This window comes from Procambarus clarkii, chromosome 25 (assembly GCF_040958095.1).
Source record: "Procambarus clarkii isolate CNS0578487 chromosome 25, FALCON_Pclarkii_2.0, whole genome shotgun sequence".
Lineage (NCBI taxonomy): Eukaryota > Metazoa > Arthropoda > Malacostraca > Decapoda > Cambaridae > Procambarus > Procambarus clarkii.
In genome coordinates, this window is record NC_091174.1 from 2,131,537 (window position 1) to 2,203,625 (window position 72,089).

The 72,089-nt window shown below is 40.2% G+C and overlaps 1 long non-coding RNA gene across 1 annotated transcript; it reads left to right on the plus strand.

Moving 5' to 3' along the window:
- Positions 1-19,341: 19,341 nt before the first annotated feature.
- LOC138368389 (uncharacterized) lies at positions 19,342-21,064 on the plus strand. Its single transcript, XR_011229573.1, has 3 exons — positions 19,342-19,497; positions 20,370-20,476; positions 20,925-21,064. It is a non-coding gene; the product is annotated as an uncharacterized lncRNA (long non-coding RNA).
- Positions 21,065-72,089: the final 51,025 nt, after the last annotated feature.

A 72,089-nucleotide genomic window follows, 5' to 3' on the forward strand; every position in this document is an offset into this window, starting at 1 on the left:
AAATTACCTGTCCAACTGATAAATATTAATAACCGATGTTACGTTAATGCAACAATGTAGCCTTCATGTGAGTCGGTCAACCCTGAACGGAGGTAACTACTTTGACTTCCGTGAACCCTTAATTACCTGTCCAACTTACATATGATTGTGCAACAGACAGTACTTAAATGCAAGGCTTCAGCCCTCCCGGAATTCCTGCAATATTGTCTGACTTCTCCTGATGTGGCTGCTTGGTTAGGCTCCCTGATCGACCAAACAGCTGTTTCTTGGAAAATAATTAACCCAAACGTATCTTACGTTAACTGAAATTGCCTTTTGAACAATTCCTCTGTAAGCATTGGGTGTTCCTTTGGTGACGTTACGTTAATTATCTTTATTTTTTGAGATATATACAAGAGTTGTTACATTCTTATACATCCTTGTCTAATTAATCCTTAATTATCCTTGACTAATTAATCCTCACTGAAAACTGGACTTCGATGACAACCAATTATACAGAATAATAACACCCAGTACTTGTTTCAATGACGAGTTCACCCACGACACAGTAAATCAACACTCGATGATCTAACACGATTACAATCCGTTTGCAATTGACAATTACTGCAAAACACCAGTAAAAACACTCGGTGATCTAAACTAATAGAATACGGCCCAAACAATTTACTGAACTACAGCAATAACACATACGGTGATCTAATAACACTTAATAGAACATGGCCCAAGACTTTGCAATCCAGTTGCAATGTTACTTACAGCAACCACAGTAATAACACACTAGGTTCAGTGACACAATAATTATATATTGTACCACCTGACTGTTACGTACCCTTATAAGATACGTAAGTAAATATATTAATATGTACATTTATAATTGTGTATAAATTACAAGCATGTATATTGTTATACTTATATGTTCTATGAAAATGCACATTCATGTTACAGTGTTGGCGTTAGGCCCAACGTATCGTGGGAATGATTGTTTTATTTCTTTGTGTGATCAGTTTTCCCACGGGAACTAATGATTTATATGTGATCATAAGTGGGTAACAGAGGTGAATAATAATTGAGTGAACTGTATCTGGCAAATTGTCGTGGGACCGTCCGTTGCTGGGTGTGCATGCCATTATTTCCTTCTGTATGCATATTTTAATTACTATGTAAAGAAACACTTACTTTATTTGTGTATATCAATATGTATTAATTATTCATTAAGTTAGTTTAAGATTACTCTTGTCACAATGTATTGCTCCATTGTTGAAATAATAAATATTGTAACTTTGGCAAATTATTCGCGGGGCAAGGCAATGTGTTTGGACTCCCGCGTTATTTTATTCAGTAGCTGAACGGGAACCAGGGAGATAACATCTTGGAGTTAAGTTATATATTTTGTTCTGTCATAGCCATACATATAATATTTTAATTTAATGTCTGGAAGATACAGTGATATTTTTAATGTGATATATTGTGACCATATAATCATCTGTTTGCTATTGAGATTTATTTAATATATATAGATAAGATATTGTCTTTATTCTTCAGTCCTAATGAAGATTCTATTTTTGTGCTCATTACTTATTAAGGGGTTATACTGGTGATTCGCTATTGAGAACAGCAGTTGTGTCGTATCCCTAGACGTAATTAAAGTTGGCTGCTGTAGGATCACGAGCCGTAACGTACGATAGGTAACACTGACCTCACCTGTAGCTCCTAGCTATTAAACGCTAATGTGGAACACTATGGAGATAACACTCCCGATCAACTTGGGCAAGTGATTAACGATCCCACGGATCGATAATCACTCCCATAAATCTACGTTACTCTATAGAGCTGTCACTCCCGACAGCGACGTTACTCATGCTCCACCACAAATCACCAAATTATGTTAAATAGGTCAGCCACACACACACACACACACACACACACACACACATATATATATATATATATATATATATATATATATATATATATATATATATATATATATATATATATATATATATATATATATATATATGTCGTACCTAGTAGCCAGAACACACTTCTCGGCCTACTATTCAAGGCCCGATTTGCCTAATAAGCCAAGTTTTCCTGAATTAATATATTTTCTGTAATATTTTTCTTTTGAAATGATAAAGCTACCCATTTCATTATGTATGAGGTCAATTTTTTGTTATTGGAGTTAAAATTAACGTAGATATATGACCGAACTTAACCAACCCTACCTAACCTAACCTATCTTTATAGGTTAGGTTAGGTTAGGTTAGCGAGCCAAAAAAGTTAGGTTAGGTTAGGTAGGTTAGGTAGTGGAAAAACAATTAATTCATGAAAACTTGGCTTATTAGGCAAATCGGGCCTTGCATAGTAGGCATAGAAGTGCGTTCTGGCTACTAGGTACGACATATATATATATATATATATATATATATATATATATATATATATATATATATATATATATATATATATATATATATATATATATATATATATATATATATATATGTCGTACCTAGTAGCCAGAACGCACTTCTATGCCTACTATGCAAGGCCCGATTTGCCTAATAAGCCAAGTTTTCATGAATTAATTGTTTTTCGACTACCTAACCTACCTAACCTAACCTAACCTAACTTTTTCGGCTACCTATCCTAACCTAACCTATAGAGATAGGTTAGGTTAGGTTAGGTAGGGTTGGTTAGGTTCGGTCATATATATACGTTAATTTTAACTCCAATTAAAAAAAATTGATCTCATACATAATGAAATGGGTAGCTTTATCATTTCATAAGAAAAAAAATAGAGAAAATATATTAATTCAGGGAAACTTGGCTTATTAGGCAAATCGGGCCTTGCATAGTAGGCCGAGTACGACGCTCTGGCTACTAGGTACGACATATATATATATATATATATATATATATATATATATATATATATATATATATATATATATATATATATATATATATATATATATATAATGTCGTACCTAGTAGCCAGAACGCAGCCTGCTATTGAGCCTGCTATTTTCTGCATAAAGTTACTTATATATACAACAATAAGATGCTACCTTCAAGATACGTCTACCAGTAGCACAAAACGTTTTGACCAAGAGGGAAAACTCCCAAAACTCAAAACTCCCCCTACTCCACACTCCCTCCATGCCGACTCAGTCATCAACCAGCAAACTACCATTCCCAGCCTGCCTGCTTCTGATTGGTGACCCGCCGACTGCACACCTGCACCTCTGCACCTCAGCGCCCTCTACTTAGTCGATGTCTGGGCTTGAACCAGTCATTGAAGTTAGAATATCTTGTGCTCTCAAACTGTGAACAACTAACTGATATACGGTCTGTCTATCAGCTGGATGTTTCTCAGCTAGCGCTTTATTCTCAGCACCTGTTTAATCACTTTTCTGTCTTTATATTATAGAGTAACGTCATTCCTGTTCTTAATTTTTATGTTATATTTTTTGACTTGTTTGTTTGCACTGTACATAGCCAAGGGATTCCTTTTGTTCATAATTTGTTTTCAATATTAATTAGTTTCATTATTCATACTATTTGTTTTGCGTGTCTTCTCTTAATTAACCACAGACAAAAGCCAAGCAGTCTTATCTTTTTTTTTTTGTAAATGTGACTAGGCATTGACACCAGCCATTAGGAAGACTGCCGAACATCTACACTCCAACACTTTCCCGTCACATTTTATGGGGGCCTGTCCTAGAAGCCTCACTCAGGTACTAGTCCCAGAACATCAATTTGTGGTAAGTGTACTTGGCTTTGATACAGTTGCTTTTCAATATTTTCATTACTTTTAATATTTATATGGTGCTGTGTGTATTGTGCATTCCGAGAGTAGCATATTGTGAGTGTTGGATAACTTTGGATTACGTGGTGACTGTATCTTGAGATCTTGAGGTTATCTTGAGATGATTTCGGGGCTTTTTAGTGTCCCCGCGGCCCGGTCCTCGACCAGGCCTCCACCCCCAGGAAGCAGCCCGTGACAGCTGACTAACATCCAAGTACCTATTTTACTGCTAGGTAACAGGGGCTTAGGGTGAAAGAAACTCTGCCCATTGTTTCTCGCCGGCGCCTGGGATCGAACCCAGGACCACAGGATCACAAGTCCAGCGTGCTGTCCGCTCGGCCGACCGGCTCCCGATTAAAATAAGTAGGCCGCAGTCATTCTCTTAACTGGTCATCCCTCCCTCCGTGTTATTACTCGTGTTTTCCACCTTTTGTCCCTAGGATATTTCTCAATCTCAGACAGATCATCATTGTGGTACCCCTGGTACTTTGGTTTGTCTTCGGGTCAAAGCACCCTATCTTTTGCAATCCGACCGAAGGAGGATACAGAGGGCCATAGTTCCTTTAGCACGGACTACGTTGCTGAGTTGGGACCTCAACAGCAGTTCTCGTCACCAGTTGACACTCGCACCCCTACACGTCGGTCAGAGATGATGATATTTACTTAGGTAGGGAATTAGCTTTCTTTTTTCAGTGCACAAAGTTCGCTAATTCTGTAAATATCATATTTCATTTAGTGGGAAAACCCTTGCTTCTGTCCTATAGAGACTCGGCAAGGTATCCCTACATTCTTGGACTACCTTATACACTTTTGAAACAATTAAATGTTTCATTTGTTTTAGAAACTATCGGTTTCATTTATTTAGTAAGATTTTTTTGCCCTTATTCTCTTACATTGAGTACCGGGTACAAGATTTTCTGCGCTTTTGATTGACTAATCATTTACCCTACTAAAATTAACGTTAATTGTTAACGATTAAAACTCCACAGGATAGTTACCAGTTGCCACGTTATCCTGTTACTGACACTTCCATATCACAAGTATTCGTTGTACATTTATTTGCTATTTTTCACCATGTTTCGTCTCCAAGCTTTCCGTAACGATCCAGCAGGTGAAATAGGGAACTTAAGTCGTGCCAAGAAGACTGAATTACAAACTCTTGCACACGAGTATCAACTAGATGTTCCCCATGGAGCCAACAAAAATGACTTGCACAATTTAATATTGAATCACCTCTTAGATGAAGGGAAGATTGACTCTGAAACTCACGAAAATTATTCTATTGCAGATAAACATGCTCTGACAACTATAAAACTAAAGCTCGAACTTGCAAAGATCGAGCGGAACAACAAAAAGAAGCTCTACAAATGAGGGAACGAGAGTCAGCCCTAAGGAAAGAAGAACAAGAAAGAGAGGCGGCCTGAGGAAAGAAGAAAGGGAACGTGATACTACACTACTCCGTGAGCGTGAGCTAATACAGCTTGAAGCAAGACAATATCACCTGGAGATGCAACGCGAGCATGATAAAAAGCAAGCTGATATGGCTATAGCATGTCGTCAACAAGAACTCGTGTTGGAAACTACACACCACACTCAGCGCCAAGAAGCTACCGCTAGTCTTCCCGCAAGTTTCAATGTCTCCCATGCAAGTAAGTTAATGCCACCATTCGTTGAGACAGAGATCGATGTCTTTTTCACCACTTTTGAGACCCTAGCTAAAAAACTTAGCTGGCCTGCAGATCAATGGTCTACCCTTCTCAGTGTGCATCTCACAGGTAGAGCTGCAGTTACTCTCAGTACCTTAGCGTCTGAGAATGACTACCCAACCCGTTCTCGCACTTGCTTATAGTCAATATTGGCTTATTTAATAAGTGCATATGTGACATACTAATTAGTTGTGAATATTTTAGTTTACCTTGAAAAGATTCATAGAAAACACCGACCTCATCTAACCTTCTTAGTATGTTAAGATAAGCATTTTATTGCTTCTTATTTACAATTATTACTTAACCTATCAACGGTATAGGTTAAGTAATAATTGTAATTAAGAAGTAATAAGATGCTTATCTTAACATACTAAGAAGGTTAGGTGAGGTCGGTGTTTTCTATGAATCTTTTTAAGGTAAACAAAAATATTCACAACCAATTAGTATGTCACATATGCACTTATTAAATAAGCCAATATTGACTGTAAGCAAGTGCGAGAACGGGTTGGACTACCAGACCCTGAAGCAAGCAGTTTTGGACGCCTACCTTCTCTCCACCGAAAGCTACAGACGAAAATTCCGTGATTATCTAAAGGCAAGTACCACCACCTTTTTAGAATTTGCCAATACAAAGAAAAGATATTTCATGAAATGGCTGGAAGCAGCACATGTCTCTACATTTTCAGAACTCGTCAACCTCATGCTAGTTGAGGAATTCTTGAGACGTGTTCCCCCTTCCGTCCGTTTATATTTAGCAGATAAAGAAGAAACCGACTACATCAGATGTGCGAAGTCAGCTGACACCTACAGCCTCATTCACCGGCTTACACCAGAACCACATTCCAGTAAGAAGTCTTGGTATATTTATGATAAAGTGAGTGCCGATCAAGCGAGCTCTCAATTGTATTGTAAGTATTGCAAACTCTATGGACATACCATAGATAGATGTGGGAAGGCTCAATACAAAGGCAATGAAACTCCTAAACCCAAACCGTCTCCTCCTAAGTCAGGTAAACCTGTGGTGAATGTTGGTGTTCCTGTTAATGATCTTTCTCTCTTCAGTAAACACCTGTATCCTGGAACTGTCTCTGCCAGCAGTACAGACTCGGAGGGACGTTTCAAATTGAAGATCTTGAGGGACAGCAGCTCTTCAGTCAATAATACTGAAATCAGCTGTGCCTAACATCACCTATACCGGGGAACCCGTCCTTATCACTGACCTCACTGCTACCACTCCGTATCCACTCGCCAGAGTCCACCTGGATTGTCCTTTTGTGACCGGTGAAGTCCAAGTCGCCATCAGGGAGAAGCCTTTTTCCATGTCTGGAGTGCAACTTCTCCTGGGTAACGACTTTGCAGAAGATCTGCAACCGTCCAACCTGATCATCATGGACAAACCCCAGGTGTGTAACTCTGTAATGGATAATCCCATCTTTAAGTATGTTTCAGCAGAGGTCCAACAAAGTGATGAAGTTTCTCCTCCGGTTTTGGTGACCACCCGTGCACAAGCTGCACGCCCGCAACCAGCTGACTCTACTGCAACCGCTGTCCCTCAAGACCCTCAGAATCTACCACCGAATCTTACTAGTTTGGAGTTCCGTAAGTTACAGAGGGAAGATCCTTCATTAACACCATTATTCTTCCAGGCTGAGACTCGACCTGACAGTATTCCTGGGTTCTTCCTAGAGAATCAGTTGCTCTACCGCAGGTACAGACCCAGTAAGCTGAAGGAGGACGACGATTGGGCAAATGTCGAACAACTAGTGGTTCCCACCAGCCTACGGTCCGATATTCTACACCTGGCCCACGGAGCACTTTCTCACTATGGTTTTAACAAAACCTACCACGGAACCAGACAAGACTACTACTGGCCAGGTATGGTTAAAGACGTCAAAAGTTACGTGCAACAGTGTCATACATGTCAGATGGCAGATAAACCTAACATCGGCACCTTAGGGAGCCGGTCGGCCGAGCGAACAGCACGCTGGACTTGTGATCCTGTGGTCCCGGGTTCGATCCCGGGCGCCGGCGAGAAACAATGGGCAGAGTTTCTTTCACCCTATGCCCCCTGTTACCTAGCAGTAAAATAGGTACCTGGGTGTTAGTCAGCCGTCACGGGCTGCTTCCTGGGGGTGGAGGCCTGGTCGAGGACCGGGCCGCGGGGACACTGAAGCCCCGAAATCATCTCAAGATAACCTCTCCATTCCTAAGGCACCGTTGAATCCTATCCCAGTGCCTTCGGAACCTTTCCACAGGCTCATCATAGACTGTGTTGGTCCTTTACCCTGGACCAGTTCTGGCAACGCCTATTTACTAACTATCCTGTGTCCTACCACCAGATTCCCCATAGCAGTTCCAGTAAAGAACATTACGGCTGCTACTGTGGTGAAACAACTATTGAAGCTCTTCACCCAGTATGGATTTCCAAGAGAGGTTCAAAGTGACTGTGGCACCAACTTCACCAGTGATCTCTTCAAGAAGACACTGGAAGAGTTCAACATCACACAGGTACTGTCCAGCCCCTATCATCCTGCTTCACAGGGTTCTCTTGAACGTAGTCATCAGACTATTAAAGCACTCCTAAAGAAATTTTGCAATGAAACCTTGAAGGACTGGGATAAACAACTTGACCTCATTATGTGCATTTTCAGAAGTTTTCCCAATGAGTCTCTAGGAGTATCTCCTTATGAGATGCTCTACGGACGTAAGTGCCGTACTCCTCTCAAAGCTTTCAAAGACTCTCTACGTAATGCCACCTTCAGTGACCCTCAGAATGTGCCCCAGTTTCTTCAAAACTTAAAACACATTCTAGATAGAGTACGTAAATTTGCTAATGACAATCTATTGAAAGCTCAGGAGAGGATGAAGACTCATTTTGACCAAAGTAGCAAACTAAGGAAATTTAAACCAGGAGACTTCGTGTTGGCATATTTTCCTATCCCAGGTTCTCCATTGCAAAGCAAGTTTTCAGGACCTTACCACATCAAGGAGTGCAGAAACAACCACAACTACGTTCTTGAGACTCCAGATAGGCGGCGGAAGACCCAGTTGTGCCACGTCAACCTCCTGAAGCAGTATCAAGGTACTCCCCCCACTGTGTTGGTATCATTATCCACATTTAAAGGTCCATACCTCCACAGTGAGACCTTCCCTGCTTCTCCTCCCGAAAGCACTAACACTGAGTCAGTGCCTTCCAACTCGGAAATCCTTAATGATCTTCATACCAATTTGCTGGACAGTAATAGTGCACCTCTCATCAGAATCTTCAAGGAACATCAGAAGTTGTTCAGCGATGATCCACAGGAGTGTAATATGGTTCAGCACGACATCCAGCTACTCCCTGACACCCGACCGATTCGTCAACCTTTCTACCGAATAAGTCGGAGCAAAAAGGAAGTCATGCGTGCTGAGGTACAGTACCTCCTGGATCATGGGCTGGCCACCCCTTGTGAGTCCCCTTGGGCCTCACCCTGCATCTTGGTGCTGAAACCGCAAAGTAAAATGAGGCTGTGTACCGATTACCGGAAATTTAATCTTGTGACTGTCAAGGATGCTTACCCATTACCTAGAATAGATGACATCCTTGACGCCATTGGTAATGCTCGGTATCTATGCATATTAGACTTACTCAAGGGATACTACCAAGTGTGTTTGACAGAGCGAGCTAAGGAAATATCTGCCTTCACCACTCCTTTTGGCCTTTACAGGTACGAACGCCTTCCATTTGGACTATGTAATGCCCCGGCCACCTTTCAGCGAGCTGTCAACCGCGTTATCCAGGGCTTAGATCACACCTACGCCTACTTGGATGATATCGTTGTGGGAACTAACACCTAGAGGGAACATCTGCTCCAGCTGCAACGATTGTTTACCAAGCTCCTGACAGCCGGCCTCACCATCAACTAGGGCAAGTCCACCTTTGCTAAAGGTAAAGTGCGTTATCTTAGGGAGTGGCAGCCTAGCTCCGTTAAACATACACACTCAAGCCATCCAGCATTACCCACAGCCTACCACCAGGAAGCAGCTCCTGCGCTTCCTTAGTCTTGCCTCCTACTACCATAGGTTTGTGAAGAATTTTAGTACGGTAGCGACACCATTGATCACTTTAACCAGCCCCAAGCAACGGTATCATTGGACCATTCAGCAAACCATTGCTTTTCAACAACTTAAATCCCTGCTCTGTTCTAATCCTATTCTCGCCTCGCCAGATATCACGAAGTCTTTCATCCTCCATGTCGACGCCAGTGGTACCAGCATCGGGGGTGTCCTGATGCAACAACGAGGCGAGGAGGTTCTACCTGTTAGCTACTACAGCTACAAGTTAAAACCTCACCAGAAGAACTACAGCACTATCGAAAAGGAACTTCTCTCCATCGTCCTGAACTTACAGCACTTTAAATCGTATCTACAAAGTGCTCGGTCTACCACCATCTACTCGGACCACAATCCCTACGCTTCCTGTAGCAAGCCCAATTCAACAATCAACGACTTCTACGATGAGCTTTGTATCTGCAGAATTTCAACCTAGAGATCTTCTACATCAAGGGTTCTGACAACATCACAGCAGACGCCCTCTCCAGAGTCTATGAGGTAGAGGCAGCTACACCTACCACTCTACCATCTGAAGACGTAACTTCACCCATTAGAGCAGGCTTCGGGGGAGAGTTGTGACGATAATCTCTTTCAAGAGAGATTGAGCCTGCTCTTCTCTACATAAAGTTACTTATATATACAACAATAAGATGCTACCTTCAAGATACGTCTACCAGTAGCACAAAACGTTTTGACCAGGAGGCAAACGTACCCAAAACTCCCCCCTACTCCACACTCTCTCCATGCCGGCTCCGTCATCAACCAGCAAACTACCATTCCCAGCTTGCCTGCTTCTGATTGGTGACCCGCCGATTGCACACCTGCACCTCTGCACCTCAGCGCCCTCTACTTAGTCGATGTCTGGGCTTGAACCAGTCATTGAAGTTTGAATATCTTGTGCTCTCAAACTGTGAACAACTAACTGATATATGCTCTGTCTATCAGCTGGATGTTTCTCAGCTAGCGCTTTATTCTCAGCACCTGTTTAATCACTTTTCTGTCTTTATCCCAGCAAACACAAATCATCTACACAACGTTCGCCTATCTCTTCCCATAGGTGTGGGAATGATTTGCATTGAGAATGGTGCAGGAGAGCCTTTGAGAAACTTTTACTCAAAAAATCCAAACACAAAGGTTTAATTATAAATTGTTTTTCTACAATTATTTTCTTCCAAATGTAAAACAAATAGTTTTTACATGTTTAAATATAAAATTTATGGTGTTTTTTTGTAAAATTCATTAATAAATTGTGAATGATATATATTGGCTGAGTGAAACCTTTAAAATCCATTTAGTTATAATTTGAACAGAAAAAAGTATTTTTCCAAATTTTCTAAAAATTGCTCTTTTTAACACAATTTGACTCCTTATACATTCCACTAAACACTATATCATGTTTAAATATATAATTTATGTATTATTCTCTAAAATAATTTATATAAATTATATAAGTTGCTGGAAAGTGGTGTTAAAGATTCTGAAAACATTTTGTTGTGTTAATATGTTCTTATTAACTATGTCTCAAGTTCACAGTTTATCAAACAAGAATATTAACATTCGTCAACTCTTAAAATCTTATATGTTATCTTGCTGGTGCAAAAAAGGGTGAATCTTTAGGAACAGCTATAGTATCTATATATCACAAATGGTGTTTTCCCTAACTCAAACAATGTAGGGTTTATTATTCTACACATATTTCTAATGACTCTTAGATGTTTACATTCTCTGAAGTATAATTGTGAAGGCTGTGTCTATCACTCTCAACACAGATTCTTAAACTCGTCTCTGCAGGTTCAACTATATAATTAGTTTCCATTTTGAATCTCCATGGACATTTGTATCCAAAATGAAACCAATGTGGTTTCCTTCAGCGCCTTCAGCCAGCACATTTGCTCATTCATTTCCACAGATTCCAACAAGGTAGGGGATTTACAGAAATTTGTATATTCATATTGTTATATATTAAAAATATGAATGCAGTTCAATATGATAAGACAAATACATGAGTTTATGATAAATTCGTTTTCTGTGATATACCATTGATATGCTCTTTTTTTCTTTAAACGGCAGACTAAACTAAAGTGCTCACATCAACAGATTTGATGTATAAATGGTCAACGCTCAACAGAGTTAGTATAAATGTATTAGTATAAATCTTACTTGTCTCATTGTTAATTCACATTCAATGTCAACTTGTGGTTGCATTGTACAAGGCCAACACAGATGATCGAAGGAAACTAACTCTGCTCTAGTTCCATGAAGTTGCTATTTGGTCTTTACTCAATGCATTGTACATGCATTGTACAAGGCCAACACAGATGATCGAAGGAAACTAACTCTGCTCTAGTTCCACGAAGTTGCTATTTGGTCTTTATTGAAATTTGACAAGGCAGAGTGGCCTGCAACAACTACACCATCTCCACATCTAGTTCATGCTCCAGACATAAATCATGACACTGGTCCTGTGTATCCTGCTGCTGACCCGTCAACACCTGGCCCGTCGGGTGTGAGGCGCCCTCTCTTCACGTCTACACCTAGTGCTGAAGCTGAATCTGATGAAGATAATTCATATTCCACATTAGTGTTTGAAAACAATAGTGAGAGCGACGATTCAGACAGTAGTTTATTGCCAACCCAGAGACAACAGCGACGTGTTGTTATAGCAGAGACTCGCCTGAACTATAAATTGAAACATGAGCTGGTAAAAATCCCCAAACGTCGCAGGTGTGAAGTGTGTTCAAAGTCGGGTATCAGGAAGGAAACTGGTATAGCGTGCAAGACATGCGATGTTCCACTTTGCGTCATACCTTGTAATTACACCACTTATCACAGGAAAAGGGTGTATTGGGTGGACAAGAAATAACCACCTACATCAGCTTCACTCCACCTAGGAACATCTGTTGAGCAACTTCAGGAATCAGTACCTGAAGGAGGTGGAGTGGAGATAAAATGCTCAACTTATTTTACTACAATCGTCTTTGCTTTGGTAAGTACACATAATTGTCTTAGATTGTTTCAGTATTGTAGTCTATTTTCTTAGGAATATTTTGATACCTAAATGAGAACTGTAGCACGAAAACTAAAGTAAGTATACATGAAACAAGAGAAACTTTTTTTGTGGGTGTTGCGGGTGTGAGTTGGAGAGCGGGTTCCGGTTGTGTGTTTTCCGTCATCTCTACAGCTGTGAATTCCAAGGAATTGTATTTGATATGCATATGTCTGTGTAGGGAATTTTATTCCGAACACTATACAAAAAAAAACGGTGTGAAACAAGTATAAACTTGAAAAACATGAGCAAAGTAAAAACTTTTGACGCTCACGGGTACAAACACGCGTAAGATTTTATTCGCCGCAAATTTATTTGACGCTGTGTTGGCCAACTCTACCCATGTTCTTATAGAACTTTCTATTGCGAACACATTGCTATAAAAATGAAATACGTAGCTCCAGAAATAATGTCAGGACAGTGAAATCAGTATAAACATTCAAAGCCCTGCATCACACCAGTGTCGTCCCTGCTGAAATCACGGCTAATGCTTCGCCCAGTTCCCACACTCGTGCGGGTCACCCGATACCATAATTAGACATTGATAGGCATATGTCTGGGTGGGGAATTTTATTGTGAGTTCAGTGATATCAAAATGAGCGCTGTAGGATGACTGTGAGGCTGGCAACAAACGAAAGAGTATGAACATTTACTTCCTGTTTGGGTGTCACGGCGAGTCATCTTCGTGTTTATTTACTTCGTGGTGGGATACCAAATGCTTCGGTGACATTTTATGCATATGATCTTGTAGAGAATTTTATTGCCAACGCATTGATACCAAAATGAAAAACGTAGCTCGAGAATTGAGGTTAGCAGCGTGAAAAGATTATAAACTTTTTTGTGTTTACGCTTGAGCACAACCCGCTTGTTTTTCCAGCTAGTGCCGCGCGCACTAAAGTGTGCATTATACACACCATAATGCACCAGTACACACAATAAAGCCCCAGTACACACCATAAGGAACCAGTACACACCATAAGGCACCAGTATACAAAATAAGGTACAAGTACACACCATAAGGCACCAGTACACACCATAATGCACCAGTACACACTATAAGGCACCAGTACACGCCATAATGCATCAGTACACACCATAAGGCACCAGTACACACCATAATGCACCAGTACACATCATATGGCACCAGTACACACCATAAGGCACCAGAACACACACCATAAGGCACCAGTACACACCATAATGCACCAGTACACACCATAATGCACCAGTACACACCATAATGCACCAGTACACACCATAAGGCACCAGTACACAATAAGGCACCAGTACACACCATAAGGCACCAGTACACTCCATACGGCACCAGTACGCACCATAAGGCACTAGAACACACCATAAGGCACCAGTACACACCATAAAGCACCAGTATACACCATAAGGCCCCAGTACACACCATAAGGTACGAGTACACACTATAAGGCACCAGTACACACCTACAGGTATTTGTTTCTGGTGTGGTGCTCATGGGATCTGTTACAACCTTCTAGGAAGCTTTTAGGGTCAGGATTGACATTACAGTGCAGCGTTTTATATATATAAAATACACATGAGAGTATGTGCAGGGACTTAATATCTAACATATTCAGAGATTTGAGTAAGGGGTCCATATATACTGCCCGGTTGCCTGAAATGCTATATGCCTACTATATTGGCTTTAGGTATTGTATGCACTAGCTCTATCTATAAATCCAACATTATGTTTGTAAATCAACTATGTATGTACTTTCCTGAATAAAATTGACTTTACTCTACACTTATATGCTATGTGGATTTGTTATCCCCTATCGTTTGGGAGAAAAAAAATGACTAATACGTTCGGCGAATGACTTTGACTTCAACTTCACTTTGACTTCGTTCATGTCATCGTATTTTCCGTAATATATAAAGGTTATGACAATGCAATTATATTATTGTGTGCAAATAATTTGGAAATTTCATGTACCCTAAAAATAGTAAAATAAAGAATAAGAATAATTAAATAATTGTTGTAGTAAATTGTCACACGTTCATCATACGCAAACGAACACACAGTGTGGAGCGTCAGTAGACCAAGGTCCGCGCCATTTTAAAACACGGCTTCGAATGTAAGTAATGTTTTTCTCGTACTAACACTGTGTTATGCAATAGATTAGGTCTTGAATTCACAAATTTAGTTGTTACATCTGACAGAGTATGTTAGACGGTGTAATGCTGGTCCATGTTGACGTATTTGTGGGCTTGATTGGTTTACATGTGATGGCACACAATATCGGCACCCCACAACATGCTGTTGAAGTTGGAATGCATGGCATAGGCTCCTCACACAATGTTCTTTATGTGGTCCTCAGGTGATAGTTTTCTATTTAGAATCACTCCTAGATCTCTTTCTTTATCAGAATTCCTTAAAGATTTCTCACATGGTTTTCCTAATGATAGATTGTGGGCTGTAAGGGACAGGTTTGATGTATGGATTAGTTGATAGAAGTTCCAGTCCACCTGTAGACAGGGATCTCACATCAGCTTGTATATTATACAAGGATAAGATTTGATAAATTCATTTATTTGACTGAACACTGGCTCTGTTTAAATCAGAGATTTAAACATACATAGTCTAACCTAGTTCCATAACTAACAGCCATTAGCCATTAGCCATCCATGCACAGCCATCAGCTGGGCCATAGACCGGCAATTTTGCTTTTTTCCCAAGCCGGTCTGTTTTTTTTCGATGCCTCAGTGGCCCATGCACAGGTCCGTTCAAGGGGATTAAATAGCCGTTCTATGGCCCCAGGGTTTGTATTTTATCAAACTCTTATTAGAATAATAGATCTCGTAATAATTTTGCAAAAATAGTGGCATTTACTATTTTAAAAAGCTCGGGTGCAGGGGGGGGGGGTTATGTAAAAGCCTGGTTTGTGCCTCGGAGAGGCTATGGGATCCAGTAAGATCGTCCTTCCTTTCCTCCCTAGAATCTGGATGTAGCAGGTGCTCAATTGTCAAAAGTGAAAAATTGGTTTTGTCTTCCGAATGCACCATTTCTGTAAATTTGCTAATAATCTTTTAAAAATAGTAAATGCCATTATTTTTGCAAAATTATTACGAGATCTATTATACTAATAACGGTTTGATAAAATACAGTAGACTGCCTACTGGATAATAGTTCCAGTCCACCTGTAGACAGGGATCTCACATCAGCTTGTATATTATACAAGGATAAGATTTGATAAATTCAGTTATTTGACTGAACACTGGCTCTGTTTAAATCAGAGATTTAAACATACATAGTCTAACCTAGTTCCATAACTAACAGCCATTAGCCATTAGCCATTCATGCACAGCCATCAGCTGGGCCATAGACCGGCAATTTTGCTTTTTTCCCAAGCCGGTCTGTTTTTTTTCGATGCCTCAGTGGCCCATGCACAGGTCCGTTCAAGGGGATTAAATAGCCGTTCTATGGCCCCAGGGTTTGTATTTTATCAAACTCTTTTAGAATAATAGATCTCGTAATAATTTTGCAAAAATAGTGGCATTTACTATTTTAAAAAGCTCGGGTGCAGGGGGGGGGGGGGTTATGTAAAAGCCTGGTTTGTGCCTCGGAGAGGCTATGGGATCCAGTAAGATCGTCCTTCCTTTCCTCCCTAGAATCTGGATGTAGCAGGTGCTCAATTGTCAAAAGTGAAAAATTGGTTTTGTCTTCCGAATGCACCATTTCTGTAAATTTGCTAATAATCTTTTAAAAATAGTAAATGCCATTATTTTTGCAAAATTATTACGAGATCTATTATACTAATAACGGTTTGATAAAATACAGTAGACTGCCTACTGGATAATAGTTCCAGTCCACCTGTAGACAGGGATCTCACATCAGCTTGTATATTATACAAGGATAAGATTTGATAAATTCAGTTATTTGACTGAACACTGGCTCTGTTTAAATCAGAGATTTAAACATACATAGTCTAACCTAGTTCCATAACTAACAGCCATTAGCCATTAGCCATTCATGCACAGCCATCAGCTGGGCCATAGACCGGCAATTTTGCTTTTTTCCCAAGCCGGTCTGTTTTTTTTCGATGCCTCAGTGGCCCATGCACAGGTCCGTTCAAGGGGATTAAATAGACGTTCTAAGCCAAGTGATTTAAATTTCTTATATGATTTTATATCTGATATGGATGACCTTTTGTTGCATGGGATTCAGTATGGTAACAGAACTATCAACATAAAATTACAATGTGTAATTTGTGATGCACCTGCTAAGGCTATGGTGAAGTCCATAAAACTGTTTTCAGGTTATTCTGGCTGTGACAAATGTGAACAGAAAGGTACTTGGATGGGGAAAATGACATATCCAGAAGTAACAAATTTAACCATTAGAACAGACACACGCTTCCGTAATCAATCTAACTCGCAACATCATCATGGTAAATCACCATTCTGTGACTTGAACATAGACTTAATTGCAGCGTTTCCCATTGACTATATGCACCAGGTGTGCCTTGGTGTTATGAAGCGACTTCTTGTCACCTGGATACGGAAAAACACATTTAAATTATGTAGCCGCCAGATTTCTGAAATTAGTGCTAGATTGGTGAGCATAAAAGATTTTGTGCCCAATATTTTTGCACGTAAACCACGAGGTTTGGAAGAAATTGACAGATGGAAGGCAACTGAATACAGACAGTTTCTTCTCTACACAGGAAAGCTTGTATTGAAAGGTATTCTACCCCAAGAGATGTATGATCATTTCCTTACTCTCAGTGTTGGTATAAGTTTTCTTGTTTCGCCCACATGTATGTCCTTAAAATACGGCAAATATGCTCATGACCTTTTGCTGAATTTTGTATCAAGGTGTGGTGATCTGTATGGGAAAGATTTTCTAGTCTACAATGTTCACAGTTTGATTCACCTAACAGCAGATGCTGAGGAACATGGTACTCTTGACAGTTGTTCAGCTTTTCCATTTGAAAATTATTTGCATCAGCTGAAAAAGATGGTCAGATCAAGTAAAAATCCAATTGTCCAAATTACAAAAAGAATAAAGGAGGCTGAAAATACCATGATTTATAAAACATCTCCAGATAATAAAATTTCTCATAAATTTCCTAACAATGTATATTCGTTACCTGGATATAATTGCTGTGAAGTGTTAAGGACTGTACACAGCCGAAGAAGTGAAGAAAATTACTTCATTGTTAGGGTATATCCTTTTCAAAGCCCAATATTTACTAGTCCTTGTGATTCAAGAATATTTGGGGCCTTCAATGTTAATCCACGTAAGGACTTTTTAAAAAAAGTGTATAGGATTAACACATCAACCAGAGGAATGTTAATCAAGAAAACAGAAAGTACTTATATCTTCTTGTCAATACTACATGATTTATGACTAGTAAGTTTCTTGTGATTGTTTTTGATTCTTGTGCAAGCTGTAGGAATACTCTTTGCTTACATTGCAAACTTTTAACTTTAGTAAAAAGTATTGTTCACCATCATAACATATTAGAATTAAGGTTAACATTGTTGTTTAGTACTATATAAAATTAGTGACTGCTTATTTTCTTAGACACTGTATTTGTAGTTTTATGTATTTAAAACTATTTTGTAAATATTTTCTATACAATGCTAATACGCTTCCACCCCTGACAGAATCTTGTGGGACCAACAAGTCTATCTACAGGCCGAGTACAAAACCTTCCCCTCAAACTCCAAGACAAGACAGAACTGAAAGCTCTCCTTTCGAAAAATCTAGTAAGTACCGATTTATTATGTGTTGATTATTTTTTGTTATACATACAAGAAAATACATTGAGGGAGAGTACAGACTTGAAATTTTACATTCTTGTAAAGCAACTAAGTAGATGATGGTAGTATCATCAAACAATACAGGTTTAATCATGTTAGAGACATAAAGCAGATCATTGATGTATATAACAAATAGGAGGGGTCTAAGGATGCTGCCCTGTGTCACCCCTATCATAGAATGGGAGAGGTTACATAATTGAAGGCTACATGACAGTAGCCCATTTGACAGTGACCTGACACCAATGTGTCTGTCACTAAAATAGGATCCACTAAGGATCAATACATATATCATATATATGCAACACTAAATGCTTGTTCTAGTAAGCCTTTTTTTTTTGCAGTAACAGAAAAAATGGAATACATAATGAAGGAATTATCAAAATTGACATTTTTATCAGGGGATATCCTGAATATTGTCAAAATGACGGAAACCCATATGTCAAAAACACATGGAGATATACCAATCCTGGAAGACATTCTTCCATCCCCACTTGAAACTGTTGAGCAGGTGGAAAGTCTGTCACATGAGCTAAAAGTTAACAGTGAATATAAAAAGAGTATGGTAAGTGTTGCTTAATTCTTTTAGCCTGAGTATGGTAAGTGTTGCTGAATTTTTTTAGCCTTGTACATATGTCTTTTGATTAGTTTTTTTGCAGATGAAGGAAGGTGGGGTGGCACATAATTGATTGTTCAGTGTTATGTTTAAGGTACAAATAAAACAAAAGCAAAAGTTACTCAAATTCGTTGATTTTTGTAATAGTTAAGAAGGAAAATATTTTAATGCTATTTATTTAATACAGTTGGAAATTAGAAAATCTAATGTTGAGATTGAAAGATATATATTATTCTCTATTACCTTACAGCTTATGCATTATTTTAACAGGTCCAGACGCTGTCTCAAATGGGCGGTGCAAGCTGTGGAGACACAGTGAGACGAATGATGAGGAGGATAGGGACCTATGGGGTCTGGTCTCAGTATTCACTCGTTGGGCGCAAGAGGAAACGTGTCTTCAAAACCTTGGATATTTGTAATGTAATAATAAGTACGTAAATTTGACATTTTTTTGGATTATATATGTCTGCATGTATTATGTATTATACTTGCATGCTTGTTAATGACTTGTATTCTAGTCTTGTGGGTATCTCCTTTCTCCTACGGGCCAAATGCTTTGTTCTTACCTAGCATTTTGCTTTGTTTGGGTATGAATGTTTGTGTACCTTCATTGTATATTTTGCAAAATTTGCCATATATCTCATTACTCCTCTGCCTAGCAACAAGTCTGTCTAATTATACTCAATAACTATTTTTCAAAGTTCCCCATAGTGTCCTTTATTGAAATAGAGTTCATGAACCGTTTCAATATCCTTATTTTCTTCTAGATTATATCTTAAAGTATATTTAAATGTTATTGTTATTAAATGTTATTGTGACATTGCATTGCAATTGAGCTGCGTTGTTAACCATTCTGTTCATTTCATGAGTATATTTTATTTTCTATTTTTTCATATCATTTTTTTTATCTGTTTTTATTTTTCAGTGATGGGAATATCAGATCATTTGATGTTCCCATCAGAAAATTGGGAAAGTCAGATCTTTTGATGTTCCCAATTTTCAGATGGAAGCATCAGACCATCATGGAATGCATGGGATGAGGTAGTTTAGAATGGTGGGGAGGACGAGAGGGGGGATGGTGGGGAAGACGAGGGAACAGAGGAGAGGGTAATGGTGGGGAGGACGAGGGGACAGGGGAATGGAGAATGCTGGGGAGGACAAAGGGGACGAGGGGACGGAGGAAGACTGGAGAACAGGGGAACACCTAAATAAAAGCCAACAATGTTATTACTCTGTGGCTTCTTGTCTCCTGACAAAAAGAATTATAATTATATATATTAATTAATTCTTATAACTTTCCAGAAGCCTGTATCAACACCCACACTAATGCAACTGAAAGAGATGTTGAGACAAGTATTGCTGATATGTTGAAGAACGCCCCAAACAAACACGGTGGAAACAGATACAAGGTAAAGTTTGCCAATTTGCTGTAGTCTAATTCAATCTCTTTTTAGTAATCTTTGTGAACATTTATGCTATGAATAAGATAAAATAATGTAATTGATTTTGACTAAATATGTAGATATATTTAATTTTCTGAGCACTAATAATGAAAGAAAACCAAAATAAGAGGTGGCTACTATCTCTAATAATGGGCTGCAATAATACAGGATATAATAATATATATATATAAATATATATACATATATTTATATATATATATATTTATTTATATAAATATATATATGATATATATATTCTATTCTATTAGTCTATTCTATTCTATAGTTTTATATAGATTCTTGTTTTAGTTTTTTTCTATAATATGGAAAGGGTTTTTAATTAATAAATTAAATATTATATAATAAAATAATGTATTATTGAAAACAATTAGTAACAAACAATATTTCATTACAGGGTGGTGAAGCAAGAATACATGTGCATCACATAGCAGAGTCGGATATGACGAATAATGAAAATAGCGGAGAGCCTGGTGCATGGCATACCGCTGAATCTTCTCTAATGTCTATATAGAAGAATCTTTGTTTCTGTGTGTATATATGTATATATATCATTAATAAAATACATATATATATATATATATATATATATATATATATATATATATATATATATAACCTATATATATATATATATATATTTATATATATATTTATATATATATATATTATATATATATTTATATATATATATATATTTATATATATATATATATTTATATATATATATATTTATATATATATATATATTTATATATATATATATATATATATATATATATATATATATATATATATATTTATATATATATATATATATATATATATATATATATATATATATATATATATATATTTATATATATATATATTTATATATATATATATATATATATATATATATATATATATTTATATATATATATATATATTTATATATATATATATTTATATATATATATATATATTTATATATATATATATATATATATATATATTTATATATATATATATTTATATATATATTTATATATATATATATATATATTTATATATATATTTATATATATATATATATATTTATATATATATATATATATATTTATATATATATATGTCGTACCTAATAGCCAGAACGCACTTCTCAGCCTACTATTCAAGGCCCGATTTGCCTAATAAGCCAAGTTTTCATGAATTAATGTTTTTTCGTCTACCTAACCTACCTAACCTAACCTAACCTAGCTTTTTTTGGCTACCTAACCTAACCTTACCTATAAATATAGGTTAGGTTAGGTTAGGTAGGGTTGGTTAGGTTCGGTCATATATCTACGTTAATTTTAACTCCAATAAAAAAAAATTGACCTCATACATAGAGAAAAGGGTTGCTTTATCATTTCATAAGAAAAAAATTATAGTAAATATATTAATTCAGGAAAACTTGGCTTATTAGGCAAATCGGGCCTTGAATAGTAGGCTGAGAAGTGAGTTCTGGCTACTAGGTACGACATATATATATATATATATATATATATATATTTATATATATATATATATATATTTATATATATATATATATATATATATATATATATATATATATATATATATATATATTTATATATATATATGTCGTACCTAGTAGCCAGAACGCACTTATCGGCCTACTATGCAAGGCCCGATTTGCCTAATAAGCCAAGTTTTCCTGAATTTATATATTTTCTCTAATTTTTTTCTTATGAAATGATAAATCTACCCATTTCATTACGTATGAGATCAATTTATTTTTATTGGAGTTAAAATTAACGTAGATATATGACCGAACCTAACCAACCCTACCTAACCTAACCTAACCTATATTTATAGGTAAGGTTAGGTTAGGTAGCCAAAAAAAGCTAGGTTAGGTTAGGTTAGGTAGGTTAGGTAGACGAAAAAACATTAATTCATGAAATTGGGTTGGTTAGGTTAATTCATGAAATTGGGTTGAAATTAGGGTTGGTTAGGTTCGGTCATATATCTACGTTAATTTTAACTCCAATAAAAAAAAATTGACCTCATACATAGAGAAAAGGGTTGCTTTATCATTTCATAAGAAAAAAATTATAGTAAATATATTAATTCAGGAAAACTTGGCTTATTAGGCAAATCGGGCCTTGAATAGTAGGCTGAGAAGTGAGTTCTGGCTACTAGGTACGACATATATATATATATATATATATATATATATATATATTTATATATATATATATATATATTTATATATATATATATATATATATATATATATATATATATATATATATATATATATATATATATATTTATATATATATATGTCGTACCTAGTAGCCAGAACGCACTTATCGGCCTACTATGCAAGGCCCGATTTGCCTAATAAGCCAAGTTTTCCTGAATTTATATATTTTCTCTAATTTTTTTCTTATGAAATGATAAATCTACCCATTTCATTACGTATGAGATCAATTTATTTTTATTGGAGTTAAAATTAACGTAGATATATGACCGAACCTAACCAACCCTACCTAACCTAACCTAACCTATCTTTATAGGTTAGGTTTGGTTAGGTAGCCCAAAAAGGTAGGTTAGGTTAGGTTAGGTAGGTTAGGTAGTCGAAAAACAATTAATTCATGAAAACTTGGCTTATTAGGCAATTCGGGCCTTGCATAGTAGGCCGAGAAGTGCGTTCTGGCTACTAGGTACGACATATATATATTTATATATATATATATATTTATATATATATATATATATATATATTTATATATATATATATATATATTTATATATATATATATATATATATATATATTTATATATATATATATATTTATATATATATATATATATATATTTATATATATATATATATATATATATATATATATATATTTATATATATATATATATATATATATTTATATATATATATATATATATATATTTATATATATATATATATATTTATATATATATATATATTTATATATATATATATATATATTTATATATATATATATTTATATATATATATATATATATATATATATTTATATATATATATATATATATATTTATGTATGTCGTACCTAGTAGCCAGAACTCACTTTTTGGCCTACTATGCAAGGCCCGATTTGCCTAATAAGCCAAGTTTTCCTGAATTAATATATTTTTTCTAATTTTTTTCTTATGAAAAGATAAAGCAACCCATTTCATTATGTATGAGGTCAATTTATTTTTATTGGAGTTAAAATTAACGTAGATATATGACCGAACCTAACCAACCCTACCTAACCTAACCTAACCTATCTTTATAGGTTAGGTTTGGTTAGGTAGCCCAAAAAGGTAGGTTAGGTAAGGTTAGGTAGGTTAGGTAGTCGAAAAACAATTAATTCATGAAAACTTGGCTTATTAGGCAAATCGGGCCTCGCATAATAGGCTGAGAAGTGAGTTCTGGCTACTAGGTACGACATATATATATATTAGGTTAGGTTTGGTAGGGTTGGTTAGTTATCATATATCTACGTATAACTAGCTAGTTTTACCTTTATATATATATTATTTATATATATATATTATATAAAAAGTTTGTGAGGAAGACCTCTGGTGCCAATGTGGGGACCCATAGCCTCGGAGAAGAAAATAAAAAGTATTCAGAGGAGACCTTGTGGTCACTCACTAAACACTAATATTATCTTCTACCACCCCCATTCTTTTGTATGTACACATATATTTGCTTTATTTGAACTTTGTTACAAAGAGGGAGTTACATATAGGTTACAAAGATGGTTATCATATATATATTATTTATATATATATATTATTTATATATATATTATTTATATATATATATATTATTTATATATATATATATTATTTATATATAAATATATTATTTATATATAAATATATTATTTATATATAAATATATTATTTATATATAAATATATATATATATAATATATAATATATATACTATTACACTACATTCTTATGTATTACACTAATATATATATATATATATATATATATATATATATATATATATATATATATATATATATATATATATTATATAAATTATTTATATATATATTATATATATAATTATATAGGTCATATGTTTTTGTATTTTTGCTGATTTGTTAGTAAATAATAAAAGAAATATAAATTATTTGATTTTTTTACCCTTAAATTGGTTTTAATATTTAAATTGAAAACACTAATATAATATAAAAAAATATAAGAAAATAATAATAAATTATAAAATAAAATATAATAAAAATAATATAATATAATATAAAATAATATAATTTAATTTCAAGAAATTTAACTTTAAACACAAAGATGTGAAAAGGGTTCAGATAAGGCTCAAACCTTTCACAAGAGATTCATATTGGTGTATGAATGGATTATGAATGACTCATGTTAGGAGTGTAAGTTGCCACAACATCTCAAATTAGTGTTAGATACATATGTCTTGGTTATAAGTTTTGGAAACCTATTTAAGTCCACACACAATATCGTATCTGATACGATAAAACAAACGTTTCCAATACTTTCAAATACTTTCCAGATATGTTGTGGCAACCTAAAATTGTTTGCTGGGATATTATAGAGTAACGTCATTCCTGTTCTTAATTTTTATGTTATATTTTTTGAATTGTTTGTTTGCACTGTACATAGCCAAGGGATTCCTTTTGTTCATAATTTGTTTTCAATATTAGAGTTTCATTGTTCATACTATGTGTTTTGCGTGTCTTCCCTTAATTTACCACAGACAACAGCCAAGCAGTCTATCTTTTTTTTGTAAATGTGACTAGGCATTGACACCAGCCATTAGGAGGACTGCCGAACATCTACACTCCTACACTTTCCCGTCACAATATATATATATATATATATATATATATATATATATATATATATATATATATATATATATATATATATATATATATATATATATATTTAATATTGGTGTATACTGGCAGCAGGTTTTCTTTTAAACATGTCCCATTGAATATGACCGCGTATTTTGTATTTACTATCTTCTGATTTAGGGCTTCTCTCCCTCTAACTATTTTTCTATCATCAGGGATTAGCTGAAAGAGGAGTTCTCCAAAACTCATGTTCATTATTTTAAGGCAAAGAAGAAGTGAATTACTATAGAATGTATTACACTTATTTATACAATTGCACAACGTTTCGAACCTCCATGGTTCATTCTCAAGTGAAAAGAAATTACAGAACTCGTTAAATTTATACCAGTATTGGGTCAGGTGATAAAACAAGTAGAATAAAGGAAAAGGCAAGGGGGATAAATAGGGGATAAATGGGGGATAAATTGGGGACGAAGCACATACAAAGATTATTCAGGTGTAATAGGCCTGTTATGTTGAGCAGTGTCTTCTGTGTTGGCATCGTTATATTTCTTTTTTGTCCTTACTCTCATGGTGGGTAGAGTAAATAGTTCCGTGATTTGGGTGTTCATGGTAGGTTGGCCAACCTACCATGAACACCCAAATCATGGAACTATTTACTCTACCCACCATGAGAGTTAGGACAAGACCGGAATATAACGATGCCAACACAGAAGACACTGCTCAACATAACAGGCCTATTACACCCGAAAAGTCTTTGTATGTGCTTCGTCCCCTATTTATCCCCCATTTATTAAAGGGGCTCCCTCTCTGCTGGACAACCAGCTGTAGTAAGGATTCTCTTAATAATGTTATTAACCTCGTCGTGCCTTGCATGCCATCCTCCTGTCATTTGGCAGATAAGGTCATGCCGTCCGTACCTGTCGGCCACTGCCTCGCCGCAAATACACCTCTGTTTGGTGTGGACTGAGGAAGCGAGGCGGAGAGCCACAGTAATTCGGAGGGTCTGCGGTGTGAGACGCATGTCGGTTGCTGACATTTGGGTTGCTAATAGGAAGTCACCTGCATGGGGAGCTGCTACAGCTCAAAGTTGGGCTTTGTCATGTGGTGGTGTTGCAGCTTCTAACAATGTTGCAGCTTCTTGGTCGGCAATGGGAAGAACCCAGCTGAGTGCTAATGGGCTTCAAAAAGCGGTAGTTGGGGTGCGGGTCCTGTGAAAGAGACCTATTTGGTAGTGCAGTCTGTTAAGCTGGGATCATGTAACACTGCCCGTTGAACTAGGTACTCAGGTAGGATTTCCTTCACCAGGTTGTCAGAAGCCACTGAAGAGAACAGGAATGCTGGTACAGTAATTTGTGTTACTGTGCGAACGCAGAGGCCCCCGAGTCTGACAGGAAGGGAGGCCTGTTTCCATTGTGAGTCGCTGAGAGAAAGGTTGAGGGGTTTTTCTAGCATGGATTTCAGCAGGCTGTCGCACTCTTATAATTTAATGTTATTGGAACATGGCGAACATCTAAGAAAGTAGGTCAGCTTGGGGAGGGACAAGCATCTGGTGATGAGGTAAAGTGCATCATGAGCATCGATGTCTTCCATCCTCTCATCCATCCTCTTCTGGTCAGTGATCTTCTTACCAAGGACCTCGTCGATGGCATTCCCTCCAAGAGGAGCTCCTAGGAGTGTGCTGTCCTCAGGATTGGTTATATGAATATCAGGCAAAACAACCTTTATTTACTCTATTATGTGCTGGTTAGTGGAGGTTATTTCGCACTTGGAAGAGTTCAGGGTGAGGTCTAGACTTGCTCCTTGCTCGTGAATTATTCTTATGTCATCCAGGAGGGAGTCTGGTGAGCCAGCTATAGTACCATCGTCCAAAAACCAAATGTTGAGCTTACTGGACAGGTTATCGGTGACTTCCTGGATGACTAGGCAGAAAAGAAAGGGAGCAAGGGGGTCACCCTGTTGGACACCTTCTTGTGATTCAATTTCATGTTCCCCAAATAGCAGAGTTAGATTCTTGCTGTAGCATGAGTTTACAAAGGGGTAGAGGGAAGGAAAAAAAAACGATGAACCGCACTGAGTACTGCATCTCTTCTTACCAGGTTGAAAACATTTTTGAAGTCCAGTTTTATCAGGGCTTTTTCATCTGTAATGTTGGCAATGAGTCGCTGCCTCACACCCTTGGGGAATGCAAACCCAAGCTGTTTTGGCTTCAGCATGTCTGCTGCTGCCCGGCTAACTGTTCTAGCCGGGCAGCTGCGAGAGTTGAGAGCAGTTGAGAGAGGCCTTAGCGACGAGGCGCCGGACTGAATTGCCCACAGCTATCGGTCTGATTCCTCCATCATTTTTCCTCAGGGCACAGAGGGTAGCGCTAAAAAAGAGAGGCCGTATGGTCTCTGGTATGTTGCCAGCTAGACATGTGTTGGCGAATCTAGTTATTTCCACCAGGAGGCCCTGTGCAATGTCTCCCAGTGTAGGGTTGTGCATTTGTTATATATAATAATTGTCATTATTGTCTTAATAATAAAAATAAAAATAATAATAATTTAATAATTACAATAAAATTAAATAATAATGTATTAATAATTGTCATTGTCATGCCATTTAATAGTCTTCATTACTGGGTAAAATTTGATCTTCATTGGTGAATGTTCTCTGCACCCACAGAATTACCATATTAAATATTTTAGATAACTTGGGCACCTAATAATCTTACCTTACCTCATCTCTAAGGTAAGGTAAGGTAAGTGGTATACCTTACAGATAAGGTAAGGTAAGCGACTTACAGTGACTGTAAGATAAGATGACTTATCTTCCAGTCACTAGAGGTCATGTTAGAGTCGTCTTGGTGTTTATTATGGTGGGTGAGCCATATTAAGCAGTTAATTCACTCTGGGTAAATCACTTACCGCTGTGATCAGCGACGAAGCTAGTGCATTGGTTTTTCCAATGCCGGTAAACTCGGACTCTTAGCACCGTGGGAGTCAGTACCTGGTATTCATCGAAGGAGCTGTTCTTGTTCTTGTTAATTTGTATATTGAAGGTCTGGTGTCATCTCCATGAATCCTTCCTTGAGTTTTGCTGATGAAAATTTGTAGTCCTGCCCGGACCTATTTCTTAGAAGCGTATTTCCAGGTAATGTATCAAGTGATGCCATTCATTAGTGCACACATACAAAAAAATTTGCTGATAAACATAAATTTCTTCTCTTCCAGCTTCATTTCACACAACTTGATAATCTACATTTATCCTCCTCCTATTCTCTTTGAGCTGTGTTTCAGTTTTTTCTTGATTCTTTTATTTTCCTTTCATTACCTCGGAATGGGGTCAGATTAACTGTCTTACCTGATACCCTAGCAACCTCTTTGTCTTAAGACATTCGTTGCCCTTCAACGAAGGGCACAAAATTGGCCCTTCAAATGAACTCAAGAATACACCAAGACTCCCAGCAAGTTATTTGGTCATCCATTCCCTTTCCAACTTGGTACATCTTTTGACGTACCCTTCGGGGGCAATGCCCACAGAGTTCGTCTTGCCCTCCGGGGCCAGGCTCGAGTGATCAGCTGCAGTAATGCGGCTCTCCCTGAATTATATCTAATGGCAGTGACCTCCTTCAGCCGCTGCTAGAGGAGCAAGTTGGTTGTGACTATATATAAAATGTTCTAACCATGGAAAGGTGGTAGAACATGTATTATTTTGAAAATTATGATGACAGTATTGTGAAAATAATTAAGGGAAAGAAATCCTTGCCGGTTGTATGAATAATTATGTTCCTTTGTTAATAGGAATTCAAAAGGGTAATTAAAATGGAACAAAATTTTGGAATGTTGAGAAAACCTCTCCAAGGTAACTATTACATCATATAAATAGTGCTCGAGTCACTCGCAGTGGAATCATATAGAGCTAAATATCACATAATTATGTGTTCGATTTGGTTGAATGATCTGATAATGATGATAAACTCAGTACTCGAACGTATCTATTTATATACATCTCTACGAAAATATTTGCAAAGTTGATGCTGTGTCGGTCAAACGTAAGATCAAAGTCAAAATATGAAGGTCAACCTTTGCTGGAGATAAAATGCATCTCAAATTAACATCCATTTCGCAGCAAAATCAACATCCATCTCCGTCTGATATTGGAGCAGAATTCTATTCATGAATTTGTATTAATCCACACGATCAAACGGACAGTTTTGTCATGCAGGTCATTCCAGTTATGCTTTACTTGTATATTTATTACAAAGCTCAAAATACATATTATATTAGCAAAAAAAAGTGTTATGACATGGGAGGCAGCCGGTGGGGACGTTGGTCCATTAAGAGAGGCAGCAGGTGGGGACGTTGGTCCATTAAGAGAGGCAGCAGGGGGTGACGTGGGTCCATTGAGAGAGGCAGCAGGGGGGTGACGTTGGTCCATTGAGAGAGGCAGCAGGTGGTGACGTTGGTCCATTGAGAGAGGCAGCAGGGGGTGACGTCGGTCCATTGAGAGAGGCAGCAGGGGGTGACGTTGGTCCATTGAGAGAGGCAGCAGGTGGTGACGTTGGTCCATTGAGAGAGGCAGCAGGGAGTGACGTCGGTCCATTGAGAGAGGCAGCAGGTGGTGACGTCGGTCTATTGAGAGAGGCAGCAGGTGGTGACGTCGGTCCATTGAGAGAGGCAGCAGGTGGTGACGTCGGTCCATTGAGAGAGGCAGCAGGTGGTGACGTTGGTCCATTGAGAGAGGCAGCAGGGGGTGACGTTGGTCCATTGAGAGAGGCAGCAGGGGGTGACGTTGGTCCATTGAGAGAGGCAGCAGGGGGTGACGTTGGTCCATTGAGAGAGGCAGCAGGTGGTGACGTTGGTCCATTGAGAGAGGCAGCAGGGGGTGACGTTGGTCCATTGAGAGAGGCAGCAGGGGGTGACGTTGGTCCATTGAGAGAGGCAGCAGGTGGTGACGTTGGTCCATTGAGAGAGGCAGCAGGGGGTGACGTCGGTCCATTGAGAGAGGCAGAAGGTGGTGACGTTGGTCCATTGAGAGAGGCAGCAGGGGGTGACGTCGGTCCATTGAGAGAGGCAGCAGGTGGTGACGTCGGTCTATTGAGAGAGGCAGCGGGGGTTGACGTCGGTCCATTGAGAGAGGAAGCAGGTGGTGACGTTGGTCCATTGAGAGAGGCAGCAGGGGGGGGGGGGCCGTTGGTCCAAAATGCTTCAATCTGTAAATCAATTTTCACGAAAGTTGTTTCTCCTCCTCATTCAGACGCGAGCAGCAGGAACAGCAACATGGACTCGGACTTTATTAATAAACGAACGAGGGTGAGAGGGAGTGAAGATACGATGGCTGGTGAGAGTATATTGTGAGCTCTGTCGCGACAGGACTCTGTAGTTCACTGTTGTGTGAGGGGCTCAGTAGAGCACTGTTGTGTGAGGGGCTCAGTAGAGCACTGTTGTGTGAGGGGCTCAGTGGAGCACTGTTGTGAGAGGGGCTCAGTAGAGCACAGTTGTGTGAGGGGCTCAGTAGAGCACTGTTGTGTGAGGGGCTCAGTAGGGCACTGTTGTGTGGGGGGGGGGGCTCAGTGGAGCACTGTTGTGTGAGGGGCTCAGTAGAGCACTGTTGTGTGAGGGGCTCAGTGGAGCACTGTTGTGTGAGGGGCTCAGTAGAGCACTGTTGTGTGAGGGGGCTCAGTAGAGCACTGTTGTGTGAGGGGCTCAGTAGAGCACTGTTGTGTGAGGGGCTCAGTGGAGCACTGTTGTGTGAGGGGCTCAGTAGAGCACTGTTGTGTGAGGGGGCTCAGTAGAGCACTGTTGTGTGAGGGGGCTCAGTAGAGCACTGTTGTGTGAGGGGCTCAGTAGAGCACTGTTGTGTGAGGTGTTGAACCTAGTCAGAGGGATAGAAGCCCTCAACAAAAATAACCAAAGAATACATATTCAATGAAATATATATATGTCGTACCTAGTAGCCAGAACGCACTTCTCAGCCTACTATGCAAGGCCCGATTTGCCTAATAAGCCAAGTTTTCATGAATTAATTGTTTTTCGACTACCTAACCTACCTAACCTAACCTAACCTAACTTTTTCGGCTACTTAACCTAACGTAACCTATAAAGATAGGTTAGGTTAGGTTAGGTAGGGTTGGTTAGGTTCGGTCATATATCTACATTAATTTTAACTCCAATAAAAAAAATTGACCTCATACATAATGAAATGGGTAGTTTTATCATTTCATAAGAAAAACTTAGAGAAAATATATTAATTCAGGAAAACTTGGCTTATTAGGCAAATCGGGCCTTGCATCGTAGGCCGAGTACGACGTTCTGGCTACTAGGTACGACATATTATATATATATATATATATATATATATATATATATATATATATATATATATATATATATATATATATATATATATATATATATATATTTATATATATATATATATATATATATATATTTCTTTGTGTGTAGGAGACGCTGATTATTATAAGTCAAGAGCGAGGCTTTGCAAGGACAGTAAATAAGTAACCAGGTGGTGTATCAATACACCCCATGTCAGGCCACACACACGCACACCTGTTGCAGGCGATGAGTCACAATAACGTGGCTGAAGTATGTTGACCAGACCACACACTAGAAGTTGAAGGAACGACGACGTTTCGGTCCGTCCTGGACCATTCTCAAGTCGATTGTGATGAGGAGGTAATAAATAGGCAAGAGAGAGCTGAGGAGGAAAGTCAGGTGTAGGGGATAGTAGTAATGAGAACTGCAGAAGGCCTATTGGCCTATACGAGGCAGCTCCTATTATAACCACCGAAGGAGATAGTAATAGGAATAAGAAGAGGATAGCAAGGGAGCGTAGGAGAAGACAATGAACAGAAAAAGGGGGAAGAGAGAAAGAAAAGGAAAGAGAAAGAAAGATAAATGGAAGGGGTAAGCTTATGTTAAGTCACGTTTGTTAGAAAGATTAGAGCATTTGAGTATATACTGTGAAAGGGAAGAGTCCACAGCAACAAAGCCAGGACTCTAAGTTCATGTTGGGTACATTGTGTATAAGAGCCGATTCTACAAGACGGCGTCTGTGTAGAGTAGAGGCAGGAAAGATTATTTTGGAGGAAGACCAATCAATGGGATGATTAGAATCCCTCACATGGCAGAAGACAGCATTGTTAGTGTCTGCAGACTTAACACTTCTCTTGTGTTCTTTAAGTCTGTCATTCAGTGTACGGCCAGTTTCGCCAAAGTATTGGAGAGGACAAGATGAACAGGAAATAGAGTAGACACCAGCAGCATTAGAAGCAGGAGGATCAGTGTGAACTAGATTGCTACGAAGTGTGTTAGTTTGTCGAAAGGCGAGTTTAATGTCAAGAGGACGAAAGGTATTGGTAAAAGTTTTGAGTTCAGATATGAAGGGAAGGCATAGTACAGTGCTACTAGTGTTGGAAGCAGGTTTAGGATGAAAGAAATTTCGTTTAGCCTGAGAGTAGGCACAGTTGATGAAATGCAAAGGATAACCAAGGCGAGAGAATGATTTGTAGATAAAGGCAATTTCAGAATCAAGAAACTGAGGGTCGCTGATGCGTAGAGCGCGGAGGAAGAGAGAGACGAGGACACTTTTCTTAACAGAAGGAGGATGGTAGGGAAAAGAAGTGAATGTACATGCCACTATGCATGGGTTTACGGTAGACAGAGAAAGAGAACCCAGACACAGAGCTGTGAACATGAACATCAAGAAAAGGAAGGAGGGAATTAGATTCCCACTCAACTTTGAAATGGATAGAAGGAGCCAGATTGTTAAGAGAGGCGAGGAAAGGCTGGAAAAGATTAAGGTCATGAGGCCATAAAGCAAAAATGTCATCAACATAGCGAAGCCTGAGAGAGGGACGAGTATCAATAGAAGGAAGAAGAACAGTTTCGAAGTATTCCATGTAGAAATTAGCAAGAACAGGGGAGAGAGGGGAACCCATAGCGACACCGAAAGTTTGAGTGAAATTTGAGTGAAATGAAGTTGCAGACTTCTAGTGTGTAGTCTGGTCAACACACACTTGTTGCTGAACTACAGTTGCCGCAGGCACATCCTCCACAAACAAGTGCTGTCGCCCACACATAGTGGTAAGTTGTGGAAAGGGTATAGCCTCCTCACTGTTGATTGATCACACTTACGGAAGACACTGTCGCCGGAGTTGTGTAAGTTGCAGACTATGGGCACTGGGGCGCCGGAGTCTGCATACCCCCGATCTCGTTAGTGGAGGTATCTCTAATGTGTTCGCAAGTGAGGGAAGGGCCAGGAGACCCACGTCGTACGTGCAGCGTGTGACCTTTTGGAGACTCGCCTCTACTCCTGTCTCTGGTCCCCTGGCTGGAGTCCATTTCATGACATGAATGCACGAATACCGGGAACGTGCGCCACACCCTGAAATGTAATTCATACCGATTTTGTTACTAACTACCTTGAACAGCCATATAGTGCCACCTCTGTAGATATGTATATAAATACTGTATATATTTGATACTGGACAAGAAACCTATAATATCTGCTTCTCTACATCGTTCTCACCAGAGTTCAGAAAATTATTGATTCTTTGCTAGAAATAATGTTTTACTGGATATATAATAAATTTAGAGTTCCAGAGAGCAGACCCACACGCTTTATATTCCTGTCTCTCTTGAGTAAAATGCAATATCCGTGTATCTAACTTTAGTCCCCCAGCTACTAAATGTGGTCCTTCCTTATTGCTCGATTAACTTCGTTGACCTACCTCTAATTTTGTTTGATACCTCGTCTCAACACTTACATTGTAGCCTTCCTTGCTACCTCTTTTCGTCAATTTTAGCAGTGCTTTCTACCTTCTAATAATGCTCATATTGAAGAACTTTTTTGCTTTCCCGAGACACTAATATTGCAGCAATTCTTCCTTCCTCTTCTCATCTCTAACAGCAGTGCTTGCCACCAGCTTGCAACATCTCAACCACAGTCACAGTACATTCCACAAGACACATTCCACTGTGACTTCCACAGTCTTCCGGTGGTGGAGACAGTCTCCACCACAGCAAGAGCAGGAATTTTTTTTCAGTTAACTTGGTTCTGTTCCTATTGACGACCTTCGACGTATCTTATTGAATTTCCTTTGGTAATCCTCTGTCGGTCGCACACACTTGTAAACAGTTAACTTTCAAAGTTAGTCCTCCTTCACTTTCTAAGTGTCACACAAAGCAAAAGAGAAATCAGTGGTTTAATTGGGCATGCGAGGAAGCAAGGCAATTAAATACATGGGCGTGGAGTAGCTACAGAAACAACAAAGCACCGGAGAGCAAAGGGAGATACCAGAGGGCCAGGAATGAATACGTCAGTGTGAGAAAAGAAACAGAGAGGCAGTATGGAAATGTAAAGCAAATAAAGCCAAGACCGAAACAAAACTGCTCTACAAACATTTAAGGATGAAAACAACAGTGCAAGAACAGGTGTGAAACCGAGAACGAATGCGGACTGGTACACAGTGAACGACAAAGAGGTGTGTGAAGGAGTCAACAAGAGATTCCAGGCGGTCTTCGCAGTAAAACGAGGAGAGATCCCTGAACTAAGAGAAGTTTATTTTTTATTTTTATTTTTACATACGTGCATGCGTAGAAATACAATAAAACGAAACAAAATACAAAATCAGAAAAAAACACTAAAGCACAAAATACCGGCCTGAAGGGACGACAACAAAAAACAAACATAATGCAAGATAGTATAAAAAGAACAGTGCAATACATGTCGTTCATTTTTTAAGCGTACAGGCAAGCATACAGGCAAGTATGCGTAAGACAAACAGATCACAAAAGCACAAATTACAAAGGCACAAAAGTACAAATTACCAAATACACAATATATCGGCCCGAAGGGCCGACAACAAAAACAAGAAGCACAACAGTACAATTAGAAAGTACCCAAACCCGCACCCAATATCCCAACCCTTGAAAAAATACACAAAATGAGCCTACAGGCCCCAGAAACCACACGGAGAGGCACAATACATAACTACAACAAAAATAAATAAAACACTCCCACATACGCACGCAACTGCACCTCACACACACAAACGGACACAACACCACAACACATAGCACACACACACAAAAAATCACTTAAAACGAGGAAACACCTCAATGGGAGGCGAATATTTCTCGGGAAACTCATGCAGAGGATATTTCTGCTTATAGGCCTCCCACATTAAGGCCTCCCTGTCAGTAGGACAACGATCCCTCTGCTTCAGGGGGGGCGTGCATAAACTCGGGAATCACCAGATCCGGCGGAAGCGGCAGCGCCTGGAGCTGGGCAGCAGTAGTCGCATAACGAGGTAAGGCAGAGCGAATGGAAGCGGAAGAAGCGGACGTAGGCCGCCGAGATGGCCCCGCCGCCGGACGCACAGGGGAAGATGACGAAGGCCGCCGAAACGGTAATACCACATCCGACATCACAAGAGATGCAGAAGAGACGTCCGGAGATGGGAGAAGCGGCAAAACCGGCGCCGATGGAACAGGGGACGAAGCTGGGGACACGGAACCCCCAGAGTGAGCAGTCTTCTTCAATTCCACCACCAGGTCACCCACTCACCAGCAGGAGGAACCACCCCCACACAGAATCGGAACCATCCGACACAGGCGACGCACCGGAAGCAAGTTCCACAGGCACCTCACTAGAAGAAACACCGACACTGGCAGCCGCAGGCACATGGACCTCCGCCACCACCGAAGAATGCGACGCAACCGGAACCTCACCGCCGTCGCTGGAAGCCCCACCATTATCGAATTCTCCCATATCAGCACAATCAGATCACCGGGAACGCTTGGGCACCGGCCTCACATCATCAGAGCCGGATGTCGACCCAGAGACCCGGTCAACACTTGCGGGCGAACCGACGTTCTCTGCAGGATGGCAGCATCCTCAACCACACAGGGAACCAGGTCGAGCACAGTAGGAGGCCCCACAACCACCCCAGCACCCAGCACAGCCTGGGCACACGGCGAGGGTGCAGTGACAGGCACCACAGTTGAACAGGAAGATGGGGGAGCCTTGCAGAGGGGAGTCGATAGAATCACGGGAGGATCCAGGACAGCAACCCGGGCAGGACGAACACCCGACTGCGACACAATCTCCTGAGGAGAGGCAGCAGGAGGCGCAACAGGTGATACAGCCTCCGGAGGAGGGGCGACAGCAACAGGAGGCGCATCAGGCGAAACACGGGGCACGGCAGCATCCAAAGAGATGTCCACATCCACCGAAGCCTCCTCCACAGGGAGCGGCGGGAAATCCTCCTCACGGAAGAGGTTGATGGGCGTGACGGCAGGTTCACCCAGCAGCCTAATGACCCAAGAGGCCAACACGGTAACACGTATGGGGCTGACGACCGTAATACACCCGAACATAGCACCCCAGAAGCTTCACTTGAGACGGAATGTCCGCCCGCAGCCTCATTCCTAGAGTGCAAATATTCGACTGCACACTCTTTAGCGGACCCGAGGAGAGCAGGTGCAACCGCACACTGACGACCGCTCCAAACTGGCCGAAATAACGCCTCAGCAGCCCCTCCGGGAATTCCAGCTTACATAAATTATGGCACCACTGCGATCGGAGACAGTCACAGTGCCTGCACCTTCCGGCAGGGGCAAGGTCCGCCCCTCGTAGCGACGTTAAAACGCCCTATACATATCCTTCGTCGTTAGTTTAACAACCATCCTACGGGCAGTCACCAGCTCAACGCCATAAATATCCCCCACAGGGACCCGCAGCATGTCACATAGCACCAACCCCACCTCAGGATAGGCTGCTCGATCAGAAAACTCGAGGCTTATAGACTGGGCACGCACAACAGGGGGGAAGGGTGCTCCCATGGCACCGACACGCCAAACTGCACCCGCCCCCTCGCAACTCCAGGCAGCAACTGGCAGGTCAGGCGAGCACATCTGAACCCCCTGGTGGCCAACGATAATAAACCAGGCAGTTTTGGAAGGGTTTGAAATTACCTGCGGTGAAGCTAGAATATATCTGTGGGGTATTTCTTGCCACTTTTCATGGAGTACAGTAAGTCACTGGAAACAGAACCTACCAGAAATATGGAAGACAGCTAATGTAGTCCCAATATACAAAAAGGGTGACAGGCAAGAGGCACTGAACTACAGGCCAGTTTCCCCAACTTGTATACCATGCTAGTTGATGGAGAAGATCGTGAGGAAAACCTAGCAATACATATCGAGAAAAGGGACTTCGTGACACACCACTAACATGCGTTTACGAATGTCAAATCTTGACTCAAAGGTTTAATAAAATTGCCATGATCAGGCGACAAAGATTAAGCAAGACAGAGAGGGGGCAGACTACATTTTCTTGGACTGTCGGAAAGCCCTTGACACAGTACCCCATACAAGACTGGTGCATGAGCTGTACAAACTGGTAGGGTGCTCCAGTGGATAAGGGTGTTTCTAAGCAATAGGAAGCAGAGAGGTTCTTTGAGGTATTGAACCTCCGAATACATGAATTCACAAGCGGAGTCCCACAGGAATCTGTGCTTGGAACAATCGTGTTTCTGATATTCGTAAATGATCTTTCAGAATCTATAGACTTTCATTCCTCTCAATGTTTGCTGACGATGCTAAAATTATGAGAAAGATTAAGGCAGAGGAGGAGGACAGCGTAAGACTTCACTATGACCACGTCAAAAAGACGAAATGGTCCAACAAATGGCTATTAGAGTTTAACTCGGACAAATGTCAAGTAATGAAGAGAGGTGTAGGGAGCAGACCAGATACAAGGTACCATTTGGGAGAAGAAATCCTTCAAGAATCAGAGAGAGAGAAAGACCTGAGGGTTGATATCACGCCAGACCTGTCCGCTGTATCGCACATTAAGAGGATATCATCAGTGGCATATGCCAGGTTGGCTAACATAAGAAGTTGCCTTTAGAAACTTGTGTAAGGAATAATTTGTAATCTTATATACCACATTTGTCAGACCAATCCTGGAGTATGCATGCAGCTCCAACGTGGAGTCCGTATCTAGTCAAGTACAAGACAAAGTGGGAGTAGGTTCAAAGGTATGCCACCAGACTAGTACCCGAGCTGAGAGTTATGAGCTACGAGGAGAAACTACGGGAAGTGAACCTCACGTTACTGGAAGAAAGAAGAATTAGGGGGGGGGGGGACATGATCATCACATACAAGAGTCTCACAGGAATTGATCGAGTAGAAAAAACAGTTTATTTAACACAGGTGGTACATGCATTCAGGGATGCGGGTGGAAAATGACAACCCAGATAAGCCATAGACATTAGAAACAACTTTTTTAGTGTAAGACGCTAACATATGTAATGCATTAGGCAGTGATGTGGTGGAGGCAGACTCCATACACAGTTTGAAATGTAGATATAATAAAACCCAATAGACTCAGGAATATTAGACCAGTTGATTGGCGGTTGGGAGGCGGGACCAATGAGCCGAAGGTCAAACCCCAAACACAATTAGGCAAGTACAATTAGGTGAGAACATACAATAATACAGGTACGAAAACTACTGAATAATCACTATGTAGTTTGAGTAGCAATTGCTTTATAAACAAATTTTCCTCCAAGACATTCTGAGATGTCTTGTAACTAGTTCAACTGTTAAAATGACTTGATACTACAGCTGTAGACGGCAACAGCTGGACCTCAACACAGTAACAACTGGTAGCCACATGTGTGGGACGCTGTCAGTGCCTGAAGAGAAAATTAATAACAATAAAAATAGGTTTATTTAATCACGGATGATGTGCTCACGTTCTACGACACTTGATTGGTCAGTGATTCCTAGTAATAGGAATGATGATTCCTAGTAATTTAACTTAACTTTAATTGGACATAGGCCAGGCTACTCTGAATATAATTGTGCTACGTGCTAGGCAAGTGGGGAAGTAAATTAAATATTTGACAACAGAAAGAGCAACAGCTACTGGCCAGGTCATGTGTGAACACTCACGGTCATAAACAGTGAGGCGATAAATTCAAAGAAGAATAACCTGGTCACATAACTCTCTAAGCAATAACCAATAATGGTTTGGTTATGCAAAGTAATTGACTAGTCAAACTCTTTCAAGAAAGACAAATGTTTAAACAACCCACACACACATACAGACACGGATGTACACTCAGGATATCATCAGCCAAGTCCCAAAGGTGCAGAGAACTGGAACGCTGCTACAGTTTTGTCCCCCATTGCCTCCAAGACGCTTGATGCCTTGGGTAAGAGTGCCAAAATTTTTATTTTCAGGAACTGGGATCTAAGATATTCGAAATATCAAGAGACCCCAAGAGTCGCTAGCTTCCTTTTCAGCACCTCAGCGTCGCAAGCAGAGGGAAAATGGACACTCCATTCAGGGTTACTGCCATTCACCTGAGGAGCTGGATGAACTCAACATCCTGTAACTAACATTGTTGTACCTTGTATGTAACCATATATAAAAACCTCTTTTTTGTAAGAAAAATGATATATATAATAAAATAATTGCAATATATAATGGTGGGAGGGGGGATAGAAGGGGGGGGGGGATAACTTGCAATATATGCAAGCTCACGTGGGAACCCCACACGGCTCTAAAGGGTACTACATATCCTCTTCTTCGAGATTGAGGATCACAAACACAACCAGAGGTGGTACCACCAAAATAATTATATATAAATATCAAGATAAATAAAAATGGAAATGTTCATGTGTGCATAATCGCTACTCTCCAAAAGTTCTTCACCGATTGCTTTGAAATTTTCACACAACGTTCCATTCGCATCCGAGCAGGTTTTCATATACATACTATATAGATGTCACGTCTGTGATGCTAAAAAATACATGCTTTTTCTGAAAAACTGTGTTTTTCGTGTGAGGGAAATCTTCGAAACCTCTTTACCGATTGCTTTGAAATTTTGACACAACGTTGCATTCGAGAAGGTGGGTCTTTTTATATATCTAGTATATACACGCCTCACCTGTGACAGGAAAAAACATGTTTTTTTTTTTATACACCGCAATCTGTTGGACGTAAGAACAACACACGGTGTTGCTCTCTCCGAAAGTTCATGCTTTCTCCGAAAGTTCTTCACCGATTGCTTTGAAATTTTGACACAACGTTGCATTCGAATAGGTGCATCTTTTTATATACCTACTATATAGATGCCACCCCTGTTACAGGTAAAAAAAAACATGCGTTTTTGAAAAACAGCGCCATCTGTTGCACATAATAGCAAAATGCACGCTATTATGAACTAAATATGTCACGAATTCCATTTCAATGTTTCCGATTGTATTGATAAATTATATTTTCATAGATTTCGATTTATTGTATTTTTTATTGAATTATTTTGTGTGACATTGTGTTGGAATTGAGCTGTATTGTATACCATATCGTTCATTTCGTAAGTATAGGTATAGATGCCACACCTGTGACAGGTAAAACTATGCTTTTCTTGAAAAACAGCGCCATCTGTTGCATGTAAGAGCATCACACTTGCTATACTAAATATGTTACAATTCCATTTCAATGTTTCTGATTGCATAAATAAATTGAATTTTCATAGATTTTGATTTATTTTTATTTTTATTTAATTATTTGTGTGAATTGCGTTCGAATCGAGCTGTGTTAAATGAACAAATCTACAAGGGCCGCGACGAGGATTCGAACCTGCGTCCGGGAGCATCCCAGACACTGCCTTAATCGACTGAGCTACGACAGGGAAAAGGGTTGAAACCGAAGTTCTCCTGAACTTGCTGGATCCCGTAGCCTCTCCGAGGCACAAACCAGGATTTTATACAACCCCCTCTGCACCCGAGCTATGTCAATAGGCCGTTCTCCCTCTTCGCTCTTACATCATTACACACAGAGATCACACTAACGTGATGCATCAAATGAACAAATCCACAAGGGCCGCAGCTCAGTCGATTAAGGCAGTGTCTGGGATGCTCCCGGACGCAGGTTCGAATCCTCGTCACGGCCCTTGTAGATTTGTTCATTTGATGCATCACGTTAGTGTGATCTCTGTGTGTAGTGAGCTGTGTTGTTTACCATACCGTTCATTTCGTGAGTATAGTTTATTTTGTTATTTTTTTCATATTTTCCTTTCATTTTTTAATTGTTTTTCTTATATTTCAGTGATGAGAACATCAGATCACTTGATGTTCCCAATCTTCTGATGGGAACAACAGACCATTTGGGAAGGCATCGGACGAGGGAGTGGTGAATGGTAGGGATGACGAGGGGACGGAAGTGAGAGATGGTGGGGAGGACGAGGGGACAAGGGAGGGGGTAATGGTAGAGGAAGGACGAGGGGACGGGGGAGTTTGGGATGGTGAGGACGAGGGTATGGAGGAATGAAGAACGGTGGGGAAGACAAAAAGATCGGGGAGTGGGACATAGTAGGAGGAAGAGGGGATGGTGGAGTGGGGAATGGTGGGGAGGACTGGGGGACAGGGAAGGTTCGTGTGGCTCAGCAGCACACATGCGTTGCTGAGCATCAGCAATGCGTGTGTGCCTTTTGCTCTACGCGAGGTTTCTGTCCACGCTGAGCTGGCATTGAGCTGGACACCTGCGTTATCATTTGACAGATGTACCGCCCCAGTCAAACTCCCCACCTGATAATGTCCTCGGAGTGGATCGGAGCGAGTAACTCATATATATATATATATATATATATATATATATATATATATATATATATATATATATATATATATATATATATATATATATATATATTATTAAATATGACCGAAAAAGTAAGATTAATAATTCTAACACGAATTTTCTCAATCTTTCGTACATTTCTTTTCACTGTTGGAGGTAAATCAAAAATCAATTCTCCAAAATTCATTTTTATTTCTAGTCTGACGCGACACGAGCGCGTTTCGTAAAACTTATTACATTTTCAAAGACTTTAGTTTACAAATACACAACTGAATAGAACTTACGCATCTCCGATTTTATATCTACATTTGAGTGAGGTGGATGGGATGAGGTGGCATTAATAGGGTATTAATTTCATCAACACAAGACAGAAAAAGAGGCGGCATTAATAGGGTATTAATTTCATCAACACAAGACAGAACACGAAACAATGGGTATTGAATAGAAGTGTTTGTAGAAAGCCTATTGGTCAATATTTCTTGATGCTTCTATATTGGAGCGGAGTCTTGAGGTGGGTAGAATATAGTTGTGCATTAATTGGCTGTTGATTGCTGGTATGTATATATATACATATATATATATATGTCGTACCTAGTAGCCAGAACGCACTTCTCAGCCTACTATGCATGGCCCGATTTGCCTAATAAGCCAAGTTTTCATGAATTAATATATTTTCTCTAATTTTTTTCTTATGAAATGATAAAGCTACCTATTTCATTATGTATGTGGTTAATTTTTTTTTATTTGAGTTAAAATTAACGTAGATATAGGACCGAACCTAACCAACCCTACCTAACCTAACCTAACCTATCTTTATAGGTTAGGTTAGGTTAGGTAGCCGAAAAAGTTAGGTTAGGTTAGGTTAGGTAGGTTAGGTAGTCGAAAAAACATTAATTCATGAAAACTTGGCTTATTAGGCAAATCGGGCCTTGCATTGTAGGCTGAGAAGTGCGTTCTGGCTACTAGGTACGACATATACATATATATACATATATATATATATATATATATATATATATATATATATATATATATATATATATATATATATATATATATATATATATATGTCGTACCTAGTAGCCAGAACGCACTTTTCAGCCTACTATGCAAGGCTCGATTTTCCTAATAAGCCAAGTTTTCATGAATTAATTGTTTTTCGACTACCTAACCTAACCTAACTTTTTCTGCCACCTAACCTAACCTATAAAGATAGGTTAGGTTAGGTAGGGTTGGTTAGGTTCGCTCATATATCTACATTAATTTTAACTCCAATAAAAAAAAAATTGTCCTCATACATAATGAAATGGGTAGCTTTATCATTTCATAAGAAAAAAATTAGAGAAAATATATTAATTCATGAAAACTTGGCTTATTAGGCAAATCGGGCCTTGCATAGTAGGCCGAGAAGTGCATTCTGGCTACTAGGTACGACATATATATATATATATGCTTTTCTTGAAAAACTATGCTTACATATATATATATATATATATATATATATATATATATATATATATATATATATATATTCCCATTGTTGTGTTCTTCAAGAGATCCATAACCTTTAAGCACCTTTTTGCATTATTATTTTTGTATCAACCCATGTATATCTTGTAACCATCAAATATATATATATATATATATATATATATATATATATATATATATATATATATATATATATATATATTAGTATATTTTGGTAGCAGTCTTTCCTGTAGACATATATTATTAAATATGACCGAAAAAGTAAGATTAATAATTCTAACACGAATTTTCTCAATCTTTCGTACGTTTCTTTTCACTGTTGGTGGTAATTCAAAAATCAATTCTCCAAAATTCATTTTTATTTCTAGTCTGACGCGACACTTGAGCGCGTTTCGTAAAACTTATTACATTTTCAAAGACTTTAGCTTACACATACACAACTGAATAGAACTTACACATCTTCGATTTGTTTATATCTACATTTGAGTGAGGTGGTATTAATAGGGTATTAAATTCCTAAACACAAGATAGAACACGAAACAATGGGTATTGAATGGAAGTGATTTGTAGAAAGCCTATTGGTCCATATTTCTTGATGCTTCTATATTGGAGCGGAGTCTTGAGGTGGGTAGAATATAGTTGTGCATTAATTGGCTGTTGATTGCTGGTGTTGACTTCTTGATGTGTAGAGCCTCGCAGACGTCAAGCCGCCTGCTATCGCTGTATCTATCGATGATTTCTGTGTTGTTTACTAGGATTTCTCTGGCGATGGTTTGGTTGTGCGAAGAGATTATATGTTCCTTAATGGAGCCCTGTTGCTTATGCATCGTTAAACGCCAAGAAAGAGATGTTGTTGTCTTGCCTATATACTGTTTTTTTTGGAGCTTACAGTCCCCAAGAGGGCATTTGAAGGCATAGACGACGTTTGTCTCTTTTAAAGCGTTCTGCTTTGTGTCTGGAGAGTTTCTCATGAGCAGGCTGGCCGTTTTTCTGGTTTTATAGTAAATCGTCAGTTGTATCCTCTGATTTTTGTCTGTAGGGATAACGTTTCTATTAACAAAATCTTTCAGGACCCTTTCCTCCGTTTTATGATCTGTGGAAAAGAAGTTCCTGTAAAATAGTCTAATAGGGGGTATAGGTGTTGTGTTGGTTGTCTCTTCAGAGGTTGCATGGCGTTTCACTTTCCTTCTTATGATGTCTTCGACGAAACCATTGGAGAAGCCGTTGTTGACTAGGACCTGCCTTACCCTACAGAGTTCTTCGTCGACTAGCTTCCATTCTGAGCTGTGGCTGAGAGCACGGTCGACATAAGCGTTAACAACACTCCTCTTGTACCTGTCTGGGCAGTCGCTGTTGGCATTTAGGCATATTCCTTTGTTCGTTTCCTTAGTGTAGACTGCAGTGTGGAAACCTCCGCTCATTTCCATGACTGTTACATCTAGAAAGGGCAGCTTCCCATCCTTTTCCATCTGGTAAGTGAAACGCAGCACGGAACTCTGCTCAAATGCCTCCTTCAGCTCCTGCAGATGTCTGACATCAGGTACCTGTGTAAAAATGTCGTCAACATACCTGCAGTATATGGCCGGTTTCAAGTTCATTTCGACTAAGACTTTTTGCTTGATGGTACCCATGTAGAAGTTTGCAAACAGGACACCTAGGGGTGAACCCATGGCGACCCCATCTACTTGCTTATACATGTGCCCATCCGGGCTCAAGAAGGGTGCCTCTTTAGTACAAGCTTGGAGTAGTTTCCTCAGAATGTTTTCTGGTATGTCAAGAGGAGTGCAGGCCGGATCACGATACACTCTGTCGGCTATCATCCCGATTGTCTCGTCCACAGGTACGTTGGTAAACAGGGATTCTACGTCCAACAAGGCTCTTATCCCTGTGGCCCGTGTGCCCCGCAGTAAGTCAACAAATTCCTTTGGAGACTTCAGGCTGAAGGCGCAAGGGACATAAGGAGTCAGCAGGCCGGTGAGTCACTTCGCCAGTCTGTACGTGGGTGTGGGTATCTGGCTAATGATTGGCCGAAGTGGGTTTCCAGGCTTGTGTGTCTTGACATTTCCATACGCATATTCAGGTTTATATTCCCCAATAACCTTTGGTCAACAAACTGATCGAAACTGTGAATGCCAAGAAATCCGGACTCCACCTGCCAATTTTTCCTTAATTGAAATTTCTTTAAGGAATTTCCTTAAGTACTTTCATATATTAATACATCTTCAGAAGGAGTGATTTTACAGATCGAGTGATGGGTATAAATAGGCAGGAGAGAGTGGTGAAGTGAGGTGAGGTACAATACGTGGACAACGCAGACGGCCCATTGGCCCATCAGATGCAGCCAATTGGCCCATCTGATGTAGCCCAATGGCCCATCTGATACAGTAAACATACACAGGCACAATACATAGATAATTATAGCATAAAATGGTAAATATATACAATGAATTAGTGAGACAAATGTGTTCCAATGATCCTACTTAAATCGCCCTTTAACTGATCTATTAAAAATGGATCTAAGTTATATAGACCACTGCTAATATTCAAATTACTTTCTTTTGTGATCTGTATCAAAGCAGATTCAATTATGTTTCTGTTATAGGTGCTTTTACAATTTGTTATTGAAGAAGCACTCTCCCTAACAAATTGTAAAAGCACCTATAACAGAAACATAATTGAATCTGCTTTGATACAGATCACAAAAGAAAGTAATTTGAATATTAGCAGTGGTCTATATAACTTAGATCCATTTTTAATAGATCAGTTAGAGGGCGATTTCTCACCATAGGTATTGAAAGAGTGTGTAGAAGCACTTTGCTTGCCATTCTCCCTAGTGTATAGTAAGTCACTGGAGACAGGAGAAATACCAGAAATATGGAAGACGGCTAATGTAGTCCCAATATATAAAAAGGGTGACAGACAAGAGACACTGAACTTATACGGTCAGTGTCCTTAACTTGTATTCCATGCAAGGTGATCGAGAAGGTCGCGAGAAAAAACCTAATAGCACATCTGGAGAGAAGGGACTTCGTGACACACCACCAACATGGGTGCAGGAATGATAAATCCCTGAACGCTGGTTTCTGAACGCTCGCTGGTTTCATAGAATTATACGAGCATGTGACAAAGATTAACCAAGAAAGAGAAGGGTGGGCACATTGTATTTCCTGGGAATGTCAGAAAGCTTTTGACACAGTGCCTCACAAGAGGCTGGTGCATAAGTTGGAGAAAGAGGCAATCTTATCCACTCGTAAGGTGCTCCAGTGGATAAGGGAGTATCTAAGCAATAGGAAGCAGAGAGTTACAGTGAGGGGTGAGATCTCATATTGGCGTGAAGTCACCAGTGGAGTCCCACGGGGCTCTGTACTCAGACCTGTCCTGTTTCTGATATACGTAAATGATCTCCCAGAGGGTATATACTCATTCCTCTCAATGTGTGCTGATGATGCCAAAATTATGAGAAGGATTAAGACAGAGGAGGACAGCACGAAAATTCAAGAAGACCTGGACAAACTGAAGGAATGATCCAACAAATGGTAGTTGACAAATGGAGTGAGAGAGAGAGAGAGAGAGAGAGAGAGAGAGAGAGAGAGAGAGAGAGAGAGAGAGAGAGAGACCTGGGGGTTGATATCACGCCAAACCTGTCCCCTGAAGCCCATAACAAAAGGATAACATCAGCGACATATGCTAGGTTGGCCAACATAAGAACTTCCTCTAGAAACTTTTGTAAGGAATCATTCAGAACCTTGTATGTCAGACTGATCCTGGAGTATGGATGCAGCTCCAGCATGGAGTCCATATCTCGTCAAGCATAAGTCTGGTTTGCCACCAGACTAGTGCCCGATCTGAGGGTCATGAATTATGATGAGAGACTACGGGAATTAAACCTCACGTTTCTGGAAGACAGAAGAGTTAGGGGAGACATGATCACCACATACAAGATCTCAAATTAATTGATAGGGGTAGTCAAAGACAGTATATTTAACACAAAAGGCACACGCACTATGGGACACAGGTGGAAACTGAGTGCCTTAATGATGCATAGAGACATTGGAAAGATTTTTTTTTAGTGTCAGTAGTTAATAAACGAAATGCATTAGGCAGTGATGTGGTTGAGGCTGACTCCATACACAGTTTCAAGTATAGATATGATAGAGCCCAGTAGGCTCAGGAACCTGTATACTAGTTGATTGACAGTTGAGAGGCGGGACCAAAGAGCCGAAGCGCAACCCCCGTAAGGACAACTAGGTGAGTACAGCTAGGTGAGTACAATAAGAGGTACCCGGCAGTGCCTGGGTCTGTTAGTCTCACCTCTCTCTCCCCCATTCTCTCCTCTTTCTCACTCTCTCTACTCAAATTTATCTCATATTGCAAGTTACACACGAATATTACTCTGCATTGTTCGTCCATGATGGAGTGTCTCAATACCAGGAAAAGCTCTTTCATCCTTTTAAGTTCTGAGTTTTCCATCGCGTTGCTCGAGGGAAAATATCTGAGATATTTTCCTTCACTTTGAAGTTGGAGAAGCTGCCTCAGGCCTGACGGTCTTTTGCTGGCGTCCCTCGATTTTTGTAAATTGGTGCAATGACGAGAGAGAGAGAGAGAGAGAGAGAGAGAGAGAGAGAGAGAGAGAGAGAGAGAGAGAGAGAGAGAGAGAGTGAGAGAGAGAGAGAGAGAGAGAGAGAGAGAGAGAGAGAGAGAGAGAGAGAGAGAGAGAGAGTGAGAGAGAGAGTGAGAGTGAGAGAGAGAGTGAGAGTGAGAGAGAGAGAGAGAGTGAGAGAGAGAGAGAGAGAGTATAAGACGTAGATGTTCTCTGTAAACGTTAGTAATCCACCTTCAGTGGCTCTACTAACGAAGCGTTATGTTCAACAAGTTTGACAAAGTTTATTCTTTTCAAATCAATCGTATTTTGTTAGAATGTTTTGCCTTGCAGGTCACTGACCAATCACCTTCCTTAATTTACGAGATGTAGCGGCTTGTTAGCCACAGTGGTTTGATTATTAGTTTGTTAACTTCTTCTCGTTTTAGTGAGCTTCATATCTTTCCCAGTTGTGCTTGCCGGAGCCGAGCTTTGGCTCTTTGGTCCCGCCTCTCAACATGCAATCAAAGGTGTTCGAATTCCTCAGCTTATTTGCCTCTCTGGTAACTATATTTAGGTCTGTGTATAGTGTCTGCCTCCACCACATCGCTGCCTAATACCTTACTTTTATTAACAACTCTGACACTAACAAAAACAAATTCTAACGTCTCTCAGGCTCATTTGAGGACTGTTTCGACCCGTGTCTCTTTGTTCGCGGAGCACACGTGCTTCATAATATCATTATCTACCTTATCAACTCACGTGATAATTTTGTATGTGGTAGTCACATAATTCATTTACAGTTTACATATACAGTACATGTTAGTCTTATATCGAGGTACCCATCCACCCAAAGTCGAATTACTGACCCTCCCCAGGATGCAACCCCCACAATAAGCTGACTAACTCCTGGGTACCTATTTACTGCTAGGTGAATAGAGGAATGAGGTGATAGGAAACGCGCCCAACAATTACTGTCTAGCCCGGGATTCGAGCCCAGGCGACCTGTACTACAGAACCCTCTTCCTATACCTCCACTCGTGAGTCTTCCAATGACGTGAGGGTTAAATTCCTGTTGATTTTCTTTGTTAACTAGCTTTAGCCTTTGGTTAGCGTCGTCTGTGTGTCAGCTTCAGTAACTGTTAGCGTCGTTAGTGTGCCAGCTTCAGTGGTTGTTGGTGTCGTTAGTGTGTCAGCTTCAGTGGTTGTTAGCGTCGTTAGTGTGTCAGCTTCAGTGGTTGTTAGCGTCGTTAGTGTGTCAGCTTCAGTGGCTGTTAGCGTCGTTAGCGTGTCAGCTTCAGTAACTGTTAGCGTCGTTAGTGTGTCAGCTTCAGTGGTTGTTAGCGTCGTTAGTGTGTCAGCTTCAGTGGCTGTTAGCGTCGTTAGCGTCTCAGCTTCAGTTGTTTTACAAATTCATTAGCTTATCAAGTTTGATAGGGTACGTGATACTTCGGGCAGTTTATTGAAGCTATATATATTTAAGGTTGAGTGCTTCATCAGCTGCGGGACTGCCATTACTAATTATTTTCACATATGCAGTAAGTCACTTTCCTGAACGTCTGGCATCCCGTACTTAACATCTGACCAACTTCGTCAACTAAAACAGTTCATCAAACAAGTAACTTTCCTATACCGCATGATCAAGTTTATGGAACTCTGGCACCGTAACAGATTTTCTTACTTTCAGGAGTTTTCCATGCAATTATAAATTTGATTTCCTTGCGATTGTTGATCTTTAAGTCACTCCCTATTTCGATGTTATATATTTGTTGTGTCCTTGTTAGCTAAGGTTAAGTCTAAACTTTCCCTGTGTTGGCCCCTTATTATGTTGGTTAAGAAATCCACTATGAACTAAATTTGAACAAATGCTTTTGCTTCAGAATTCTCATTTTTGTTAGTCCAGTTTATTCTACCAAAATTAAAAACTTCTAAGACACAATCATTGCTAGACCTTAATTCCCAAATATAAAGTCTTCCCTTCTCTCGAGGTTTGTTACTCCGTATATAACTGCTATCACTAAACTATCGTTATTCGCATTCAATTCTTTATATTGTAATTGGTTTCTGACAAATTTACATTCCCCCTTCCTCACTTCATTAAAGTGTCAGGGGGAAATTTTGTGTATCACTAAATTTTATATTCTGACGATAACGTCCTGTTTTCTACATTCATTCATGTTTCTGTTATAACAATAATATCTAATGTTTCTTTGCACACAAATCACAAATTAATTAAATTTATTTGTACTAATCCTGTCATTTTGTGTAATATACTTTTAAGATGTTATGCACATTCCTGCAGGCCTCTGGATTTCCACTATCATCGTAAGAAATCGTTTAAAAATCCCATTGTTATGATCTAGCATCAAAATTGAGTTCATAAATGTTAGTGATCCATCATGAAAAGTTGTAACCAAATATGTTATTTATGATTACTGGACAATTCAAGGGGGTGAATTACGTTCAAGAGACTGTCAACACTACTGGAGGGCTTCACAGTGGAAGGTTTCAGAGCAGGTTGTGTGGCAGATGGGGGCTCCCGGGTGTAGTCAGTGAGGCGTGAGAAGGGTTTATATAGTGAGGGGCTCCAGGTGCCCAGCCCTGCCACCTTCCTGACATCTCACTCTATCTATACACTGCAGCTCCTCCTCCATCTATGGACACCCTGTAGCCCCTGTGGTAAATACAAACCCGTTACCCGTTACCATGCCACATTACATACAATATGTCGCCTTTTCGTATACAAGATATACTAGACTGGTATCTTTAGAGAAGTACACAGTCACGACCTTGATGCTAAGACATCCGATGTCTTGAGGCAAACTTGCTCTTGGCCAGACTGTTGTTGATATATCACGTCATTGTGATTTCCTGGTGCATGATTAGTGAATGTTACTGATGCCCAATATAATATGTTTGGAAACTAATATTGTAGCTGGGATATTTCCCAACCTGGGGTCCACGAAGGTAGTACTTGGGGGGGGGGGGGTCCACGGACCTCTGGGAGCCTACAGAGATAGTACTGGGGGTCGGCAGACGAAGTACTGGAAGTTCACTGGGAAAATACTAGTGGTCGTCAGAAGTTGTACTGGGGGTCGACCGACTTCTGGGGGTCCGAAGAGGTAGTACTGGGGGTCTGTGGAGGCAATACTGAGGGTCGACAGATCTATAGGAGGCCACGGAGGTAGAACTGGGAGTCGACGCACCTCTGGGGGGCCCGCGGAGGTAGTACTGGTGGTCGACGACAGAACTCTTCCTCCCTCCATCGACACACTACAGTCATCTGTTCCTCACTGATATAATTAACTGTCCTTCCATCTACACACTGCAGTCCTCTCTTCATCCTGTGATGCACCGCAGCCTTACCTATTTCCCCTCATCAACAAGTGTGTAGTGTACATAATACACACCATGTAGTGTGTATTATGTCTTACCTGCATCCACTAAATCTGGCACGGATGTTGGCTAACAGTGTAAACAGTGAAGGGCAAGGGATGGTGGCTAAGCTAGTGTAGACAGTGAAGGGCAAGGGATGGTGGCTAACGGACAGTGTAGACAGTGAAGGACAAGGGATGGTGGCTAAGGACAGTGTAGACAGTGAAGGGCAAGGGATGGTGGCTAAGGACAGTGTAGACAGTGAAGGGCAAGGGATGGTGGCTAACGGACAGTATAGACAGTGAAGGGCAAGGGATGGTGGCTAACGGACAGTGTAGACAGTGAAGGGTAAGGGATGGTGGCTAACGGACAGTGTAGACAGTGAAGGGCAAGGGATGGTGGCTAACGGACAGTGTAGACAGTGAAGGGTAAGGGATGGTGGCTAACGGACAGTGTAGACAGTGAAGGGCAAGGGATGGTGGCTAACGGACAGTGTAGACAGTGAAGGGCAAGGGATGGTGGCTAAGGACAGTGTAGACAGTGAAGGGCAAGGGATGGTGGCTAACGGACAGTGTAGACAGTGAAGGGCAAGGGATGGTGGCTACCGGACAGTGTAGACAGTGAAGGGTAAGGGATGGTGGCTAACGGACAGTGTAGACAGTGAAGGGCAAGGGATGGTGGCTAACGGACAGTGTAGACAGTGAAGGGCAAGGGATGGTGGCTAAGGACAGTGTAGACAGTGAAGGGCAAGGGATGGTGGCTAAGGACAGTGTAGACAGTGAAGGGCAAGGGATGGTGGCTAACGGACAGTGTAGACAGTGAAGGGCAAGGGATGGTGGCTAACGGACAGTGTAGACAGTGAAGGGCAAGGGATGGTGGCTAACGGACAGTGTAGACAGTGAAGGGCAAGGGATGGTGGCTTACGGACAGTGCAGATAGGGAGAGGCAATGAACTATCCAGCATTAGCTTGTAAACTAAATACATAAATTATTTTTATTTAGTTGCTGGTGGAATATGATCTACGACACAGCTGTCACAACACAAATAAGGACGTGACATTAGAACTGACAGCACTGGCAAACTGACAACTGTCATCATATGAAAGCCTCTGGTAATTATCCCAAACGAAAAACATTAATTTGTGGGAGTGACAGCTGCAGCGCCTGTAATGAGTTCCCCAAGTAATGAGCTCCACCCTGTCCAATTTGTCGTCATTTTTTGATTAGTTGCCGATGTGCCAAAAAATAAAAAAAACGAAAAGTTTGGCAAGGAATAATTTGCTATGTAAGAGAAAGAGAAAACTCATGAATAGTTGAAATAAAAGATTGAGAGCGAAGGATGGACACTTTAATTGCTTTAGTATGTGCTCGCTGCCCATCGTGTGGGAGGCGACGAGAAGCTTAGAGAGTCACATAATGTGCTGGAGAAATTGAACCTAATTCTGTGAATGTAATCTTGTAAATTAGTTCATAATTCATTGTTGCTAAAAACTTATCTACGGAAAAAAATAATGGTTGTCTTTCTGGCAATCCAAGGCTGGAGGCTACACGCTTAGGCGTAGCCTCATCCAACTCTCCAAGATGACACATGAAGGGTATAGGAGTGTCAATGGCCAATCGTGGTCGGTCCCAGTGCCACACTTTAAGAATTATCGGTAGAAAATGAGAACTCATACCTTCTACATATGCCAACAGTGTCAAGTCAGGTCAGATGAAGTGCGTAGGAGATAGTGATGTTGCCTAATATACTGCGGCCTTGCTAATCCGCCTGTGGTTATCAGTCTACATAAAAAAGACTGCCGGGCCTCAAATAGCCCACAGCTATTGTAGAAAAGAGGGAAGTTTAGATATGAGAGTGAGCTAGGTGAGAATGGAGCGCAAACCGTGTGAATGGAACGGTTTAGAGGCCTGGTCGGAGACCGGGCCGCTGGGCCATTGATCCCCGGAAGCTACACAAGATAGAAACAAGGATGATGGAACATCAAGAATCTCTTGCATATTCACTGCATGAGATTCATGCAGTGAATTTGCATATGAATCTGCATGAATAAAGACAACAGTAAACTTTCTGCAGATTTACTGTATAAAATCCAAATGTGGTCGTAAGTACTGCACTTGTGTCCTTGTCACGTACATCATCAATTCTGTTTGCTTTGATTAGGGAACCACAGTTAGGATACCTCATTTAAGTAATTAAATCAACTAATGTTTCAACTCCACCCTCTTTGTTCCAATGGTATATTGTCGTAATGGCTTAGCTCTTTCTCCTGATCGTTCCCTTCTCTTCCACCCACCCCCCCTTGTGCGTTAATTGTCCCTGACCGACATGCTCGTGGCTGACCGTCCCTGAACCTCTTGACCTGTGTCCGTAACTGTCATTTACTCCTTCCCGAGTAAGTTCAGGTCAATGTTCCAATACTGAAGTGTTCAGAGCTTACGATTCCATTCATCTTCCCTCGAATGTAAACCCTAAGTGGTTTAAAGGCTATTCGAGCCGAGAGGATCACAGCTCTTAAACCCTAGTCGTGCCCACACCTAGCCGTGACCACACCTAGCCGTGCCCACACCTAGCCGTGCCCACACCTAGCCGTGCCCACACCTAGCCGTGCCCACACCTAGCCGTGCCCACACCTAGCCGTGCCCACACCTAGCCGTGCCCACATCTAGCCGTGCCCACACCTAGCCGTGCCCACATCTAGCCGTGCCCACACCTAGCCGTGCCCACACCTAGCCGTGCCCACACCTAGCCGTGCCCACATCTAGCCGTGCCCACACCTAGCCGTGCCCACATCTAGCCGTGCCCACACCTAGCCGTGCACACACCTAGCCGTGCCCACATCTAGCCGTGCCCACACCTAGCCGTGCCTACACCTAGCCGTGTCCACACCTAGCCGTGCCCACATCTAGTCGTGTCCACACCTAGCCGTGCCCACACCTAGCCGTGTCCACACCTAGCCGTGCTTACACCTAGCCGTGTCCACACCTAGCTAGCCGTGTCCACACCTAGCCGTGCCTACACCTAGCCGTGTCCACACCTAGCCGTGCACACACCTAGCCGTGCCCACATCTAGCCGTGCCCACACCTAGCCGTGCCTACACCTAGCCGTGTCCACACCTAGCCGTGCCTACACCTAGCCGTGTCCACACCTAGCCGTGCCCACACCTAGCCGTGCCTACACCTAGCCGTGTCCACACCTAGCCGTGCCCACACATAGCCAGCAAGACTATTAAGATAATTTCCCCTTGCCCTTGTCAGTTCCTGATCCGAAAACTTTAGTATAAAAACTAAGTCACAAATCAGGGAGGTGGCAGCGTTCATGTCTACATAACTCTATAATGTTTTGTGTAGGCAATGCCAGGTAACGTTCTCTACATCTCCCTCCTTCTTCTTCTTAAACATCTCTCTCTCTCTCTGTCTCTCACTCACTATGGGAAGGGTGTATGTATTGACGAGGGATACGGGGAGAATGGGAGGGGAAGGGGTGGGGGGGGGGAGACAGAGCGGGTGTTGCCTGTGTTGGAGGTGTGATGTGTGGAGGAGCAGTCCAGGTGAAGTAGTGTACACCTCCGAGGTGAGTGTGGCGTGTGTGTCGGATCACTGACGACGTAACCAACACCCAAATGTGCCATTATGGCCAAAGTATGATAATTAGTGTAGTTCATTTATTATGCACCCCATACCCATCCTGTGGGCGGTAGTGGAAAGGGTTACAGAGGCACATAAAGGGCTCAGGGTATGATAGGAAGGATAATCATGACAGTTTTGGCTTCATCCGTGCAGAAAAAGAGAAAAAAAATTGTGGTATGACAAGCCAAAATGTAATAATAATTCTGAGGAGAGTCATATGGTATAGCAATATTACCTGAGACAGTAATCTGTGCTATAAATCTACGTCTACTGCTATATTGTTTAGATGTAGTAGATGTTAAATGTGAGAGAACATTGAACACTCCTGGGGTAGTGGAGGGCACCAGCCCTCCACTACCCCAGGAGGGCCTAAACGTTTCACAGGAGGGCGCGTTAATTCTGAAAAGTGTATAATCTTTTCAACTTTGTCACTTCAATTCTCGTCCTAAGAGATTAAATTTGATATGAATGTGTTCGCAATAGAATTCTCTAGAGCACTAAATGCATATAAACTCCAAAAGCCCGGCTAATTACCCGCAGTAAACAGAGAAAGTGAGAACAAGTTACCCTGGGAGCACGCAAAAGCGATAAAGTGTGTTCACTCTTTTCACTCTGGTTACCTCAATTTTCGTCCTAGGTCTTTCATTTTGGTATCAATGGGTTTGCAATAGAGTTATCTAGAGGAATATTAGCATAAAAAAAAACGGGTCACGCTCCACCAGCGGACAAGTTTAAGACGGGCCACGCGTTAGCCGCGAGAAAGCGCCCAGATGCCTTCCAGCTACACTCCCAATTCCTGCCCACAAATGTTTAGTATTTTTTCCCGGTTGCTAATCTCAATTTTCATGTTACAGAGCTCATTTAGGTATGAAATTGTTCCTAATAGAATGCTTTAGATGGATATGTGCATATAAGGGCTAATTGAAGAACAATATTGCCAGTACAATACGCGAAAGTATGAAAAAAATACAAAAAACTACAACTTTTTGTACTTATTTAATCTAATTTAACGAAACCTAACGTAATATAATTTAACTTTATTGACCTGTATTAGTATAATACAATGGCACCTAAAATGGGAGAAAAGTAATTGGTTTTTGGGAATTACGCCATGTTTCAGAGTGTTTTGTAAGTGTATCTGGGCGACTGAAAACACGCTCCGTTACACATAATCTCCGGCAAATTCAATAGCAAGAGTTGCCGTGAAGGCGCCCGATGGCGGCCCGCCAACACGCTGGCCAGATCTTCCTGGAATGCGCCCGATGGCGGCCCGCCAACACGCTGGCCAGATCTTCCTGGAAGGCTGCACGGCAACTGTTGCTTGTGTGAGCTCCCTTAGCTCCTTGGCGAGGGCAGTGGAGCGTGTGTTGACGGGGTGAGGGTCCCCGCAGTGCCATCTTGGTTATATACTCTCCCTTTGTTGCACTGCAACCCACTCTTCATCCCTTCCTCGATACATTGCAGCTCTCTAGTCCTCCCTCGACTAACTGTAGCAACCTTCCCCCCCCTTCTCTCTCTCTCTCTCTCTCTCTCTCTCTCTCTCTCTCTCTCTCTCTCTCTCTCTCTCTCTCTCTCTCTCTCTCTCTCTCTCTCTCTCTCTCTCTCTCTCTCTCTCTCTCTCTCTCTCTCTCTCTCTCTCTCTCTCTCTCTCTCTCTCTCTCTCTCTCTCTCTCTCTCTCTCTCTCTCTCTCTCTCTCTCTCTCTCTCTCTCTCTCTCTCTCTCTCTCTCTCTCTCTCTCTCTCTCTCTCTCTCTCTCTCTCTCTCTCTCTCTCTCTCTCTCTCTTTCTCTCTCTCTCTCTCTCTTTCTCTCTTTCTCTCTCTCTCTCTCTCTTTCTCTCTCTCTCTCTTTCTCTCTCTTTCTCTCTCTCTCTCTCTCTCTCTCTCTCTCTCTCTCTCTCTCTCTCTCTCTCTCTCTCTCTCTCTCTCTCTCTCTCTCTCTCTCTCTCTCTCTCTCTCTCTAAATATATATATATATATATATATATATATATATATATATATATATATATATATATATATATATATATATATATATATATATTTATATATATATATATATATTATTAAATATGACCGAAAATGTAAGATTAATAATTCTAACACGAATTTTCTCAATGTTTCTTATATTTCTTTTCACTGCTGATGGTAACTGAAAAATCAATTCTCCAAAATTCATTTTTATTTCTAGTCTGACGCGACACTTGAACAAGTTTCGTAAAACTTATTACATTTTCAAAGACTTTAGTTTACACACACACAACTATAACTGAACAGAGTTTAAACAGCTTCGATTTTATACCTGCATTTGGGTGAGGTGATATGTTACAACAGTTTTGGATAAGGTGAAAACAAACTTTCAACACAAGACAACACGAAACAATGGGTATAATATTTTGTAAGTTAAAGGGAAGAATGGAAGTAACTGCAAAGGGCCTATTGGCCCATATTTCTTGGTGCGGAGTCTTGAAGTGGGTAGAATATAGTTGTGCATTAATTGGCTGTTGATTGCTGGTGTCGACTTCTTAATGTGTAGTGCCTCGCAGATATCTAACCGCCTGCTATCGCTGTATCTAACGATGATTTCCGTGTTTTTTGTTAAGACTTCTCTGGTGATGGTCTGGTTGTGGGAAGAGATTATATGTTCCTTAATGGAGCCCTGTTGCTTATGCATCGTTAATCGCCTGGAAAGAGATGTTGTTGTCTTGCCTATATACTGAATTCTTTGAGGCTTAGAGTCCCCAAGTGGGCATTTGAAGGCATAGACGACAATGGTCTCTTTTAAAGAGTTCTGCTTTGTGTCTGGAGAGTTTCTCATGAGTAGCTTGGCCGTTTTCTTGGTTTTATAGTAGATCGTCAATTGTATCTTCTGATTTTTGTCTGTAGGGATAACGTTTCTATTAACAATATCTTTCAGAACCCTTTCCTTCGTTTTATGAGCTGTGGAAAAGAAGTTCCTGTAAAATAGTCTACTAGGGGGTACAGGTGTTGTGTTCGTTGCCTCTTCAGAGGTTGCATGGCGTTTCACCTTCCTTCTTATGATGTCTTCAACGAAACCATTGGAGAAGCCGTTATTGACTAGGACCTGCCTTACCCTACAGAGCTCTTCATCGACTTGCTTCCATCCTGAGCTGTGGCTGAGAGCACGGTCGACATAAGCGTTAACGACACTCCTCTTGTACCTGTCAGGGCAGTCACTGTTGGCATTGAGGCACATTCCTATGTTTGTTTCCATAGTGTAGACTGCAGTGTGGATACCTCCGCTCCTTTCCATGACTGTTACATTTAGAAAGGGCAGCTTCCCATCCTTCTCCATCTCGTAAGTGAAACGCAACACAGAATTCCTCTCAAATGCCTCCTTCAACTCCTGCAGATGTCTGACATCAGGTCCCTGTGTAAAAATGTCGTCAACATACCTGCAGTATATGGCCGGTTTCAAGTTCATGTCGACTAAGACCTTTTGTTCCATCGAACGAGATGGAGAGGGATGGGAAGCTGCCCTTTCTAGATGTAACAGTCATGGAAAGGAGCGGAGGTTTCCACACTGCAGTCTACACTAAGGAAACAAACATAGGAATGTGCCTCAATGCCAACAGTGACTGCCCAGACAGGTACAAGAGGGGTGTCGTTAACGCTTATGTCGACCGTGCTCTCAGCCACAGCTCAGGATGGAAGCAAGTCGATGAAGAACTCTGTAGGGTAAGGCAGGTCCTAGTAAAAAATGGCTTCTCCAATGGTTTCGTTGAAGACATCATAAGAAGGAAGGTGAAACGCCATTCAACCTCTGAAGAGACAACTAACACAACACCTGTACCCCTTATTAGACTATTTTACAGGAACTTCTTTTCCACGGCTCATAAAACGAAGGAAAGGGTCCTGAAAGATATTGTTAATAGAAACGTTATCCCTACAGACAAAAATCAGAAGATACAATTGACGATCTACTATAAAACCAAGAAAACGGCCAATCTACTCATGAGAAACTCTCCAGACACAAAGCAGAACGCTTTAAAAGAGACCAATGTCGTCTATGCCTTCAAATGCCCACTTGGGGACTGTAAGCCTCAAAGAATTCAGTATATAGGCACAAGACAACAACATCTCTTTCCAGGCGATTAACAATGCACAAGCAACAGGGGCTCCATTAAGGAACATATAATCTCTTCCTACAACCAGACCATCACCAGAGAAGTCTTAACAAACAACACAGAAATCATCGATAGATACAGCGATAGCAGGCGGCTTGACATCTGCGAGGCACTACACATCAAGAAGTCAACACCAGAAATCAACAGCCAATTAATGCACAACTATATTCTACCCACTTCAAGACTCCGTACCACTACAGAAGCATCAAGAGGAAATATGGGCGAATAGGTCCTATGCAGTTACTTCCATTCTTCCCTTTCATCTATACCCATTGAACCGTGTTTTGTCTTGTGTTGAAAGTTTGTTTACCTTATCCAAAAGTGTTGTAACATATCACCTCATCCAAATGCGAGTATATAAGACAAAAGCTGTTTAAATATTAGCATAGTAAAACTCTGTTTAGTGTTTGCAGATTATAGTTGTGTGTGTGTAAACTAAAGTCTTTGAAAATGTAATAAGTTATTACGAAACGCGATCAAGTGCCGGGTCAGACTAGAAATTAAAATGAATTTTGGAGAATTTATTTTTTAATTACCACCAACAGTAGAAAGAAACATAAGAAATATTGAGAAAATTCGTGTTAGAATTATTAATCTTACTTTTTCGGTAATATTTAACAACACACACACACGGTCGACAGGCCCACACATGGATTATTTACTATCTAATGCTATTATAATCCATGTGTGGGGCTGTTGGTGGGTATGGATAGGAGCTGCATCGTATGGGCCAATAGGCCATCAGTATTTCTTGTGCGGCTCATATTTGTGTCCACCTAATTCCTATTCATTTGTTATTGGACCTCACCTCATTCCACCATTCTCTCCTGCCTATTTATGTCCAACACTTGACCTGTAAAATCACTCCTGAAGATGTATTAATATACGAAAGTACTTAAGGAAATTCCTGCTTCAATTTTCCTCCTTGGTCTGACACTGTCATATATATATATATATATATATATATATATATATATATATATATATATATATATATATATATATATATATATATATATATATATATATATATATGCGAACAAGCCTGAATGGTCCCCAGGACAATATGCAACTGAAAACTCACACCCCAGAAGTGACTCGAACCCATACTCCCAGGAGCAACGCAACTGGTATGTACAAGACGCCTTAATCCACTTGACCATCACGACCGGACATAATGAGGTGATAGCCGAGGCTATTTGAACCACCCCACCGCCGGCACTCGGATAGTAATCTTGGGCATAGCATTTTACCAAATCACCTCATTCTTTGGGGCACACGTGAGGAACACAAATGCGAACAAGCCTGAATGGTCCCCAGGACAATATGCAACTGAAAACTCACACCCCAGAAGTGACTCGAACCCATACTCCCAGGAGCAACGCAACTGGTATGTACAAGACGCCTTAATCCACTTGACCATCACGACCGGACATAATGAGGTGATAGCCGAGGCTATTTGAACCACCCCACCGCCGGCACTCGGATAGTAATCTTGGGCATAGCATTTTACCAAATCACCTCATTCTTTGGGGCACACGTGAGGAACACAAATGCGAACAAGCCTGAATGGTCCCCAGGACAATATGCAACTGAAAACTCACACCCCAGAAGTGACTCGAACCCATACTCCCAGGAGCAACGCAACTGGTATGTACAAGACGCCTTAATCCACTTGACCATCACGACCGGACATAATGAGGTGATAGCCGAGGCTATTTGAACCACCCCACCGCTGGCACTCGGATAGTAATCTTGGGCATAGCATTTTACCAAATCACCTCATTCTTTGGGGCACACGTGAGGAACACAAATGCGAACAAGCCTGAATGGTCCCCCAGGACAATATGCAACTGAAAACTCACACCCCAGAAGTGACTCGAACCCATACTCCCAGGAGCAACGCAACTGGTATGTACAAGACGCCTTAATCCACTTGACCATCACGACCGGACATAATGAGGTGATAGCCGAGGCTATTTGAACCGCCCACCGCTGGCACTCGGATAGTAATCTTGGGCATAGCATTTTACCAAATCACCTCATTCTTTGGGGCACACGTGAGGAACACAAATGCGAACAAGCCTGAATGGTCCCCAGGACAATATGCAACTGAAAACTCACACCCCAGAAGTGACTCGAACCCATACTCCCAGGAGCAACGCAACTGGTATGTACAAGACGCCTTAATCCACTTGACCATCACGACCGGACATAATGAGGTGATAGCCGAGGCTATTTGAACCACCCCACCGCCGGCACTCGGATAGTAATCTTGGGCATAGCATTTTACCAAATCACCTCATTCTTTGGGGCACACGTGAGGAACACAAATGCGAACAAGCCTGAATGGTCCCCAGGACAATATGCAACTGAAAACTCACACCCCAGAAGTGACTCGAACCCATACTCCCAGGAGCAACGCAACTGGTATGTACAAGACGCCTTAATCCACTTGACCATCACGACCGGACATAATGAGGTGATAGCCGAGGCTATTTGAACCACCCCACCGCCGGCACTCGGATAGTAATCTTGGGCATAGCATTTTACCAAACTATCCGAGTGCCGGCGGTGGGGTGGTTCAAATAGCCTTGGCTATCACCTCATTATGTCCGGTCGTGATGGTCAAGTGGATTAAGGCGTCTTGTACATACCAGTTGCGTTGCTCCTGGGAGTATGGGTTCGAGTCACTTCTGGGGTGTGAGTTTTCAGTTGCATATTGTCCTGGGGACCATTCAGGCTTGTTCGCATTTGTGTTCCTCACGTGTGCCCCAAAGAATGAGGTGATTTGGTAAAATGCTATGCCCAAGATTACTATCCGAGTGCCGGCGGTGGGGTGGTTCAAATAGCCTCGGCTATCACCTCATTATGTCCGGTCGTGATGGTCAAGTGGATTAAGGCGTCTTGTACATACCAGTTGCGTTGCTCCTGGGAGTATGGGTTCGAGTCACTTCTGGGGTGTGAGTTTTCAGTTATATATATATATATATATATATATATATATATATATATATATATATATATATATATATATATATATATATATATATATATATACATTAGTGTGACGTCCAAGCAGGTCTGCGGTAGTTCAAGCCACAGTAACTGACACGCCAGCTCTATTATCCATCAAGAGCTAATTATAACTTGCAATATTACTGCATGAAACTTGGCCAGAACAAAGACTCCTTTGCTGTTTGTGATGCTCCTGGTGGGATGCCTTGCGTCTGTTGGGTCTCATCACTGTCACCCAGGAGGAGAGACTCAGTATTGTAGCATCATTCAACCTTATAATTCAAAGTATAGTACTTCACGTCCCGAGCCTTATCAAAGATCGACTTTCATTGTGTATACCTTACTAGTAGCAGATATTATATATATATATATATATATATATATATATATATATATATATATATATATATATATATATATATATATATATATATATATATATATATATATATATTAGTATATTTTGGTAGCAGTCTTTCCTGTAGACATATATTATTAAATATAACCGAAAAAGTAAGATTAATAATTCTAACACGAATTTTCTCAATCTTTCGTACATTTCGCTTCACTGTTGGAGGTAAATCAAAAATCAATTCTCCAAAATTCATTTTTATTTCTAGTCTGACGCGACACGAGCGCGTTTTCGTAAAACTTATTACATTTTCAAAGACTTTAGTTCACAAATACACAACTGAATAGAACTTACGCATCTCAGATTTTATATCTACATTTGAGTGAGGTGGAAGGGGTGATGTGGCATTAACACAAGACAGAACAAGATGTGGTATTAATAGGGTATTAATTTCATCAACACAAGACAGAACAAGAGTATTAATAGGGTATTAATTTCATCAACACAAGACAGAACACGAAACAATGGATATTGAATAGAAGTGTTTGTAGAAAGCCTATTGGTCCATATTTCTTGATGCTTCTATATTGGAGCGGAGTCTTGAGGTGGGTAGAATATAGTTGTGCAATAATTGGCTGTTGATTGCTGGTGTTGACTTCTTGATGTGTAGTGCCTCGCAAACGTCAAGCCGCCTGCTATCGCTGTATCTATCGATGATTTCTGTGTTGTTTACTAGGATTTCTCTGGCGATGGTTTGGTTGTGGGAAGAGATTATATGTTCCTTAATGGAGCCCTGTTGCTTATGCATCGTTAAACGCCTAGAAAGAGATGTTGTTGTCTTGCCCATATACTGGGTTTTTTGGAGCTTACAGTCCTCAAGAGGGCATTTGAAGGCATAGACGACGTTAGTCTCTTTTAAAGCGTTCTGTTTTGTGTCTGGAGAGTTTCTCATGAGTAGGCTGGCCGTTTTTCTGGTTTTATAGTAAATCGTCAGTTGTATCCTCTGATTTTTGTCTGTAGGGATAACGTTTCTATTAACAATATCTTTCAGGACCCTTTCCTCCGTTTTATGAGCTGTGGAAAAGAAGTTCCTGTAAAATAGTCTAATAGGGGGTATAGGTGTTGTGTTAGTTGTCTCTTCAGAGGTTGCATGGCTTTTCACTTTCCTTCTTATGATGTCTTCGACGAAACCATTGGAGAAGCCGTTATTGACTAGGACCTGCCTTACCCTACAGAGTTCTTCGTCGACTTGCTTCCATTCTGAGCTGTGGCTGAGAGCACGGTCGACATATGCGTTAACAACACTCCTCTTGTACCTGTCTGGGCAGTCGCTGTTGGCATTTAGGCACATTCCTATGTTTGTTTCCTTAGTGTAGACTGCAGTGTGGAAACCTCCGCCCTTTTCCATGACTGTTACATCTAGAAAGGGCAGCTTCCCATTCTTTTCCATCTCGTAAGTGAAACGCAGCACGGAACTCTGCTCAAATGCCTCCTTCAGCTCCTGCAGATGTCTGACATCAGGTACCTGTGTAAAAATGTCGTCAACATACCTGCAGTATATGGCCGGTTTCAAGTTCATGTCGACTAAGACTTTTGCTCGATGGTACCCATGTAGAAGTTTGCAAACAGGACACCTAGGGGAGAACCCATGGCGACCCCATCTACTTGCTTATACATGTGCCCATCCGGGCTCAAGAAGGGTGCCTCTTTAGTACAAGCTTGGAGTAGTTTCCTCAGAATATTTTCTGGTATGTCAAGAGGAGTACAGGCTGGATCACGATACACTCTGTCGGCTATCATTCCGATTGTCTCGTCCACAGGTACGTTGGTAAACAGCGATTCTACGTCCAACGAGGCTCTTATCCCTGTGGCCCGTGTGCCCCGCAGTAAGTCAACAAATTCCTTTGGAGACTTCAGGCTGAAGGCGCAAGGAACATAAGGAGTCAGCAGGCCGTTGAGTCGCTTCGCCAGTCTGTACGTGGGTGTGGGTATCTGGCTAATGATTGGCCGAAGTGGGTTTCCAGGCTTGTGCGTCTTGACATTTCCATACGCATATCCAGGTTTATATTCCCCAATGATCTTTGGAAATTCCAACAGAGTTGGAAATTCTGTTGGACGACGTATTCGACCTCGAGACAACAAAAGAAGGTCACTACCAAAGATACCTTACAAGCAGAACTTATTGCAGAAGGAGGAAAGAATCGAGGCAACTACAGAAGCACCATACTGTCCCCCGAGCTTAAAGCGGCAGCTAAAAGCCTTCGTGAGAACAAGGAGATAGTTGTCAGGAGAGGTGACAAGTCGCCAATATATGTCGTTCTTAAAAAAGACGAATATCTGGCGAAAATGAACATCATACTCTCTGACCAAACTAAGTTCCAAAGGGTAACGAAGGACACTACAGCCGAATTAAAAGCAAAGGTCAACAAACTGATCGAAACTGTGAACGCCAAGAAATCCGGACTCCACCTGCCAAAGATCATTGGGGAATATAAACCTGGATATGCGTATGGAAATGTCAAGACGCACAAGCCTGGAAACCCACTTCGGCCAATCATTAGCCAGATACCCACACCCACGTACAGACTGGCGAAGCGACTCAACGGCCTGCTGACTCCTTATGTTCCTTGCGCCTTCAGCCTGAAGTCTCCAAAGGAATTTGTTGACTTACTGCGGGGCACACGGGCCACAGGGATAAGAGCCTCGTTGGACGTAGAATCGCTGTTTACCAACGTACCTGTGGACGAGACAATCGGAATGATAGCCGACAGAGTGTATCGTGATCCAGCCTGTACTCCTCTTGACATACCAGAAAATATTCTGAGGAAACTACTCCAAGCTTGTACTAAAGAGGCACCCTTCTTGAGCCCGGATGGGCACATGTATAAGCAAGTAGATGGGGTCGCCATGGGTTCTCCCCTAGGTGTCCTGTTTGCAAACTTCTACATGGGTACCATCGAGCCAAAAGTCTTAGTCGACATGAACTTGAAACCGGCCATATACTGCAGGTATGTTGACGACATTTTTACACAGGTACCTGATGTCAGACATCTGCAGGAGCTGAAGGAGGCATTTGAGCAGAGTTCCGTGCTGCGTTTCACTTACGAGATGGAAAAGGATGGGAAGCTGCCCTTTCTAGATGTAACAGTCATGGAAAAGAGCGGAGGTTTCCACACTGCAGTCTACACTAAGGAAACAAACATAGGAATGTGCCTAAATGCCAACAGTGACTGCCCAGACAGGTACAAGAGGAGTGTTGTTAACGCATATGTCGACCGTGCTCTCAGCCACAGCTCAGAATGGAAGCAAGTCGACGAAGAACTCTGTAGGGTAAGGCAGGTCCTAGTCAATAACGGCTTCTCCAATGGTTTTCGTCGAAGACATCATAAGAAGGAAAGTGAAAAGCCATGCAACCTCTGAAGAGACAACTAACACAACACCTATACCCCCTATTAGACTATTTTACAGGAACTTCTTTTCCACAGCTCATAAAACGGAGGAAAGGGTCCTGAAAGATATTGTTAATAGAAACGTTATCCCTACAGACAAAATCAGAGGATACAACTGACGATTTACTATAAAACCAGAAAAACGGCCAGCCTACTCATGAGAAACTCTCCAGACACAAAACAGAACGCTTTAAAAGAGACTAACGTCGTCTATGCCTTCAAATGCCCTCTTGGGGACTGTAAGCTCCAAAAAACCCAGTATATAGGCAAGACAACAACATCTCTTTCTAGGCGTTTAACGATGCATAAGCAACAGGGCTCCATTAAGGAACATATAATCTCTTCCCACAACCAAACCATCGCCAGAGAAATCCTAGTAAACAACACAGAAATCATCGATAGATACAGCGATAGCAGGCGGCTTGACGTTTGCGAGGCACTACACATCAAGAAGTCAACACCAGCAATCAACAGCCAATTATTGCACAACTATATTCTACCCACCTCAAGACTCCGCTCCAATATAGAAGCATCAAGAAATATGGACCAATAGGCTTTCTACAAACACTTCTATTCAATATCCATTGTTTCGTGTTCTGTCTTGTGTTGATGAAATTAATACCCTATTAATACTCTTGTTCTGTCTTGTGTTGATGAAATTAATACCCTATTAATACCACATCTTGTTCTGTCTTGTGTTAATGCCACATCACCCCTTCCACCTCACTCAAATGTAGATAAAAAATCTGAGATGCGTAAGTTCTATTCAGTTGTGTATTTGTGAACTAAAGTCTTTGAAAATGTAATAAGTTTTACGAAACGCGCTCGTGTCGCGTCAGACTAGAAATAAAAATGAATTTTGGAGAATTGATTTTTGATTTACCTCCAACAGTGAAATTCGTGTTAGAATTATTAATCTTACTTTTTCGTCATATTTAATAATATATATATATATATATATATATATATATATATATATATATATATATATATATATATATATATATATATATATATATATATATGTATATATATATAATATATATATATATATATATATATATATATATATATATATATATATATATATATATATATGTATATATATATATATAATATATATATATATATATATATATATATATATATATATATATATATATATATATATATATATATATATATATATATATATATATATATAATTAAATATGACCGAAAAAGTAAGATTAATAATTCTAACACCAATTTTCTCAATATTTCTTATGTTTCTTTTCACTGTCGATGGAAATTGAAAATCAATTCTCCAAAATTCATTTTATTTCTAGTCTGACGCGACACTTCAACGCGTTTCGTAATAACTTATTACATTTTCAAAGACTTTAGTTTACACACACACACAACTATAACCTGCAAACACTAAACAGAGTTCTACTATGCTATCAATTAAACAGCTTTCATCTTATATACCCGCATTTGGGTGAGGTGATATGTTACAACAGTTTGGATGAGGTGAACAAAACTTTCTTCACAAGATAGAGCAAACTTTCAACACAAGACAGAACACGGTGCATTGGGTATAAACTGGGTAAATTAAAGGGAAGAATGGAAGTAACTGCAAAGGGCCTATTGGCCCATATTTCTTGATGCTTCTATATTGGTGCGGAGTCTTGAAGTGGGTAGAATATAATTGTGCATTAATTGGCTGTTGATTGCTGGTGTTGACTTTTTGATGTGTAGTACCTCTCAGATGTCAAACCGCCTGCTATTGCTGTATCTATCGATGATTTCTGTGTTGTTTGTTAATACTTCTCTGGTGATGGTCTGGTTGTGGGAAGAGATTATATGCTCCTTAATGGAGCCCTGTTGCTTATGCATCGTTAATGGCCTGGAAAGAGATGTTGTTGTCTTGCCTATATACTGAGTTCTTTGAGACTTACAGTCCCCAAGTGGGCATTTGAAGGCATAGACGACGTTGGTCTCTTTTAAAGCGTTCTGCTTTGTGTCTGGAGAGTTTCTCATGAGTAGGTTGGCCGTTTTTTTGGTTTTATAGTAAATCGTCAATTGTATCTTCTGATTTTTGTCTGTAGGGATAACGTTCCTATTAACAATATCTTTCAGGACCCTTTCCTCCGTTTTCTGAGTTGTAGAAAAGAAGTTCCTGTAAAAGAGTCTAATAGGGTGTACAGGTGTTGTGTTAGTTGTCTCTTCAGAGGTTGAATGGCGTTTCACCTTCCTACTTATGATGTCTTCAACGAAACCATTGGAGAAGCCGTTGTTGACTAGGACCTGCCTTACCCTACAGAGTTCTTCATCGACTTGTTTCCATCCTGAGCTGTGGCTGAGAGCACGGTCGACATAAGCGTTAACAACACTCCTCTTGTACCTGTCTGGGCAGTCACTGTTGGCATTGAGGCACATCCTATCATTTTTCTGACTGACGCAATACTTGCTTGGTTATGCTCCCTAAACGTTAGATCGTCGGACATCATTATTCCCATATCCTTGACATGCTGTTTTTCCTACTATGGGCAGATTCGATTGTATTTTGTACCCTGTATTACGTTTAAGATCCTCATTTTTGCCGTATCTGAGTACCTGGAATTTATCACAATTAAGCGCATCTGGTATCTTCCCTGTGTCCAAGCTCTTCCTCCACACTATACTTAGTGCCTGTGCTACTACTGGCACTTTGCATTTCTTTATAAATATTGAATTCCATGAGTCTGGACCCGGGGCCGATTGCATGGGCATGTTGTCAATTTCTCATTCAAAATCTGCCACCCTCGTGTTGATATCCATTATATTTACAGGTGTTTGAGTATCATTCATAAAAAAATTGTCCGAATCTTCCACTTTCATGTTGAGTACCGGTGTGCTAAACATGTCCTCATACTGCTTATTTAGGATTTCACTAATTCCTCTGTCATCATCAGTGCATGAACGTTTACTAATACGAATAGGTCCAATACTGGCAGTGGTTTTCGCTTTTGATTTAGCATATGTGAAGAAATATTTTGGGTTTTTCTTTATTTCTTGAATTGCTTTCTGTTCTAGTTGCCTTTCTTCAGTCTGATAGGAATGCTTCAGTCTCTGTTCGATTTCTTCAATCTCCCTGTTTAAATTATTTCTTCTCTGTATGGAGAGTCGTGTCTGCTTAAGCATTTCCGTTAATTTCTTCCTCCCTTTGTAATGTCATCTGCATTCTCTTTCCACATTGGACCTCTTTCTGGCTTACCTCAAAGGAACATGTTTCAGACAGACTTCATATGCTTCAAAAGTAAGTTTTTCTATTCTTTGTGTAGGATTTTTATTTCTTAGAACATTTTCCCATTGAATGTTTGTAAGTTCCCTGTTTATTTTCTCCCAGTCTTTCCTCTTATTATTAAATTGAATTTATTGAATAGCCCTTCTCGCTTGTTGTTTCTCTTGGGCCTACTACCGTTATCAATGTTAGTTTGCACTTCAATGAGCTTGTGGTCCGAGTATGTAGTGTCTGAGACAGTAATGTCTCTGATTAGCTCCTCATTGTTCGTGAATATCAGGTCCAGCGTGTTTTCGTTCCTAGTTAGTTCTGTAATCTGCTGGCTGAGCGAGAATTTGTCACAGAATCTCAATAGTTCTCTGACCTGTGGTTGGTTATTTCCAGGTTGACTTCCTGCTATGATGTTATTGTTTACTATTCTCCATTTTAAACTGGGTAGATTGAAGTCTCCGAGGAAGATGATATCTGGTACTGGGTTTGCTAGGTTATCAAGGATATTCTCTATTTTGTGGATCTGTTCAGTGAGTTCCTCAACTGTTGCATCTGGCGGTTTGTATATTAAAATAATAAGTAGATTCATATTTTCTACCTTGATTCCAAGTACCTCTACCACCTCATTGGACGAGTTCAGGAGCTCTGTGCATACCAGCTCCTCTATAATATACAGACCTACTCCTCCACTTGACCTAATTACTCTGTCACATCTATATAGATTATAATTCGGAATCCAGATTTCACTATCCATGTGGTCTTTTGTGTAGGTTTCTGTAAATGCACCAAATATTGAGTTCGATTCTATTAAGAGGCCATTTATGAACTTAACTTCATTTCTTGATTTTGGTTTCAAGCCTTGTATGTTTGCAAATATGAATGATTTCCCACATTGCGTGTCATTTTTGGTGGGCTTTGGTAGTTCTCCCCCCACTCTACCCTGGTCACAGGGTTGCTGTGGCTCAGCAACGCACATGCGTTGCTGAGCCACATCTCCGAAAGTTCTTCGCCGATTGCTTTGAAATTTTCACACAATGTTCCATTTGTATCTGAGCGGGTTTTTATATACATACTAAATTGATGTTACTTCTGTGACAAAAAAAAACATGCTTAAAAAAAACTGTGTTTTTCATGTGAGAGAAATCTTTGAAACCTCTTTACCGATTGCTTTGAAATTTTGACACAACGTTGCATTCGAAAAGGCGCGTTTTTATATACCTACTATATACATGCCTCACCTGTGACAGGAAAAAACATTCTTTTTTTTTGAAAAACAGTGCCATCTGTTGGACATAAGAGCAATTCATGCTGTAATCTCCCAAAGTTCTTCACCGATTGCTTTGAAATTCTGACACAACGTTTCATTCTAATATGCGCATGTTTTATGTACCTAATATATGGATGCCACACCTGTGACAGGTAAAAACATGTTTGTTTTGAAAGTGCCATTTGTTGCACGTAATAGCACCACTCACAATATACTAAATATGTTATGAATTCCATTTCAATGTTTCCGATTGCATTAATATATTGAATTTTCATAGATTTCGATTTATTTTAATATTGATTTAAATGTTTTGTGTGACATTGTGTTGGAATTGAGCTGTGTTGTTTATCATACCATTCATTTCGTAAATATAAGTATAAATGCCCCATATGTGACAGGTAAAAACATTCGTTTTTTTAAGAAACGACGCCATCTGTTGCACATAAGAGCCATACACACTATTGATGTAAATAAAAAGGAAAATGTTTGTTTGTGCATAACCGCTTATCTCCGAAAGTTCTTCACCGATTGCTTTGAAATGTTCACACCGTTCGATTCGCATCCGAGCAGATTTTTATACACATACTATATAGATGACACGTCTGTGACGGTAAAAACATGCTTTTTCTGAAAAACTGTGTTTATCATGTGAGGGAAATCTTCGGAACATCTTTAGCGATTGCTATGAAATTTTGACAACGTTGCATTCGAATAGGCGCATCTTTTTATGTACCTACTATATAGATGCCACACCTGTGACAGGTAAAAACATGCGTTTTTGAAAAACAGCGCCATCTGTTGCACATAATAGCAACATGCAGTCTCTACTAAATATGTCACGAATTCCATTCAATGTTTCTATGTTTCTGATTGCATTGATAATTTTTGTTTCATATATTTCCATATATTTTATTTTTTATTTAATTATTTTGTATGACACTGTTGGAATAGAGCTGTGTTGTTTGCCATACCATTCATTTTGTAAGTATAAGTATAGATGCAACACTGGTGACAGGTAAAACTATGCTTTTCTTGAAAAACAGCGCTATCTGTTGCATGTAAGAGCAACACACATGCTATACTAAATATGTTACAATTCCATTTCAATTTTTCTGATAGCATTGATAAATTGAATTTTCATAGATTTTTATATATTTGCATTTTGATAAATTATTTTGTGTGAATTGCATTGGAATTGAGCTGTGATGTTTACCATACTGTTCATTTCGTGAGTATAGGTTATTTTCTTAATTTTTTCATATTTTCATTTAATTTTTTAACTGTTTTTCTTATATTTCAGTGATGGGAACATCAGAGCACTTGATGTTCCCAATTTTCTGATGGGAACATCAGACCATTTGGGAAGGCATTGGACAAGGGAGTGGGGAATGGTGGGGAAGATGAGGGGACGGAAATGAGACTTGGTGGGGAGGATGAGGGGTCA